Source organism: Dermacentor silvarum, chromosome 2 (genome assembly GCF_013339745.2).
Source record: "Dermacentor silvarum isolate Dsil-2018 chromosome 2, BIME_Dsil_1.4, whole genome shotgun sequence".
Taxonomy (NCBI): domain Eukaryota; kingdom Metazoa; phylum Arthropoda; class Arachnida; order Ixodida; family Ixodidae; genus Dermacentor; species Dermacentor silvarum.
In genome coordinates, this window is record NC_051155.1 from 474,718 (window position 1) to 546,806 (window position 72,089).

Consider the following 72,089-nt stretch of genomic DNA (forward strand, 5'->3'; position numbering starts at 1 on the left):
CATCTTATGCCTTATTTCTCAGGAATATTTCATTTGCAAGTTGGCAAGGTCGCAGTGCGTCGCATCGCGGAAGACTTGCGAAATTATGAGAACAAAATGTGTAGAATGTCTGCGTATGCTTTCTTCTGTTTTTCTTGTATTCTCATCAGATTTTCTTTAAGCAGCCAACTTGATTTCTCACTCGCGCGTCTCTTACGCAGGCGTGCCTCAGAATGAGACTGCCCGAACCCGGCTCAAAGGTAAAGGCCCGAGCCACCTGCAGGACCACGCGCACTCTCCTCGCCGTAGGTTTCGCCTTCTTTCTGCTCGCTCTGATCCCAGCGTGCCACGGCGCGAGCGCATCGACGTCAGAAGACGGAGAGGCTCGATCTCTCCTCTCGTTCTCGCCGTCGGCGTTGAAGAAGCGCCTAGGCGCTGGACTTCGCACCACGGGCCGGTCGTACTTCGACGCCGAGGACATCCTGCTGTTCATGCTGGGCCTCGGACTGGCCTCCATGCTGGGCCTGGCGACCTTCATGGCCCCCTTCACGTCCATCCTGGCCACGGGGCTCACGCCGGTCACGGTGCAGGGCAATGTGCCAGCGGCGTCGGCTGCCGTCACGCACGGCCGCCGCCGACGCAGCTCTTCCTGGACCGACAGCACGCACGCCGCCGAGCTGCTGCACGCGATGGAGGAAGCGCACGGGCGATACAAGAAGCCGCTATAAAAGGGCCTGGACACGTTTGTCGCGTGCGCGTGATCGTTTATGCGTGATGAAATACGTACGAGAATGCAATGTGGCTCACGATGTAAAGCTTCTGTGCTGGTTCATATGAGGCATGCGTCCGTGAGCGAGGATGCTGCCCTCGCTCATGAGCGTCCATATGCGAGGGCAGCACGAGAGAGGGCTTGACATAAAGGTGGTTAAAATCAACTGTGATCCGAAGCGGAGCCAGGGAAATTGCGCATATCTCATGGAACTTCAATGGTAGAACTTCAATAAACCACTAGACAGTTTTCGTGCGTGTATATTTCTGGCAATAACCTATGCTGTGTCGTTCTGTGTGCATAATTAGATTGTTTTGCCTGGTAATGAAAAGCTTACAGTCCACTGCGAGCTTTATAATCCGTTGGCTGCGGTAGAAGATAACTTAGGGGGAAGTAGCGAGGATATAATATCACTAAATTGTACAAAAAAGGGACACATCGTGGTTCTTGAAATACAGACGCGTACCCCTTCACAATCATGCAGCCTTAACTGCGCATGACGAAGCGTTAGCGTCATGTGCGCTCAGGTTGACAGAAGAATAAATTGACAAATTAAATGAAGAAGTACCCACAGTGTGTAATCTCTCAAGCAGTCAATAAGGGAAGAGTTCGTTGTTGAGGCAGTGAGTTCAGAGGCTACCTGAAGCCTGATCTTAATATGTGCTCCTCTGTGCCGACGTAGCATGAAACAAAGCTTTCAAAATTGCACGCTTATTTACAATACAGGGCTGCTGGGATTAGCCATGCGTCTCCTACAGCATGGCCGCCAATTGAAATATGTTCAACATACAGCTTAGTGATCGATGGTTAAAGTTCCACTGTTGCCAAAAAGTAAGCTTTTTTGTCGTCGTGGTAATTCGAAAATTTCGTGATGGTCTCCGCCCCGCTGCTGCGATTGCTCTGACGGAAACCCCTTGGACAAGCTCCCGTAAGCAGGCAGTTCAACGCATTTTAATACGAAAAAGCTGGCTACTTGATTTATAGAACGCCATGTAGCTCTATTGCTATTTGAGCACCCAGACTGCTAGATTATTGGAATTCAACGAACGATGCCTAATAAGGGTAACTTCCCTTAAACTGACATAGAGATCAATGGACCTTCGTTACAATTGCCGAAAGGCGTTTGCTCATTGTCTCACGTCCCATTAATGCCAGTAATTTCGAACGGATGGTGCACGCACTGCCTATCGCGCAAAAAAAGAAAGCCAACCATGCACAAAATGCTAGAAGAATGAGCATGCCAAAATGACAGCGGTGGTTCTAATATAGAGATCCTGTAACCGTTGGATGACCGAAGCTGAAGTGCAATTTCCTTTGCAGAATTGCCGCTCGCGGAGCTTCTACTAGGCACTAGACTTTTCAATGTACAAGTTTTCGGCCAATGGTTCGAACAGCGAGTGCTTGCAGCAAACACCGTAAAACCCCTGTCACTACCCACAATTGTGGCTGGTGAGTTTTGATTAAAAAAGATCATGGGTGGATGATTCATCCGGGTAAGAAAAAAAAAACATTAGGAACATGGATAAGCAAAAGAAACAACTGAAAATCGAGTTATTGGTAGCGTTCTGTAAATTTTAGCTTATCGCTTCCTTCGTTAACGGCATCGCCTCAGTCCTGTTCACGATTTGAATTAAAATAAACCAGAAGTGCCTTCGAAACACTAGTTACTCAATCGCTGCGACTGCTGCGCTTGAGAACAGATCTATCGAGGCATCCCGTTGTTTCCATAGACAACGTGAGCGCTACTGCGAGGAGCCCAGACAAGTAACGAGGTTCAAGATTCTGCGCACAGCTTTCAGACTTCAGGGTGCAGGTTCACTCTATCTTCCTTATACCCAGTGCTCACTCTCGTGGGCATCACCTTTCATCCTTTTGAATATGAAACCAGTAGAGGGTAATATAAAGTATTCCAGTGATCTCCAAGCTAGGTGCCGGCGGCAGTATATTATCGAACGTGTTGTCACCGCTTTTCAGGAAAATTTAAACTTCGTTAGATGAACCGCTGCATCGTCAAAGACGAAGAAAAAATTAATGTGTACCGCATTTGAAATAACATGAGATGACGAGGCAATCAGCGATGCAAAATTAAATCGAGGAACCGGCAGATGATGCTAAATTTGTACTTTGTATCTAAAACAGTGTAGTCGGTCACTGAATGCGGGATTTTTAACATTTTCCGCCATTCTTACATGAAGAAAAAGCGTCCATTCCTTCCTGTCCCCCTCCTACTCTCGCCTCTTAAAAGGGGCACTAAGGATAAGCAGGAAGTTGGTTTAGACTAACACAGCATTATTTCAGAACTGCCTTCATTTTTGTAGCACAAGTAAGCTTATTACTAGTGGAGAAACTAGACGACAGCCTATTTTTCTATTTACATCCCAATGCCGGTCTCTCCCCTAAACCCTTTCCTATAGCGTAGGGTAGCAGGCCGAGAGCGTGACATTGAGACCAACATCTCTTTCCCATAAAGTTCCTCTCTCCCTCCAATGCCGGTAAGGTTGATATGGCGCCAGGAATTTCACGGTGCGTTCGTATTATACCCAGGACCCTTTTGTGCAACCGAAAGCGGTAGAAGTTAGACTTTGCCTACTTTAGGGTGCAGTGCAGACATTATTTAATGATAAACACGTAACCTTACCCAACTTCACGCTGTGACGTGGACCTGTTGCGAGAATTTTGAAGTTGCCACCACCTACCTTTTTATTCACGTGTTCTTTGGCTTATCGTGCCAGGGTAGCAGCGACTTAGTATCCTATAAACGCAATAGACTAGTCAAACGTAACTTACTGTTTTTCTATAGCATACCGCTAATAAAATAAGTGTGTTGTAATTAGGATGCTGCAATTAGACTAGCCGAACTGCACGTATCCGTATAGGACATGGTCTCTATCTCTACCGATATCAACGTTAAGTAGTGAAATTCACAGTTCGTGGAAACTGTTCGTGGAAACCTATCTTTCCTCCTCTTCTCCACTTCGCATTCACGTGCACTAGGTCCATAACACAGCGAATACTGGGTACGAACAGACAGCCACTAAACTTACCGCTCCAAGTGCAAAGTTGTTCGTTTGGTTTATATATACTGGGTGTCCGAGCTATCACGCAGCACGATTTAAAAAAGATGACCGGCGTTGCGCGAAGCCAACCTAGTGCGTATTGTTTCCAGTACAGTGGAGTAGCCGCCAGTATTTTTTTCGTTACTGAGATTTAATTAATTAATTGTAATTAATTATGTAACTCGAGAAGTACTGTCCTAATTATCAAAGTGTCAATGAGAAAGTTGCAGAGCACCATGTAAAACTCCCGATACAGCTTTCCGTTGCTCAATACGTGCTACATAAAAGTCTTTTTCCGAGCATGAAAGAAGCCCGGGAATACACGCAAAGTGCCTCGAGCATATATATATATATATATATATATATATATATAATATATATATATATATATATATATATATATATATATATAGATTGTTGCACGTGCAGTACCTATGTTTTCGATAGCAAGGAAGAATATGTGTGAACTCCCGAGACTCCTCGTACGAATCGAATGCTTTTGTTTGGAAATAAAGTGTTTAGCCGGATATTTTGGTATTCTACGCTTTCTGACATTCTACTATAGGGGAATATACGTGACTACAACGAATATTTGGGTCGGCTTTCGAAGGCTATGCATATGGTCCACCAGCTCCTTGAAGTGCCCGTTATAAGCCAACCCAGATAAAATGTGACCTTTTTAGTTTTTGCTGATTCACAAGATGCCCGGATGAAAGGACTTTCAAGTACCATTGCATGCGTGCTCAAAAAGAAATAAATCCGATTTTTTGTCACTCTATACCTCGTTGTTTGCAATCTTCACATTTAGCAGCAGAAATGTATCAGATGTTCGATTACTAAATATCCAATGCCCACAGCTTTTATAACATTCGTATTCGAATTGATTCCATAATGCTGTATCCGAACCCTCCTTAAAGCCAGTGGATTTGTCGTTAATCGCGCATCAGTCAGACAAGCCATACGGCTTTGAATTCTACTTGAATATATAGTTTACAACTTTCTGGGTGAATAATTTTTAATGTACGGAATCAAAATCCACGCCGAGAAAACCCGATTGTGACTTGTTTGGCGGTGTTGTAGGCGTATGTTACGAAAGGTAGAAGAAAGTCGCAGTGGAAATGATCCGAGGCGACATACATGGATATCATGGTGCGGTTAGTAGGATTGAACCGTTCCTTCAGACCATTGGTCCGGGGATGATAGGCTGGTGGCGCTGTGATGTATAGTGCTGCATGTATGAAAGAGAGACTTCACTACTTCAGAAAGAAAGAAAGAAACACGCACCCTCGGTCACTTAGAGTTCACGAGGAGTGCCGTGGCGCCAAACGAGCATGAAAGAAGCGACATCGAGCGCTGTCGCCGCTGGGAGGGCAGCGGTTTCCGCATGTCGCGTCAGGTGATCAACCGTGACTATGACCCAACGGTTTCCAGCAGACATACATACATGGGAGAGGAACATGTAAGTAAATCCCGACACGGTCAAAGGGCCGGACTGGGCATGGAAGTGGCTGCAACGGAGCGGCTGGATGAGGAGCCAATTCGCGACGTTCGCAATCGGGGCACGAGAGGACGTATTTGCTGACTGTATTGTATTACATTCCCGATGTATTCACGATGTCTTCGCCAAAGCCAGGTTTTCGTTGCGCTAGCACTGCACCCAGACCGGCGCCGATGGCGTCAGTGTTAATTTGCGTAGGAGCATTGGGATCGAAGTGACCTAAAATTGGTGGCGAGGTTAAGTAGACGATGTAAGGCGGTGAATGCAGCGGCACATTCTTCTGACCTGGTAGAAATGTCAATGGTGCCGGCAAGAAACTGTGTATCAGGGGTGCAATGATGGTAGCGAAATTTACCACAACAAAGCGAAAATAAGGGAACAGGCCCATGAAGCTAGTAGTGCCTTAAGTGTCGTTGGCTTAGCTGATATAACGGAAATAAGTTTATCTTCATCTTGCCTGTCTCTTTCTATAGAGCGCCTTTCCTGCCAGGCTCTTCTGTGGGAGAACGCCCCGTTCGTAAAAATAAAGAAATAACGAATATTGACCACGAAAAGGGGCAGCGCAGAAAAAAAAATGACTTGTTGCGTTTGCGACCGGGCGATATGCATCTGTGCTCATCACTCGACAAAAAGCAGCCGCTGCGGCGCGCGCCAGCTCACGCTTCACATTGTTTTGCCCGTCGAAGCCGCCACAGTTCCAATCGCCAGAGGGGAACCTCGTGGCTACACTCCGATATCGCTGGCGCGCAGGGAGGAAGCGCGGAAACATGCACGCTTGCAGTCGCGGAGGGACGCGCATGTGCGCAACCGTCGGTCTCGACACCAGGGTTGAGCGGCCAGAAGGAGAGGAGGGCCGTTTCGCCACGCGCTGGCGTACCCCGCAATATTTCGTGGCTGAGTGTACAGGGCCTAGGTCGAGGCAGGCCGGTGGACAACGCGCGTCATCTGTCCTATTTACTTCATAACTTCAAACTATATGACGCTGGGTGCTTGAGAATTGGTAAACGTTTGCTGCAACTTGGAAGCGAGGAAGATCCGCAACGAGGACAAGATAGATTTGGCCTGAGTGAGGATTTAATACATGCTATAGCAGCGGCCACAGTTGGTTCCTTTCCCGCAGATGTGGGTCAGATTTCGGATCATTACCCTATAATGCTTTCTATGAGCCTGCCAGACCCCCTTTTTGAAGTCGAGCGTCACTGGAGGTTAGATCGGGCAGTACTGATGGACCTAGAAGCCAAGGTCATCCTTCGAGCAAAGATTTCTAGTACACTGCCAAACAGTATAATGACCCCGCTCGGGAGTGGGACGACCTAAAATCAGTGTGGCAACATTGAGCTAGAGAAGCAGGCCGGAATATCAAAGTAAGTCTTGCATGCGAGCTAAATGAACGCTTAGAAGAATCAGGATAGTAAACGCTGGTGTCCCCTTGAGCCCAACCACAAGAAATTTCGCGAAACACTGTGGGCTAGGTGTGATCGTCTGTGGCTGAGATCAACTCAGAAAGGTAATTCGTACGAGCAGAACAACATACATCGAGACGGACCAGAATTGACACGGTTGTTGAGATCGCGGCACGCACAGGACGAAACAGGTGGATTCGTGACATCCGTGTTCCTACCGGATGGCTCCGTCTCTGAAAACGCTTGACATCGAGAGAGTATTCTTCGATTACTTCTCAAACCTCTTTTCAGAAAGCCACACCTGACCCAGGCTTATTAGGAAAAATGTTAGAGACTTTCTGTCCGAAGGTTCCGCAGTTATCAATTTCTGTTAGCGAAGACCTCCTAATGCCCACTTGCAGAAGTGTGCTAGGAGCGATGAAAGTAGGGTCGGCTCCGGTCCCGATGGTCTACCAACCGAATTCTACAAAGAATTTTGGCGCGAGTTAGGCCCAGGCTTGGTAGCAACACTCAATAAAATTTTGAATAGCTAAAGTGATCCCGAAGTCCTTTGCACAGGGTAGGCTCATTCTACTCCCCAAAGACGGCAAAGATCGCTGCCACCCTGCCTCTTGGCGTCGATCACGGTGTTGAACTCGGATTACAAGATATTCGCCACAGTATTAGTGAAGAGACTGAAGCAATACTGGCCCGATGTAATTTGCTGTGAGCAAACTGGTTCGGTTGTCGGCAGGAACGTCTTCGGGGCGTTGTCGCTAACCCGCGATCTTTTAGCTTACACTGAACATACGAAGGCGCCAGGTTTGTGCGTGTCATTGGACCAAGAGCACGCCTTTGACAGAGTCAGGCACGAGTACCTTTTTGGGGTACTGCATATGTATGGCTTTGAACCAGAAGTTATCGATTTGTTCCGGGAAATATACCGGGACATAGTCGAGCACCTTGGTCTTAAACGGAGTGGCAAAGGGAACGACAAGACTAAGTAGGGACGTCCGACAGGGATGCGCATTAAGCCCGATGCTTTTCGTCTTCTGCATAGACCCCTTTATTCGATCGATATGCGCTGACCCGTAAGTGCGCGACCTTCCGCTCCAGGGCAAATCGGTGATAACGGTTTTAGCGTATGCCAATGACGTGACCCTGTTTATCAGAGACTCAGACAGTTTGCTTCAAGTGCTGAGGCGCTTCGACGAGTATGGAAGCATATCGGGGGCGAAACTGAACATGGCCAAAAGCTGTGCTTTACCTCTTGGCGACCAGCTTAGACCGGGAATGCCACACAACCTTAAAATAGCAGGAAAGATTAAGCTTCTGGCAGTAGAGTTCGATCGATCTGGCGTCGCACCGGATGTATGGGAACCGCTCGTCCAAGAGGTTAAGAATGCTACTCAGATGGCAAGACTCTGCAATTTCTCTTTTGCACAGAAAGTCTATCTCGTTAAGTGCATTCTTCTGGCGCATTTCTTTTATGTTGCTCGTGTCGCACTTCCTCCGAGACCAGTGCTGCAAGCCCTCAGCTACGCCGTTTTCTCTTTCTCCTGAAATGGCAGCACAGAGTGTCTACAGAGGAACGCCTTACGATTACCAAGGCGCCTCGGGGGCTTCAGCCTGATCTGTATTGAAACGATGGCACTACTTCTTGGCCTTAAGACACTAGATGACGTAGGAGCAGCCTCAAGGCCGCTCGCCATTTCCTAGGTCCAATTCGGAGGGTACTAGTCCGTGGAGCGTTAGGGAATCTGTACCCGAGTGCTGAAGACACGCCACAATATTACAGGGCAGTCATCTCGCTCTTCCGGGAACTCAGCGCCATCGATCCCGAGGTAGAGCCTAGAGATATAGCGCCGGCGCGGCTCTGCGAAATGCTCGTCGTATCCGCCCGGTCCACCTTGAATAGCCCGCTACGGCGCCGCCGATGTTTCCATGGTTGAAGTTAACGTCAACTAGGCTCCCCAAGAAAGTAGCGGACAACGAGTGGGAAAAGGCACGGATAATCCTGCCTACACTAGAACGCCTACAGCGCTGGGGGACGGTCCAGCACGCGAGGTGCCCCAACTGCGGAAACACAGAGACAGAGGCACGCTGTCGCAAGTTGTGTGGTATAGCCACGACCTTCTGGCGTCTCGTGCATCGATGCATGCCTAGTATAGGCGTGGCCCAGAATTACACTAGGGGCCATTGTCCCCGAGACGCCTACGGAAGGCTCGTCCTCGCCGCCGGGGAATATGTCCTTTGGCGAAACCATTGCGGGGCGGTTGGCGGTCGCCGACGCCTGCGGCTGCAATGGCCTTTGCTGGCTCGCCTTAGGAGGATTCTACTAAGCTTCCTAGAGACCCAATTGGTTACACACGGCGAAGTTGAGTTCCTGCGGCACTGGTCCTGCCCATTTGTATCTGTGGTGGATGGCAAGGTTATACTTTCTGCGGCCTTTCGTGATGTGGAAGTGTACTAATTTGTTTATGCTAAGGGCCCGAACAGCGGCCACCTTTTATTGTCGGTGTTAGCAACACCGGTGTCTCTTTCTGAACTGTTTGTGTACAGCTAGTCTGGCTGTATAAGTGTGTAATGGTTTTTATTGTAGGAGCGCTGAGTAGTCCTCCCAGTGTACTACCACCAGCGTTACTCTCAGCAATGTATGAGTCCCCTGTGTTTGCTTTGGTTTTTTGAAAATAAAGTTTTCTTTTCATCTGTCCTTGATGAGTGGGCGCTCTGTTTGTAGTATCGGTCGCGCAGAGTGTGCAGCGACCGTGATCGACACCAGGGAAAGTCTGTTAAAAATTACAGTGCTGAATTACATTGATCTTGACGGTGCGACGCTTGTACAACGTCGGCAACAGCTTCGATGTACTATCGACCAAAAACGTTTACGGACCACGGGATCTGAGAAAATGCTAAATATCCGAGCAGCCTTTAAAAGTAGTCAGTGAAACCGTACATTACAATGTTGTATATACCAGTAAAGACAGGAAATGGGAATACCAGGCTGCGTTTTGAGGCTGCGGAGATATTCAGCTTTTTGTCAGATCTCTTGGTCCGTAAACATTTTTGGTCGATAGTACATTCACTTTCACAGGCTGGAATGAAGGCAGAATTTTAAATGCGAAGCATTTCTTGCAGGCGGCTCTGTCTGTTGTCCCGCGTCCCACACCCCCACAGCGCATGCGCGTCCCCTCCCCCTCTCTCTCCTCTCCTACGCTACCCCCTTTCTCTCCTCTAGAAATACTCTACGGAGCGGCGCCCGTGTGCCACACCCCCACAGCGCATGCGCGTCCCCTCCCCCTCTCAACTTTCTCCCCATCTAGAAATTACCTTACGGAGCGGCGCCCATGTGCCACACCCCCACAGCGCATCCCCTCCCCCTCTCTCTCCTCTAGGAATCCGGAGCGGCACGCTCAACAGGTGGTGTGACAGCTGCATACTCCGCTGGGGGCGCCACGGTAGTTCCGCGGTATGAAAATGACGGAGCGCGCGCGCCTCATTCTCTCTCCTGTGCAGCGCCACGATGAGCGCTCGGCCGCGAAACCATCTCCCGCTCAAGCTAACCATCTCCCCGCTGCTTCGCATCCACACATGGATCCATTTAGCGGGAGATGGAGTACTTTTTTTGCCTAGCATATGATCACCATTACTAACTGACATTTGGGATTGGGTCAACTGACATTTGGGGGTTGGTCAACGTGAAATTTGGGGGTGGGCAAACTTAAAATTGGGGTGAGTCAACTTATAATTTGGGGTGGGCCAAATTGAAATTTGGAAGTGGGCAAACTTGAAATTTGGGGTGGGCCAACTCATTATTGGGGGTGGTCAACTGAAATTTGGGGATGGGTCAACTTGAATTAGGTTGTCGGCCAACTTGAAATTTGTGGGCAGGTGAACTTGAAATTGGAGGTGGGCCAACTTGAAATTTTGGGTGGGCCAACTGAAATTTGTGGATGGGCCTACTGCAATTTGGCGATGGGCCAAATTGATATTTGGGGCGGGTCAACATAAATTTGGGGGTGGCGAGCATGGTGCAATCCAACACGCAAGATTGAACCATGCTCGCTGCTATCGGGCTGACGCATACGAAAGTGTTGCAGAGTCACCTTTGTTCAGGAAAGATCACCGCGCTGCACACAATCCGGCGGCCGCCGAACTTTCTGCCCACCACAATATGGTGGCGCTGGCTTCACATGAAGAGTGCCCCCTAAGAACTTAATGAAAGTTTTCAAAGAGCTAAAATAATTGCTTTAATTCAGCCTCAAATACGGGTGCAAAATCTGGAAGTCGTATAAGACTAGGGTAAAAAATGCCAACTACAGCTTTCTGTTCACACAATGATGTATCAGTCGCTTTTACATTATTCATTTTCATTTAATATAAATAATATTGTAACAGGTCGCTTTCTTATCTACTAGGCAGGAGTTCTAGCACTGGAAGGAATTATATTATCAAAGTGAAGCTCCATAGTACTAACAGGATTGCTTTCGGAAGCGATATCACGTAACTGAACTTTTAATGGCTCTAGTTGTACTTGCACAAAAAGAACCTATGGATTATATAGACTTGACCGTGACCATTTGTTGATGAGCCATGCTTGGTCAAGGAATTCCGAAATTTCGTTAATAAATAGAAACTGTGATGATCTCATCTGTATCATCGTCTGTATAAGCGTCTGAAATTGCATCTTATTTACCGCAGGCCTCACGGAATACGTGAACATATTGGGGGAAGGCAACTGGCCAATAAACCTACACATGCTACCTGAAGGCATCAAACTGCGCTGCGGCAGCTCAATTCGTAAGAGCATCACACGCGTAATGCGAAAACGTGGGCTCGTATCCTACATGCGACCAGTCATTCTTTCATCCACTTTCATTTCCATTTATTTATACATATTTTTTAAATTCAATTACCAACTACAAATAATTGCTCTTACTCAGTCTTTCAGGTTATGTTTTCTTGGCTTCTTATGGTTTCACTAATCAAAATATTTATTGGCTATGTTCTTCTTCTTTCTGTGGTTTTACATGCCAAAAACCAGTTCTGATTATGAGGCTGTGGTATTGGCTACGTCCCAAAAGAACTCTACTTCACACCGAGTTCTTGCTCTCGAATGCTGTTTTACAGACTTTTTCACAACCTTATAAAACTTCTGCATAAATACGGTACTTTTTATGAGCCAAAATCAAACGTTACACGTGAAGATGTCATCATCATCACCGGCAACTTCTCCGGTCTGTGAAGCAAGAAGAAGGCAAGGAAGAAGCTACTGCGTTATGGCGGCATCATCGGCCTCGAGGTGAGCGATGCTTTTGAACGATTTACTGCGCATTCGAGACCTCTAAAGGCTCTAGACAGCAAGACTGACTCTCTATCAGCCCCTGTTGTAGGAAGTGCCGCAGTTATAACATAGCTTCTTTTAAAATGCAGGGCATCCGCTGAGACCTGATTCCACTAGAAGGTTCTTAGTAAAGAAAAAGACAGGGGCACGCCTATTGCCACTGCCCAACTATTCATTCAGTCGCCATCGTGTGCGCTTCAAAAATTCCATCGTAACTCATAGAAAGGCATGCAAGTATATATAGGAAACTATAGTCGGAAACGCATGCCGTGGTGTCGGGGAATAGCGAGAGAAGCAGCCGGAAGGGACCAGTTTGGACAAAGGAATACCGAGGGCTCTCGTGCACCGAGGAAATGTGCTTTACAGACGTTATAGCGCCAGGTTTCAGTGGCGACGATTCGTATGCCATGACTGCGGTGGTCACAAAACCGACCCCGAAGCCTAAAGTGGAGACTCGGCCCGATATCCTTGTGGTATACAACTACAATAATGTACAGGACCGTGAACAAACGGTGCATAGTGCGCTTGAAAAGCAGTTGTCACGAGAATGCCTGACAAACAATGTGAAACAACAGCGCATGTGTGCCTTAATTGAGCTCCTTAAGCTACTAGAATACCGAGTGTTTGAACCAGCAACACAAGGTGATTCAGATGGCGCGATGATGCACGTATACAATGTCCACATAGACAATATAGAATGACTCGTTGTGCGCTAGAAACGCTGCATTATGGGGTGTGATCACATTTCACTTTTACGGAATTCCAAAAAAATCACCTGTGGCAGATAGCGTAATTGGTATCCTTGAGTTGGATTATTCGAATGCGCGGATATTACTTTCATGAGAAATAGAAACGCATATTAAGCTAATTAACGAAAATTCCCTAATTAACTTCTGAATTATGGAAATTAATTCAAATTGGATACGCCTTGCAAACTCACCGGCTACAATTCGTAAATTGCAATATAGGCCGTAAGGTAAATAATTAAGATGCTAATGAATGAGTTCTTGTTAATTAGCTGAATATGTATTTGGATTTCTTGTGCAATTAACGTCCACCTCTGAATAATCCAGCTCAAGGGCTAGAGTTATGGTATCTACAACAGGCTATATTTAAGAACTTTGTAAAACTAAAAGGTTTGACCCCGTATAGTAGTTATAAGAAAATGACGCTTCAAAGAAGCCATTTAACACAAATATATATACACATATACATACGGCAACACACATGAGGTAGTCGAACAATTTTGATGTGGATTTATTTGCTGAAAAATTTCGGTATATAGCATAGGTCACGTCCGCGGTTAAAAAATAGTTTTTCAAACCAATAGTAGATTGGTAAAAAACTGGAACTGTTGATTATTAACGCTCCCTTTTGAGAAGTTCACGTTAAGCACATGACAAGTTTTCGAGTTCCCAATGCCCCTCTCCCTTCTTTTCTTTCTTTTAAAATGACAAAAAGTAGTGCATTTTCTGGGCAGAGGCGGGAGAATACATTTTCATGCAGGGTGGAATGTCACAGAAGTGCCGTAGTCTTGGCATGGTATTAGGCCGACAAAGACGATAGCTTGCCGTTTTATGTAAGCCAGATTCAAGACCCCGGTTAGGCGGTCTATAATTCAGTACCGCGCCGGTCTTTTGTCTCTTCTTCACCGATGTCGCTACAGCTTTCCTAGAAGAGATTCAGGAGCGACAGCAGTTTCTATACATCCCGTCTTCTATGACATCGCTGGCTTCCCAGGCACAGCAAACCACCCATATTTTACTGGTATCCGCGATCAGACGTACGAGCAGTGTGGCGAGTCAAGCATGGGCCAGTCATATGGGCCTCCAAGATGTCCGCAGGATCTCATCCAGCCCAGATAAATTAGTGCCTCGACACGTCTGCGTCCTGAATACCTAGCAAGCATCATGCAGAGTATTATCAGTCCAAATTCCTTTGTTACGCAGTCGCGAGTGTCCTGCCTGCATACTGTGCACGGAGACATCCCTTTTTCATTTGTATATTTGCTACCTTATTTTTTCAATCGAATATTAGTTGAGAAGAAGTAGAAAAAAAGTTGCAGTGGCTTAGCTCGGCTATGCCAGGATATACGTAGCGTTAGCAAAGGTTCAGCTGATTATTCTTAGCTTTCCTGGTTGTCTCCTACGCTCAACCGCTAATTGCCAGGCAACTACTTCGGGATCCGATGAGTCAAGCTTCTCCGTTCTTCTGCGCTGTTGAGCAGCATTTGCGCTCTCCTTCTCCATGGCTATACCACACTGGCAAACGCCAGTCAGAAGCGCAGCGGCTCCAGCGCAGTGTCAGACGGCGACTGCACAGCGAGCGCGCGCCGGCGCCAGTGCGTCTACCACGGCTACGACGTCACTCCTCTGGAATGCGCAGACCGGCGGCGGTGAGTCGCGCGCGGCGGCGGCGGAGTGCGCGAGAGGTGCCGGCTCCGGTGGCTCCGGTGCGCAAGCCGTGTGACATCATTGATCCTTGCGCATGCGCAGCACGGCTCTTGATGTGCCGCGCGAAACGGGCTTGGCTAGGCCAGTGTAGCTAACGCTACAAAAACATCTGTTTGCGGCGATTCTTCGTCTGCATTACAATTCTATCTACAACCGATGATTATGAAGCTGCCGGGGGGGGGGGGGGGGGATGCGTAGCGTGACCCCTTGAATGTGGAGGACGCGAGAAACTATAGGCGAGACCAGAGCGTTGGCTGAGTGTCCCGTGAAGTCTTCGTCCAACTTTACCAAGTAGGATGCGGTGTGGGAGGTGTGGTATAATGGTGATGAACGTGCTCGGATACCGGGTCCAGTATGTGTGGAGAGCCTCGGGGTATAAACACCTCACATCGGGCAGGATGGGCTGGCCGCAGCTTTGATGATTGCTGTACTGGATGGCATAGAAACAGGATACGCGCTGAACTCTCAAGTACATCAAATCAAGTACAAACGGGAAAAATCGGAGAACGTTAGTTTAGGTTTGTGCATGTCCTGTTTCTATGCTTTCTTTGTCTTCGTCTCAGTGGCGCCCGTACAATGAACGTTCACCAACTCGTCCAACTTCCTATTCTGACGCACGCAGAGATCTGCACCAGGCGCGTTTTCATGCAGGCGCATCTCTAAGGAAACACAGCATTCGCGGTTGTATTGTCCTGGGATACAGAGGCACCTCACTGCATGCGGAGAGCGTGCGATTAGGTCATATCCTTATAACGAAGCAATAAAGGCAGAACGCAACCGCATTGTTAACGGTCTTGAATACATGAAACTCTTCTTGCCGACAACCGCATCCTTTGCACTGTACAATAGCTCCGCGATAAGTTTCACGTCGTTCAGGTCTGTAGTACCGTTGCTGCTGTGGTAGAGTGTCCGTTCACTGTTGTTGATCAGCGCGTCCAGTTTTACAGTTGAGGTATATTGGCCTTAGTGATAACTGAATTATAACGAGAACTGGCCGATGACAGAACAACGTAGCAGGGGTGGGGGTGTCGCGCCCCCAGGCCCCCTCCACCCCTCCGCCCCACTAGGGTCGCCAGTAGCTAAGTCTTTCACAGACCTCCGCTATCAGAATGGAACGGAAACTACGTAACCCGACATCGGCGCCAAGACTGAGCGCTTCCGGCTTGACGGGCAGCTATTTCTGTCTTATTGGCCCCTTTCAAAGGAAATGAATAGTTTTCTAGACTTAGACTCGCCTTCATCTCACCGCGGCAGCAAAGCTCGAGTGTTTATTTCGGCGGTATACGTACTCTTGAGAACGTGGCATGAATGGTTAGCTTATAATAAAACACAGGTGGCTCGCCTTGTCACGGGATTGGAGTGGCATGACTTCAGGCAGCATATGCTGTTCTTCATTCCTGGAAACTCTTGTCTTGAAGCGATTGAAACGCATATTGACGGTACACAAATGCACCATAATGCCTAAATTAATTTACTATAATGATGTAAAGCAATCAACGGCATAATGATGCACGCGCCGTGTTGTACACGTGTATAGTAATATTACCAAACACTTAAAGACGCAAAAACATCGAACACACGAACAAGTTTGGCTCCTTTGGTTCTCCTTCGTTGACGGGCGCTCGCGTCTTGAGATTTTCACAGACATGTGAAATTGCCATAAGGCTTCTATGATTGGTGGCGGGCTACCGGGTGCATGGAGGAGACAAGGAGATTTTTTTTAACAGTATAGTGTCCTTGTACAGTAATTCTATTCAAAGTAACAGCACAGCAGGCCCTCATAGAGTTTCGCCTAACTGTGTTAAAGCTCTCCGTTGACGGCGAAATATTCGCTAAAGACTTCGCCCCTGCAAAGCCAGCCCGTGAGATCCAGCAAACTGCAGTTTACTGAAGCGGCAAATTATGCTAATACGTAAATGTCATTTTCTGCTGTTTTTTTTTTTCAGACTTGGTGGTTAATTAGAAAAAGGGTTTATTGCCCTTGAGAACGCGTGTTGCATGACAGCGCCACCTTAAAGACTTCGGAATAATTATAAAAAAGTATTGTTCAACCTTTGTAGCACTTGAGCTACTAAGGTGGTTCTGCAGGACAGCAAAGCCTTAGTAATTTAGGCATTGCGTGCTGCTATTTAAAAACTTCTAGGTCTGACGAAAGACGTGCTGGTCTGACAGTGCATGTTACGAACCGTCTTGTGGGACCCTGGAGGAAGGTGAAAACGAAATGGCACTGAACTACGACGCAGGTCAGCCGTAATATTAAAGACGATAGTCTTTCTTGGGGAACTTAAACGCTGAAAATTTGGTCTGTCTGTCTGTCTGTTTGTCTGTCTGTCACCCGATTCAGCCACCCGGCCAAAGTTAGACCACTTGCTTACCGCCCACACTACTTACTTAAACTAGTACGGCTGTTCATACTTGTGAACGTTATCGATCACAAAGTAAATATTACGTATATCTGAGGCGCAACATCACTAGGTAAGTATTAGGAGGTGTGCTCCTTTAATAGAAAATACATAGATACGTAACTCTAAAGACCCTAGTTTCTTAAGCTGCGCTGAAAATGCCATGCTATGCGCACCGACGAACGACGTTCCCCGACTGCGCGCCGACGAGCGCCCTCTGCCATGGAGCAAGGAAACCCTCTGCACAAGCTCATGTTTCCCGATGTATTGCCAGATGGCGTCCATGTCTCACGCAGCGCCTCCTCAATTTTATCAATGCCAGCCAGATGCGGCCGATTCAACATAAAGGAAGCGCTGTCTGAGGCAGGTCAAAACATAAATGGCCGCTTGATGAAATAATGCGGTAAAATGAAATCTGTTCAAACAAACCTTCATTCCAGGACGGAAATGGTACGAGAACAGCATCACGGGTGGCCGCGGATCAGACCAGCACTCATGTAGTACGGCCGGCAGAAGACTATCGTCTTTCGACGACATTTGCAGCGAAGCGCGCAGATACGCGGCATATTTTTTTATTGTAACACGTAACTTGCGCTCCGTCGATGCTTTGATAGTTCCTTGTAATTGTACTTAACTTGCATCGAATAATACATTTTCGAAACAAAATTAGACACCGATATTTTATAACAATTGTGCAGCAACCGTCGACAATTGTTATCAACGTAAGAGAAAGATTGGCGCAGTTTCACCCGAAAGACGAAGCATCAATTGCGATAGCAAATTAGTAGAGATCTACACGGAGTAAGGATAATAGTTTTATCAGCTGTATAAACTTGGGCATGCAGCAGCACCAGCAACGCGCAGAACTGTTGTCGACGGCGTCGGCGTTTTGCCCACGTTCGCACCGAACGCGCGCGGCGTTTTTATATAAATACGCAAATTGGTGCCGCAGCTAAACGTCGCCTCCCCTCCCTCCTTCCCGTCCCCCCACAGCCTTTTGCCATATTTTTCATCGGCGCTGAGCCGTGCTCCCTCAAGGGCTGCAGAAGATAGCGCCAACCTTTCCCTTTCCCTCAAGAACCACTTATCATCATATTTTTCTAGAGGGTGTTGCTTTTGCCCGACGGAAAAAGTTGCGTTGGCTCTTTATATGTGGAAAGGAGGAAAGAGACGCTTAATTCTGCAGCCCTTCAGGGAGCACGGCGCATAACGCGCGTTTGCTCTCCGACGTGCGTTCGCTCCTCGTGAAAGCGCGCGTTTCATCGCCGTTGACGTCATACGGAACCTCACGGCGACGACGACGGCGACGGCAGAAATCCGCTTGGGGATGTCCATATAATTGCTATCGCAATAATAGAAGAACGCTTCTAGAAAGCTATTCGCTTTATAAAAGGAATGATGCGCTTGACGGCGTATATCTGTTGCAGTGGGGATATATTTAGGTAGCGTTCGCTCTATCGCTACGCAATCTCGCAGGGAACAGAGCCATTAAGCCAAACATCTGCATTGGTAGAAGAGACAGTACGCCGATTCATCATGTGTTGTCTTCAGCGGAGCCAGCAGGGACGTTCAAAGCGACTGCTATACAGTCTAGGTGGCGTTGATACTACTTCCTCCGGTGCCCTCTACCGCGTATCACTGGCGGTGCGTCTCGATGAACCGTGCTTCCTAAATGGTTGCAGAAAATAGCGTCTTTTCCTTCTACACAATCACACTCTCTCTCCCGCGCCTCAGCCCCGCCAGCCACTCTCAGTTGATGCGTGGGAATAACGCCGCCGCCCGAGCCGAGCTGCGTCCCTGGGACCCGTTGCGCTCCCTCGCAGAGGAAGCCTTCCTTCCTCTCACTCCTGCCGCTCCCCAACGGGTTCGCGCTCTCCCTTGCAAGACCCAGCTGGCAAGAGCACTGAGACAGCAGCAGCAGCAACAACAGCAGGCACGCAGTAGGCGAAACTGAACCACCTATTTCGACCACCTGGAGCTCTTTAACGTGCCCGTAAATCACTTCGTTGAGGGGCGCACGCGGCGGCAAGTGTTACTGCTAATGGCGCTCGTGAACTTCGCAGCTATAGGTGACGCTGAAACTGCTGAACGGAGCCCTTTTCAAAATCTTTAGAAGACACGCAAACCTTCTAAAAGTAATACTACCTTGCTTTTCATTGCTATACATTGCTCTCCCGGCAAGCAGTTAGTCACCTTACCGTGTATCTAGTGAACATTATCGATTTCCTATACCGAGTGCTGCCTTTCTCTCTACGCAGTAATGACGCTACCACGTCGAACGACCAGTCGAGCAACGAACGGGGTGCACACCATGGCTCGCTTCTCGATTCGCCCGGCCAGGTGTTGGTGCAAAGGTGCGCTGTGCTTCTGAGTGTCCTCTCTACTCCTCGCCGCCGAGTATTTATAGACTGACATATAAAAAAAATTAGAGCCGTGGAATTGATAGGGATAGCAAGGTTTAATTGCACACGAACTCCTCGGACTATGTTCTGTAATTATACGCGGTTGTGTCATGGTATGGCAAAGCGCGCAACACAAACTGCAGCTGGCCAGGGGCTTTAGCTGGCCAGAAGGAGCAGCGTCCTGTCAACTAGCGGGAATCTCTTAACTCTGGCGCGATGACGAGCACCGCCATGATGGCGTTCCAGGCGTCGAACCTCGATGCTGCACGAGATGAGGCAGGCGGGAAACCGTCCGCGTCACCAAGTGAAAAAAGCCGGCAGATCCCACGCCCTGTGGGAATTGACGTTATGCGAAGCAGAGTTCGGGGACCCGGCCAAGTTAACCACCTTCAGAGCACCAAGACGTAGGCGGCTGTTTCACGACCTACATGACACGCATATCATGACATTCATGTCATGTCATTGAACCCATTGGAACCCATTTATGTCCGAACCCATTTTGGTGGCTTTTGGGTGTTAATCTCTTTTCGCTGAGTCATTGCCATTTTTGCTGAGTATGCTCATGACTAACCCGCCGTGGTTGCTCAGTGGCTATGGTGTTGGGCTGCTGAGCACGAGGTCGCGGGATCGAATCCCGACCATGGCGGCCACATTTCGATGGGCGCGAAATGCGAAAACACCCGTGTACTTAGATTTAGGTGCACGTTAAAGAACCCCAGGTGGTCCAAATTTCCGGAGTCCCCCACTACGGCGTGCCTCATAATCAGATCGTGATTTTGGCACGTAAAACCCCATAATTATTTATGCTCATGACTATGACTTCTACCATCATCTTTTAGTGATTCCTTCACTTAATGCCCACGTCCGAACCCATTCCAGTTACATAACCAAGTTAACGAAACGACCATGAGAGCACCAAGACGAAGGCGGCTGTTTCATGACCTACATGACACACATATCATGATATTCATGTCACGACCTATAATTTATGTTCGTCGTACACTCTTGGCATACTATTCACTTTTGGTACACACCAAGTTAACGAAACGACCATGAGAGCCCCAAGACGAAGGCGGCTGTTTCATGACCTACATGACACACATATCATGATATTCATGTTATGACCTATCATTTATGTTCATCATACACTCTTTTTGTACTGTGACAATTTTGGTACCTACCAAGTTAAAGAAACGACCATGCGAGCACCAAGACGTAGGCGGCTAGATAGATAGATAGATAGATAGATAGATAGATAGATAGATAGATAGATAGATAGATAGATAGATAGATAGATAGATAGATAGATAGATAGATAGATAGATAGATAGATACTGTCAATGTGGCAAATGTTCGCGAAGAAATGCTTCACATCTAATATTAGATGACGTTAGCTGGACGTGTGCTACCCTTACCTTTCAGACGAGTACATACACAAAGCAGCTCAGCAGAAACGCCAGTGTGTCTATAGTAGGCATGCGCGAAGCACTCGTACCAGCAGCTGAAGGCAGAACGCTGTTGCGGCTCCGCCCGCCACCAAGCCGAGCAGGCGGAGCGTTGATGTTGCGCCCATTCCGCTTCGACGTTTTTGCAGCCAAACGCACTGCTACGTGTCCCTGGGGCCTAACCGACCGCGCGTGGACCGCGCATGCCATGTCCATACCGTGACGGCACGGCGGCAGCGGCAGTGATGTGTACGCGACTCGAGTGTCTGCATAACTGCTATCGCTATAGATATAGAAACTTCCAACTGCGAGTAATGAAGTTGTCGTTGAATTTCCGCGCTGTCACGTGTAAAAGAAGAAGAAATCAAGCAGTGGCGTAAACATGCACTCTAGAGGGATTTTGAGTAGGAATATTAGGTTGTATGTCTAACACAGGTTAAACGTTACTAACTTCATAAAACAACTGAAATTCAGTTGCGATGATAATACAATTAAGTTATTCAGCGTCAAAACAGTACGCCAGTAAAACTGCGATAACGAAACAAGCTGAGGAATGAGCGTCGTCTCACGAGGCGAGGTGTTATAGCGTAGAAATAGGGGGCACGAGGACGAAATCGAATACCAACTGGCCGAAGCCTTACGACGTCTCACGTTCGCTCACAGCTCTCCATAACATTACTGCACTTTCAAACCGTTTCCTCAAGTCTACATAGTGCATCGTTCATTGGTGAAGAAGCTCTAAAATGCATACGAAAGAAATCGGGATTACATCATAGCAAATTCTAATAATTATTTTTGCTCTCATAATTGAGGGAATGGAAAAATAGCCGTGGCACTGGAATATCCGCGTTGAAGTTTCAGCGCGATATTCAAAAAAGGGAAGTTCGACCTTCATTTTCTCCAGTTTTATTGCCATAGCGATATTCCGGTATTGCGATAGTATTTAATGTTCTATTCGAAATTATAATGCCGGAAGGATTGAGGAAGCAGTGAAAAATGGGTGGAGCATGAACTGAGGGCGAAGAAAACTTTGGATAGCACAGGGCAAGATGCATGCAGGGAAGGATAAGCAAAGTAATTGTCACCAGTAATTTCAATTATATAGTAAACGCAGCTGAGGACTTCCATACCGACTTTTACAGTACCCGGTGCAGCCACGCTGCCACCATTCGAGAGTAGTGATGAACAGGATACAGAGGCTCCTTCTATAACAAGCGATGAAGTAAGAAGGGCCTTGCAAGAAACGTTCTGAGCAAAAGCGGCAGGAGAAGATGAAATAACAGTCGATTCAATCAATGATGGGTTTAATCATTTTTTTTTGGGGGGGGGGGGGGCGAGCAGGTCATCGTAATGGCAGGTTGCGGTACCGTACATATTGCGCGGTAAATGATAATAAATGATAATGTGATGGCTACCGTACATATTTCGCGGTAAATGATAATGTGATGGCTTCGATTTATATTAAACCATAACTATGTGCGTCGTGTTTAGCGAGTACCATGGTGGTGTGGCAGACAGATATGAGCAGTGCGAAAAATACTGACACCAGGCACGCACCCTTACATTTTTCATAAGTAACATGGGGTATTAAGTGCAGTGTGATACAGACGCCAGAATATGCGAACGATTTGTCTTCTCCCTAATCGCGTCAAGTGTGGCGGTTGCTGTACATTTCGTGTGCAGGGCCTACCGAGCGCAGATATTGCTTAGACCCGTCGCGTTCGCTGCTGCCACCGTGGTTCTCCTCGTTCTCTTCAGCGCAGCCGTCTTCTTCGTTCTCGACGCGCACGGTAAGCGCAAAACCGGGCTGCATCTGCGCGCGCGATTCACGACGCGCAATGTTCGATTATCTTCACCATAACAGCTGCAGGATGTGGCAGGATTATGTCCTTGACTTTGTAGCACAGACATTGGGCACTGTGCACAAAAGTGTGGACTTATGTGTTGTTTCTTACTGTCGCTGTACTTCGAAATTAAACACGGCCGGGACCACCCGGTATAAGAGAGAGCCTGCGCCTTTCGAGACAAGCCGTCACAGGAAAAGGCAGACAGCCGTTGTAGTTCGATGGAGGACGCGGAATATGTCTTTCGCGTTCACCTTACACTGTACCAGCAAGTAATCTCTTGAGAAATCGAGCTTCATCATCCGTAACCTCACGTTCTACAGTGTGTGAGATTTAGGGCACGCCCTAAATCTTTCAGATCGATCGGCTATGGGAGACACGATGACAGAAATTCGGCATACAAAATGTCGAATAGCTGCAATATGCAAATGCTTTAGTAATGCGAAGTAACCACCCAAGTTACGACTAACTGCCGGATACGGTCTATAGCTGAAGGCCAAAAATACCAACCAAATAGGCCGCGAGTCATCATTCGAATATATTAGTCTGAATTAATCTGAAACATAGTCAGTGTTTAGCAGCAGTTAATATCTGTGCTTCTCTCACAGAGACAGCTTAAACATCATTCAACGTATTTATTTTGTCGCGCCGTTGCTATTGTCTTCGTCATTATGCTTTCGTGATTGTCATTGCTATCGTCTCGCCGTCGATTCATGTCGTTGGATACATTGCACAGTAAATGACTTAATATAGTTAGCACCAAGGGTGTCAAAGAGCAGTGTGGGAGCGCACGGACATTTCGATTGACTTCGAAGCGGTAGTCTGTCAACTCAAGGTGATTAGGGCATTGATACAAGGTCAACATTCATGGCCATCAAATTGCTAGTCCATTGAGTTGACGCAGTTTCGCGGAACTTTACTGAATTCGCGAATACAATCGAACTAAGGTTGCACTCACTGTTGTGAAGAGCCTGTTTGCACTCACTGTGCCAGAAACAACGATTAAAGAAAAGTAATGGCATGAAACTATTCGCCTTCCAAACAGAAAGTATTCTTTTGTATCCACAACTAGCATCGGTCCACACGCCATAAAAAATACTGCAGCCAGCTGTCCTAGCGACGCGAGAGCGCTCACGCGAAATTGATAATGATCCATGAAAATATCTGAACGTTACGATAACATAACTAAAGGTACACCGTTGTTTTAATGAGACATTTAGCAAGCCTAAAGCAATGGAAATGCTTATTTAGATATTAAGATTTAGTTTCAGAGCTGGTCACTTTCGGGCATGCATCGCTTGTGACGGTGGCGCCATATCCCCTTCTTATCAGATTATTTAAACTTCTCAACGGCCATCGGGATTGCCCGTGTGGTATCGACACAACTTCAAGTTCCGTAATGTTTTATGATGTGAAAGGCAACTGACAAAATAGCCGTTGAAAAGCCCTTGCGTGAATCAGGTCAATTTTTTTTTTCATTTTCACAGAATGGTTTTCAATGGCCTCTCGTACTTCCCCCGTGACGTCAGGGTTCGGAACGCTCAGATCTCTCATTATCCAGGAATTGTTGGAAAGAAGCGCTCGAGGTAACACAATCTTCGCGCTTCTTGTTGCTTGCGCTTCCAAAATGAAGGTCTTCGTACCTTATCGTATCCTGGCCGCAGTGGTCGTGGTAGCTAGCTTCTGGAATCAAAGCGTTCGACGGCTGCATTTTTTTGTAATCGAAACACACAATTTAACCAATATCTGGGGTTTTATGTCCCCAAACGGTAGTCTGATTATAAAGCCCGCCGTAGTAGAGGACGCTGGATCAATTCTGGCCACTTGGGGTTCTTTAACGTGTGCTCAACGTACGGTACACGAGCGTGTTAACGCAATAGCGTGAAGGGCCTCGTGTCGCAGAAAATCCGGTGTCGGCGTCGTAGGCGTCCGTTGAGAGAAAACTTCCGCACATATTCTATACGGCCAATGATACGGCAGTGAAATTCTTCCTCTATCACTGAAGTTCCTCATACCTTGTCTTACATTCTTTACAAAGGTATTGCTCGGAATTTTGAGAATGACAGCCCGCAAACAAACGTCATGAAACAAAACTCTGACCGCGCATGCCTTTTAGGTTAAAGCTTCTCAAGCTGAAATAACAGAAGATCGGCCTACGCGAGAGACCACGTTTCCACCAAAAATCTCGCCTTCGTGCATAGCGTTCGCCGCCAGCGTGTAGCGGCTACATAAAGCTGCAGTTGCCGGGAAGCGTGAGAACCACTCCTCGCCTAAGCGTCCTCCAATTTTTAAAGCAAAGCTTATAATGCCTCACAAGTGTCGGCGGTGGTGTCACGCTAAAAATCGATCGGAAACCTGTCGAAAACTCGCGTCTTGGTCACTTGGTATATACCAAAATTGGCATGCAAGGGTAAAATGTATGACTAACTTGAATGATAGGTCATGACATCAATAACATCACATGCTCGTCAGTTACGTCACAATTAACTGTAATAGAAACACGTGTGGCGCATACCAGCATTGGATATGCGGGTATGAGCCAGGGACAAGAACGACAGAAAACCCGGCTGCTCACAGAGTGCAGGGGCACTATAACGTAAAATGATTCCCCCGAACTGTTTTATCCTGACGTCAAATTTACGTAACCACCGACGCAAGCATTGGGCGGTGACCCGCAGCGTTGTCTGCGCAGCCTAATCAAACACTCTCCTCGTTTATAGGAGGCCACCTTTGTTCGCTTTCAAAACCAATAACATTGTCTACACTCAGCATTTTTTCTTATCTAATTGGCTGACAAGAGGCGAGGACACGCTCTAGTGGAGAGGGTTTCGATGGGGCCGAGCCCGCGCAGTGAAAATAGATAACCGCATGAAGAGGGTGGTGCCGGCTTCTCTGATTGGTCCACTTCGCCTTAATTAGCTTGCGGTGGCTGGTCGAAAATCGCGGCGGCGTGCAACGGAAGGATAAGAATGCCGCTACAAAGGAGCCTCAGCAAGGAACAGTCGGCAGAGCGATGTCGTAGGCATGCCGAAAAGGCTCGATAACGTTTTACTACCACGGATAAAGATTTACCATGCGCAAATAAATACATGCTCATCGGCAGGTGCGAGTAGCGAGGGCATGAGCGATTGGCGTGCAGCCATCTTCAATTCCTTTCGGAACGGGGCAGTCTGTGGCTATTCAGCAAAACTTCAAGTTTTGTTCGGTATACTAATGCATTTTTTCGCGTACACGTCACTTTGACGTGGTGAGTTTTCGCGGTCTTGTGAGGTCGCGTGGCAGACAGGCGAAGTGGGCGTAGCCAGAAAACATTGGACCAATAGCAGAGGGCTAATGGTGAGAAGGCGTTGAATCAAGAATGATTATTTTTTCTTTTTTGCGGTTTAATCATGCATAATCAGTGTGTACACGTTATATTGTCACGACGGCGAAAGCTGGAGGGACAAACGAACCGCACTTGTCGGCAGAGGCAGTAACAAGAATGGACGGTTTTAAAATACCGCGCGCTAGTCACTGCTTTTTCTTCTTCTTGCTATGTTTTTCATAAGTGCCGATGTGTCTTATGTCGTCGTCATCGCCGCGCTAGATACGTGGCATTTGCCTCCCTCCCAAGGGAAGCATCGTCCCGATGCGCAACTTGACTGTATGCATGTACGAGACACTAAAACGCGAGTCACTTCGAAAAGTACGGCTTCATGCGCACCACATGCACCACTTCGGGGGGTTGCTGGCGGCGCCGCGAACAAGCTACACCATCGGGCATGACCTCGTAGTTCACGTCGTTCAGTCGTCGGATAACTATGTATGGGCCAAAATATCGCCTTAGTAGTTTTTCAGAAAGTCCCCTACGCCGAATGGGTATCCAAACCCACACTCCCTCGCCGGGTGTGTAGGCGCCAAATTTGTGCTGACGATTGTACCGCATTGCGTCCTGGTCTTGCTGGTGGTGGATGCGTACACGTGCAAGCTGTCTGGCTTCTTCGGCACGTTGACCAGATTCTTCAGCATCTGCATGGATATCGTCGCATTGCATCCAAAGGTGTCGTGGCTTCGCGACCGTGTACCAAGCTGAACGGTGTCATGCGTGTTGTTTCCTATTGAGCGGTGTTATATGCAAAGGTTACATAAGGCAAAATCTCGTCCCAGTTCTTATGGTCCACGTCGACATACATGCAAAGCATGTCAGCGAGTGTCTTGTTCAAACGCTCCGTTAGTCCATTCGTCTGGGGATGATAGGCTGTCGTTTTCCGGTGGGCTGTGCCGCTGAGTTTGAGAACTGCTTCTAAAAGTTCGGCCGTGAACGCGGGCCCTCTGTCAGTAATTACAACCGCAGGGGCACCATGCCTAAGCACGACGTTTTCGACGAAAAATCGAGCTGCTTCAGCTGCTGTTCCGCGCTGGGTAGCTTTTGTCTCCGCATAACGGGTGAGGTAGTCAGTGGCGACAATAATCCACCTGTTCCCTGTAGTTGAAGTTGGAAATGGTCCAAGAAAATCCATGCCAATTTTGGCAAAGGGCGTTCCCGGTACCTCTACAGGATGTAGGAGACCAGCTGGCTTGTCGGGTGGTGCTTTGCGTCTTTGGCAGTCAGGACAAGTGCGCACATGATGTTTAACATCGGCTGGGAGCTGCGGCCAATAATACTTCCGCCGCAGTCGGGACAATGTTCGTGGGGAGCCCAGATGACCTGAGGTGGCCTCATCATGACACGCTGTGAGAACTTCATTGCGAAGCGAAGCAGGCACGACCAGTAAGTAGGTGCTGCCCGTCGGAGAAAAGTTCTTATAGAGAACATTGTCCTTCAAACAAAATGACGCCAGACTGCGTCCAAACAGGCGAGGCACGTCTTTGCCCCGGCCTTCCAAGAAATCAATAAGCGGAAGCAGTTCTGGGTCGTCGCGCTGCTGCTGGGAAATGGTAAGTGTATCGACGACTCCCAAGAATGCACCGTCTGTGTCTAGATCCTCGGTGACAGAAGGCAGTATAGGTGACCGAGAGAGGCAGTCGGCGTCGGTATGCCTTTTCCCTGACCTGTATACGACGGACATGTTGAACTCCTGAAGCCTGAGGCTCCAGCGCGCCAGTCGACCACATGGGTCTTTTAAGTTAGTCAGCCAACACGGAGAATGGTGGTCACTGACGACGGTGAATAAGCGACCGTATAAATAAGGGCGAAATTTAATAACAGCCCACACAACCGCGAGGCATTCTTTCTCCGTAGTTGAATAGTTTTCTTCTGAGCTCGAAAGAGTTCTGCTGGCGTAGGCGATCACTTTCTCAGAGCCGTCTTGCCATTGCACCAGCACGGCACCCAGACCTACATTGCTCGCGTCAGTATGAAGTGCTGTCGGGGCGTCCTGGTCAAAGTGTGTCAGAACTGGGGGAATTTGCAGATGCTGACGTAATTCGTTAAATGCCATTTGCTCGCGTTCGCCCCAAACAAAGGGAACATCTTCTCGTGTTAGTCGCGTCAACGGGGAGGCAATACGTGAAAAGTCCGCAATAAACCGGCGATAATAAGCGCACAGGCCCAAGAAGCGTCTCACTGCCTTCCTGTTAGATGGTGTGGGGAATTTTGTAACCGCGTCTATTTTGTCTGGGTCAGGCCGGACACCTTCGCTACTGACGACGTGGCCCAGAAATTGGAGTTCGTTAAAGCAAAATGACATTTTTCAGGCTTTAACGTGAGGCATGCAGAGCGTACGGCTTCAAGAACAGCCTGTAGCCGGGTTAGATGCTCCTCAAATGTAGCCGAAAAAACGATTACATCGTCGAGGTATACCCAGCACCTCCACCAGTGTCACGACGGCGAAAGCTCGAGGGACAAACGAACCGCACTTGTCGGCAGAGGCAGTAACAAGAACGGACGGTTTTAAAATACCGCGCGCTAGTCACTGCTTCTTCTTCTTGCTGTTTTTTATAAGTGCCGATGTGTCTTATGTCATCGTCATCGCCGGGCTAGACACGTGGCAATATCAGATGGGGAGCTATCGCGGTTTTCGTGACGTTGCGTGACAGACAGGCGAAGTTGGGAGTGGCCCGAAATTGTTTCGACCAATTGTGGAGGCTGATTGCTGAAATTAGAATCAAAACAGTTTGGAATCATTTTGCGATATAGCACCCCAGGTGCGGGGAAGCTGAGCCGGCGCCGTATCACGTGACGCGTGTGACAAATCAAGGTCGTTTGGTGTGTCGCGGGGAGGGAAAGGGAAGGAAAGGGGGTTGGCGCACGCTCCGCCGGGCATCCCTCCCTTCAGATCAGTTTCGACGACCTGATGGGCAGGCCACGCGTGGTGCGTTCCGCCGAGGAGCAGGCGGCGTTTGAGCAACGGCGCCGCGAACTCGCTCGGGAAAGGGCTCTTCGTCGACGTGCCGATTGTAGCGTGAGGGCTTCCGAAGACCAGGCGTAACGTCAGCGAAGAGCCGCGGACCACGAGTTGCAGGAGTGCGATGTTGAGGCCAAGCGTAGGCGAAGAGCCGCCGACCCTAAGTTTAGGGCAAATGAAGCGGAACGCCTGCGACAGTGTCGTGTTGCCTCAAGATTCTATTACCCCCATTTTCCCGACAAGGGAAAGGCTGTGAATTTTCTTTTATTGCGATAGAAATTATATGGACACTCCAAAGCGGATTTCTGCCGTCGGCGTCGCCGTCACCGTGAGGTTCCGTATGACGTCAACGGCGATGAAATCATTGCCCCGCTCCGGACGCTGTATGTGCGAGTGAAAGGGCGCGAGGGACGCGCGCTTTCACGGGGAGCGAACGCACGTCGGAAAGCCAACGCGCGTTCGGCGCCGTGTTCCCTGAAGGGCTGCAGAATTAAGCGTCTCTTTGCTCCTTTACAATCACCATATATAGAGAGCAAACGCGCCTTCTTCTATCGAGCGAAAGGCCGGGGGTGGGGGGCGGGAGGGAGGGAGGGGAGGCGACGTTTAGCTGCGGCACCAAATGCGTATTTATATAAACATGTTGCGAGGTGAAAAGGTGGGTAAGATTTCCGACGCTGCTCGATGAGCGTCCCATTCTGATCTCGTCGAAAACCTCCGAGCCGCCCCCAGAGGCACCGGCAACAGTCGCCAACGCCGCGCGCGTTCGGTGCGAACGCGGGCAAAACACCGACAGCGTCGACAACAGTTCTGTGCGTTGCTGCTGCATGTCCAAGTTTATACAGCTGATAAAACCACTATTCTTACTCCGTATAGCTTTCTACTAATTTGCTATCGCAATTGATGCTTCGCCTTTCGGGCGAAACTGCGATATTTTTTCAGGCGACAGCCTTAGATGTTTACGTTGGGGATGCCCTTGGCGTGCCCTTGGCTTGCCATTGGGGTTGACCTTGGCGAAACTGCGCCGGGACGAAAAGTTCGCAAACCAAAATGCTCGGATTGACGTCACATTTCTCAGGGAGGTTCCTGTAAACAAAGTAAATTAGTGGCTTTGAAAGAAGATTTGGTACATTTCGGTCTGGCTGGTAATCGAACGTGGGTTTTAGGGGTGCGAGACAGCACTCTTCCCTGAAGCCACTTCGGCTCCACGGTTCTAGGTTACTAAAAGAGTGCCTAGTGCGTGCATCTCGCCGACTAAAGGTGTGGCCTAGTGCGCGCACTAACATGCTGCACTTTAGGTGCTACATTACGTGTTCTTATGTAACGTTAAGGAGGTCGCCTTAGTGTCACACGTATACATCCCGTTGCGGCTCGTTAGGTCTTGCAAGAAGTCTAGCCCCGATTGTATAACTTAATGCATTATCAATATGTCTTACAAAGAAGTCTAACCCCGATTGTGTAACTTCATGCATTACCAAATTTGCAGCAGGCCTTCGCCTTCTTCTGTTACAAAAATGTAACCCCTGCCGAACTTTTTTTGATTCCATTCAATGCCGCCGCGGCAGCCGGAAGCGAACCCGGGACCTCGAGCCCAGAAGCGCAACGCCATCTAGCCACTGTGCTATCGCGGCGGGTAGCAACACGATGAGAAGCTGTATAAGAAAGAGTCCGGTGTATATATAGGCAGCGTCATTCAAATCGACGACCGCTGATCATGCTCACCAGCAACGTTACTGCCAAGCTGTGCCTTTCGTTTACTGGATCAGGTCCACCTAAATAGGCAGTTTCGTAGAAGTATCGGTGAACTCTAACGAACTTATCTCGTCTGACAGCCGTTATGCAGACCTCTACGCTTGAACTGCGTTTGTTGGCTGCTCCGCCAATATACTTCTCCCCAAAGATATGCAACACGACAACTGTGATTCATTGCTGTTATTGTTTGAACTATAGTACTTGCCGTTTAATCAAAGCTAAAAACGTCGTTATTTGTGAAGCAGGGCAGAGTTGTGTTAAACACAAACGAAAAGCAATAGTTTAACTTGTGGACAGGAATTATTTAATGTCTCTAAAATAGTAAAGAAAGCTTGCTTATAGTACTAAAATATCTTTTTACCTTTAGTACTAAACGAACCAAGAATGCTTACGCGCGCATCAATCCTTTATATCGGGCTGAATAACAAATAAAAGTGTTGTGAAATACTGCATAAGTCATTACACTGACTACTAGGAAAGAAACCAAAATAGACTTATAGGAGCCTTTTCTCGGCATTCAGTAAGGATACACAAATTGCGAACATCAAAGCCCATTTCCGGCTCGAGGCCTGTTCGCGTCAGTTCCCAAAATTTGTTGTCTTGAGAACTTCATCTTGCTGGTATACCGTTGCGGATGCCAGCTCACATGTACCTGACGTCTTGACGTCAGGGACGTCGCATTCAACGTAGATCGTGTTTACAAGCACTGCATCTATATGCCGTAAGATCTGTGGCCGTATGAGGTCGCTTATGGGTATTGGGAAGATACTTCTGGTTGCCTCTTGCGTCCGGTAGAGGTCGACGTTTTCGCTGTGCGCGATCTTGTTTTCTCCACTAAAACAGCATAAAATTGCCTTTTCTCTTTTTGCAGATGTCATACAGGCGCGTAAGTACGCGTTTTCGCCCCTAATTGATAATTAGTTAGAAAAGCAGCATCGTCGCAGCTTTCTAGTCTTAAGATCACTTGCGCCAGCTCACTTCTGTCACAAACTTCTCTACGAACCCTTCACGAAAGCCTGTTCACTGCTTAGAACGTCTGCCAGACAGCTGTTTCCTAGCTGCGTTTGCAGGCCTGCATATTGCCGGCATAGCGGCGGTGCGTTTTCTCGTAGAAAAATTAAACGGAAATTCGGACTGGTTTAGTGTTACGCAAATATAGGCAAATCATATCGCATTGTAGACACGGTACGACCGCCGAAACGAGACACACTGGACGCTGACTTCAAACTAAGTTATTGGCTTAGCACACGTGCTCTCTTCCGAACTATTCATAGGTCTATCTATCTCGTAACGAGGCGCCATGAATATTTTCATACCCCCTAGAGAGACGACATGCACATCTGTTTTTGCGGCTTTGGGCTCTATAACGCAAAATAATTTCATTCTGAGTTTATCGCAATCTCCTGAGGTCAAACTTACACAAACACTGACGCAAGGATCAGGCAGTGACCCGCAGCGTTATTTGAACAGCCCAATCAAACGCTCTCCTCGTTTAAGGAGGTCGCCTCCCTTTGCTTTCATAGCGAATAACATTCCCTACCTTGGCAAGTTATTATCTGAGTAGCTGACAAGAGGCGAGGAGCACGCAGAAGTGGAGAAAGTGTCGGTGGGGTCGAGCAAGCGCAGTGAAAGTAGATAACCGGTGAGGAGAGTAGTTCCGGTATCTCCGATTGGTTCGTTTTCGATCCCTTGCTTAGCTAGCGATGGCTCCCCGAGTATCACGGCAGCGTTCAACAGGTAGTTAAAAGCGCTGCTAAAACGGATCCTCAGTGAAGAAGGGTTGCCAGAGTGATGCCGAGAGGGATCGACAACGTCATACTGCCAAGCAAAATGTTTTGTTATATACCGTATATACGCAAAGAAATTCATTCTCGCCGGCAGCTACGAGTAGCCAGTGCCAGAGCTATCGACGGCCAGCCACTTTCTATTCCTTTCGGAAGAAGGCAATCTCCGGATATTTCAAAAATATTTATTTTATTCGGCATATTAATGCATAATTAGTGCGTACACGTCACTCCGACAGCTGAGTTTTCGCGGTTTTGTGTCGTCGCGCGAGACAGACATGCGAATTCGGCGCAGCCACAAAGAAGTCGCAGTTTCCCGAACGGCCAAGCATCGATTGCGTTAGCAAATTAGTAGACATCTAGCTATATGAAGTAAGGATAGTAGTTTTATCGGCCGTGTAAACTTGTAAACATTCGCATAATAACTAAATTAACAAGCATGGTGTCAGGTTTGCATAACCAAACATGAACACACCCCACTCGATGACCGTGGAATCTCACTGTCAAAACGCTGGAGTGAGGAAGCGTGGCTGCAGCAGCGAGTGAATTGACCGTCGTGCTGCTCTCGAACGGGCTCTCAGCTCATATAGACTCTGTACTAATCGCAGATCACTTTCAAGATAGAGTCCGCGCTACCGCGCGCGGCCGTGCCATACGCGGTAGCCGCCAGAGGTAACGCCTCCCTCCCCCTCCTCCGGGTGCCTTTCCCGCTTTCTTCCCTTGCGCGCGCGAGATTCAGCCGCCACCATCGGCTGACCCTCGCACATACAGTATAAAGCGCGCTGCGACGATGTTTTGCCCTTGGACTTTATACGAAGCATCACGGCGACGCCAACGGTGACGAAGCCGGCAGAAATGCACCTGGCGTGTCCATATAATTGCTGTCGCAATAAAATTTTGACAAAATAGCGGAGGGCTGAGGGCGAAGAAAACGTATAGAATCGGAAATTATTATTTTTTTCTCCTGTTCGGCCTAATTATGCGTATCAGTGTGCACGGGTACGTCATATCAGATGAGGAGTTTTCGCAGTTGTGACGTCGCGGGACCGACAGGTGAAATTTTTGACCATTTGTTCAGCGCTAATGGCAGAAAAGGCGTGGAAACGGATTGGGATAGCTTTACATTATAGCGCGCCGGTTTTTGCTACTTCCAATGGCTGCAAGGGCAAATAGCGTACACTGAATTTCTGGTGAAAGCAATATTCTGCTTGCCATTTACTTTATTTGGCTCCATTTTACTTCAGAGGGCAGTGTATCGCTACACACAATCACTTCGAAGGCACTGCCATGTTTGATGGAACGTTGGACATGGCTCATTGCGTCCGAATTTTTGAAAGAGTAATTTTTCCTGTCTCGCAATTTCCGCAGTGAATAATTACCTTGTGCATGCGCATGGACCCGGAAATTCAAGGCTGTATTAAGATACGCAGCGTGAGTGAGTGCACAATAAATGTGCATGTAATTACTCTATAATTATGATGACTTACTAAAAAAGCGCAAAGCTTCTAGCCTTCTTCCTGCAGTGAAATTTGAAATTATACACATCATTCGGCAATCTTAACTCATGACTCAAAGTGCTACGTGTTCAAGGTTACCTGTCAGCCCAACCCTTCTTTTCTTTCATCAGGTTACGACTCAATGTCTGCAGCTCAAGGTAAGCGCACATTTCTTATTACGTTCTGTATAACTACCGGAAAACCGAAGAGTAGGCGCTTTGTATCAACTATTGTAGCTGTTCAAAGTAGCTTTCATAAAGACGGAAATATTACCCTTGTAAATTTTGTTTTGCTCTTTAAAAGCCAACGGCAACGAAGTGTTGTACAGCGTAAAAAAAAAAAACTAGTTTTAAATACTGTTTATATTGAGCAGTCGCCGTGGAAAATTCCGCGTTTGATATACGAGTGGATGCGTCTGAAAAACCTCGCAAAAATAAAGATATTACGAAAAAAAGAAAAGTGCTCGGTAAAGAACCCCAGGTAGTGAAAATTATTTCGTAGTCCCTCACTACGGCGTGCCTCATATGCAGATCGTGGTTTTAGCACGTAAAACCAATGATTCCTGTCGAAATTGCTTCAAGCTGTTGCCTTGCACCCGATGGCTGTTACAAAACTTTCCTGCTAGACTTGCGACGGGGGGCCGTACGTCATTGTCGTATATATCGACAATGACGGCATGCGAAGGAAAATAAGTGGCTTAAGGAAATAGGGGTGTACCCAAGCCAGTATCGACTGATCGATATGGTTCAAAGCCCCGAAGCAATACAGGGTCTGTGGGATACACCAACGCGGAAGGCTCCGGATACATTCTGACTCTTTTATGTTTCTTTAGTGCGCATGCCTTGCATTCTGTTCTAGTCGCAAGACATGCGCCACGATTGTGAATCAAATCCGCGTGGCAGCGATTATAGCAGTCAAGGGTGTTTACCAAAGAAAATTCGCGCTCCAAGCAGCCGCGTAAACAGCACTGCGACGGAGGGCTAGAGCTAGCATCGACGTTGTCATACGAGGTAGTGGGAGTGATATTTTATAAGGCGAACTAGACAATAATAAACCAGTTCCGAAACTAAAGAAGTTCAGTGACTCCTGTAACGTGAAACAAAAGGCATTCCAAGGCAAGCGGTAGAAGAAAAACTAGTGCTCCTCCAAAAGCAGATTGACCGTACTTCAATTGGAATGCTTTCACCAAATGACATTGCACGAAACTGAACCTCATACTGCTGCTAACACGCAGTCGGGTGTCCTATTTAGCTATCGATAATTTGGCTTCACACTAGAGGCTCTCTCTATTACTTCATTTTTTAGGCAGAGAGGCGTAATTTTACTAGCTCGCATATGCTACGTGAATACTGTTTGCACGGTAACTTTACAGCAAGACGCGATAGAATCGGTAAGCGCAGCGGGATTGGTTGCGCCCAGACTTAGTGAGCGCGATGCGCACAGAGCTGCCAACTCCACTGCTCTTTTTCCTGCCCCTCTCTTCACGGCCTCTGAGATCCATCAGTGCATGCTGTCTCCGTCCTCTTCTTTCTTCCCTTCTCTTTACTGTCTATGCTTCCGTGACCTCCGAGATTCGGTGACGTACTGCTTTACCTGCCCTCTTTTCTCCTCTTCTCCGTACTTTCCCTCTTTGTGGCGTCAGATATGGGTGGCGCAGGTCTCCGTCGTCTTACCTCCCCATCCTCCTCTTTTTTTCAATATTATTTACTGATGTTCAGCCGTTGGCTGCACGCCGGGCAGTTACTGTAGTCTCAGAATGCATTGCACATCAACTACTTTCTCTCTTGGTACATTCATTCCCTTCGTACACGAAGCATCCGGCGCAGAAGTCCGCGCCGGCGCCCAAGGACCGCTCGCTCCCGCACCGCCTCCAGTGCTGTGCTGTTACTACGATCCCACGTGGGCCAACGAGACGCAGCGCGGCGACTGGGCCTACGACCTGCGGGAGCACTTCCGCGACGAGCACTGCAGCCACGCCGTCTTCGTCGGCGCCCAGTACAGGGAACGCGCAATCGAGCTGCCAGACTATGCGGCAGGTACATACGCTCGTGAAGCGATGGTAGCGAGCTAGCGTTGCTATTTGGATATGTTTCGTTGTGGTCCTTTTCTTTTGATCCACCAGCATTATCTATACACCAGAAATTTCACTACGAGGAACCAAGTTGCTGACCGCGGGGCTGAAACAGTATGGACACATAAGAGGAGTTGTAGAAACGTAGCTAAATTAAGTCAAGCGCATCTTTTGCAGATGTGCCGTATTGCTCAGAAACCGCCGAGAAATGTTACTAAACAGCAGTGGCTTCTTAATGGGACTGACAAGCAATCTTTATGGTACCATTTTTTATTGCGATAGCAATTATGTAGACGCACCATTTCTGCCACCGGCGTCGCCGTCGCCGTGAGGTTCCTTATAAAGTCCAAGGGCGATAAAATCGTCGCCGCGCGCCGTATGCTGTATGTGCGAGTGAAAGCATGCGAGGGTGAGCCGGCGATCGCGGCTCAGTCTCGCCCGCGCGAGAGAGAGGATATGGTAAAAAACTTTAATTCGTCAACAGAAAAATTTTTATGCGATTACATGTGGGAAGTCTTGATGGCTTCGTGAGGTGGCCGTCAGACCGTGTCTTACGGCGACTTCTAAAGCCCAGGTCACGGCCTGCAGTTGAACCGCAGGTTCCGAGCTGGTCACCGCAGCCTCCCACTGCTCTCGGTTGGATAGCTGCCATTCGGCTCTAGGTTTGAGCTCAGGGCATTCATGCAGGATGTGTGCTAAATCGGCTTTGTCGGCCTCGCATAGCGTACATTCGGGGGAGTGTATCCCTGGGTAGACTATGGATAGTTTGTACGGGTTTGGGAAGGTGTGTGTTTGGAGTTGCCTCCACGTTGCCTGCTGGTTTTTGGTTAAGGATTTGTCAGGGGGTGGGTATTCGAGTCTTCCGTTTTTATAGTATTGCGTAATTTCGTGGTAGGTTATCATGCGCTCTTTTGCTCCTCGCAGGATCGGTTGGCTCACTGCCCGGTTGACGAGTCCTCGGGCGAAATTGTGAGCCGCTTCGTTCCCAGGATGGGACGAGTGCGCAGGGATCCAGATGATTTTGATCTGGCGGGGCGTGAAATGTGTTTTCTTCAGGATTTGTAGCGCCGGTTCGTGGATTCTGCCTTTGGCAAAATTACGCACTGCCGTCTTGGAGTCACAGAAAATTATTTTGGCTGCGGTATTTGTGATAGCTATTGCTATCGCGGCTTCTTCCGCTTCTTCCGCGTGCCTTCCGAAAATGGTGAGCGCTGGTGATTGCTTTGAGGTCGTTTCCTACCACCCCTGCGGAGAAAGCGTCGCGTTCTCCGAGTTCGGCTACGTCTACGTAGACCACCTCCTCGTGGTTTGCGTAGTGTTTCTGGAGTGCTTTGGCCCGGGCCTGTCTCCGTTTGCTGTGATACTCCGGGTGCATGTTCTTTGGGATTGGGTCGACCCTGAGGCGACTGAAGATGTCTCTAGGTATGTGCTCGACGTTTGTTTGAGTGCTCTCGTACGGGATGTTTAGTTTCCTTAGGATGTGTCTTCCCGCAGGTGTCTTGGTTAATCTTTCGTATTGGGCTGTTCTGTGTGCTTCAACTAGTTCGTCGAACGTGTTGTGGATGCCCATTTTCAGGAGTCTCTCGGTGGATGTGTATCTCGGCAGGTGGAGCGCCGCCTTGTAGGTTTGTCTTATGAGGCAGTTTACCTTTTCCTTCTCCGCTTTATACAGGTTGAGATATGGGAGGGAGTACACGAAACGGCTGAGCACGAAAGCGTGGATTAGACGCCTAAGATCCGCTTCCTTCATACCACAGTGTTTGTTGGCGATGCGTCGGATCAAACGGTTGGTTTGGTTCACGCATGCCGTAAGTTTGTTGATAGTCACTGTGTTTTTGCCGTTGCTTTGTAGGTGCATACCTAGTATCCGGATCGTTTGGACCTCTGGAACTAGGGTGCCGTCCACGTATATTTCTATCGGGACTGAGGTCTTTGTGTGGCCTCGTGGATTGTATCTCATGACGAGAAGTTCCGATTTTTGCGGGGAGCACGATAATCCTATCTTTCTGGCGTGTTCTGAGACTATGTCTGCTCCAGTTTGCAGTAGGTGTTCGATCTCTCCGTCGTTTCCCTTGGTTACCCAGAGTGTAATGTCGTCTGCGTATAGGGAGTACGATAGGTTTGGTATTCCTTCGAGCTGCTGTGCCATGGGTATGAGCGTGGCATTGAAAAGGAAGGGTGAGAGTACTGATCCTTGCGGCGTTCCCCTGCTTCCCAGTGTGAAGGGATCAGATGTGAGTGACCCGAAACGTATCTCCGCCGTCCTAGCGGATAGGAAGGCTTCGACGTAGGTGTGGGTTCGCTCGCCTACTCCTAGATTTGAAAGGGCTTCCGTGATAGCCTCGTGCTTGACTTTGTCGAATGCTTTGGTTAAATCCAGAGCTCGGATTGCTTTGGTTCGTTTGCTGTGAATAGGGTTGATGACCTCCTCCGATAGTCTGAGCATGAGGTCTTGTGTGGACAGGTGTTGTCTAAAGCCCAACATTGTGCTGGGGAAGAGTTCGTGCTTGTCCATGTGTTCTTGCAGGCGATCTAAAATCACGTGTTCTAGCAATTTGCCCAGGCATGACGTGAGGGAGATAGGTCTCAAATTTTGTATTTGTAGACTCTTCCCTGGTTTCGGTATGAAGGTTATCTTTGCGTGTTTCCACGCTGCCGGCAGAGAGGAAAGCAGACCGGAAACACGCCGTCTTCCGCCACGCGTGAGGCACCCAACGTTGCGAGGCTTTGGGCCGGGGAGGGGAGGGAGGGGGCGGTGGCATTTTATTCCGGCTGCAACTTCATGTGCGGGGCTTGCACGCGGTCGCGCGGCCGTTTCTTGAGAGCGATCTCCGTTTGGGGCGAAGTCTAGGTGCGTCGGCGACTCGTAGCTTTGTGCGCGCTGTGTGTTCTCGGCGCTCAGTTCGCGTTGAAGCGATATAAAACATGAAGGTCACTTCGCTCGCTGCTGCTGTCCCATTTCCTCGCGCCAGCATTTTAACAGCGAGTGTCCGCGGTCATCGAGTGTGACGTGTTCATGTATTCTGTGCGCGCTGACACGATGTTACTTAATTTACTTAGCAAGTGAATGTCTACAAGTTGATACGCCCTATAAGAGTAGTATATTTACTTCGTATGGCTCTCTACTAATTTGCTGTCGCAATCGATGCTTCGCCTTTTGGGCGAAACTGCGTCTTTCTTTAGTGCAACGGAAAGCTTACTGGTCATAGTGTCCAATCATACAGTGCTAACGCAGAAAACGCCGGGGACCATTTTTATCAGAATTTTCCGTTCTGCATTGAGGATGTAGTAGTGCTCAAGAAACATGCTGGCAACAGTGTTAGGTGAGCGCGATAACGATTGTACGCCGGCGTCGGTGGGAAGCAGACAAGCGCGGCTTTAGCTTTAAGAAAGCAATATTTTGCTTAGCAAGCCGATGTTCCTGCGATTCATGTTTCATGAAGAGTCTAATTATTTTTACAATAATAGGTGGTGTCCGAATCTGCACCCCAGCGACAGCTAGTTCCAAGTATTACACGCTGATCTCGAAGGCCATGCTTTTGCTGGCTGCATGCGCCAGGCTTTTTTTTTTTCCAACCCAAGCGAAGTGGTAGGATATTCCAGTAGAGCTATTATTGCAGTGCTGGAGCCCATTCACGGCACAATCCGTCGATATCATTTTATATCTCACAGAGACTACAGAACTCGCGGTACTCTCGCGTGCTTATATAAACAGCCCTAGTAATCGCCGCGATGCATTGAACAGCTCTGCCCGCTCCACCGCTCCACCGCTCCACTCATTACCACGGAGACAGCATTGCTCGTCGGCGTGGCCCTTGTTTACTTCGTTATACATATAGAATATAGCACAAAAGCGTAATAATATACGAAGTGCACTTTCAAGCAATAAGTATGTTCTACTTAATAATAGCCAACGTACGCAAAGTAAGCTCATATGTTACGTCCGAAGTGCCAAGACTTCACCGCTAGGCCTCGCCACTTACAGGTTTTTGAGACATTCTTTGCCAATATAAAATTATAATTCCTACTTAAATGGCAAACAGCGGGCTTGATTGCATCACTATAAATCATGGTCATTTCATTTGCATCAACGTTTAGCAGCACATACTGTTCAGTTGTCAGTCCCTTTAAGTATAAGCCGTACTGTCCTTCACAAATAAAAATTTCGTGTCGTTGCTTTATTTCTGTATTTTTACTATTTTTTATTTAGTACGATTCTGTAATTGCGTCATTAAGGCTCCATTCCTCGAGGTCACATCACTTAAGTAATTGCGTCTCCTTTCAAGACGACCAGCTCGAGACGCGCGTGAAGTGTAACGCGGTGCTGGATTTGAAGGTGGAGACTACGCGTCACCGAAACCGGATATTGTGGCCACGTGGGGTTAAAGGCAACAAGGAACGCACCAGGACTGGCCCACCATAAGTTTAGTTCAGTCAGCAGTGGACGATATAAGATAGGCAAAGGAGGAAGAGTGAGCTCCTGCGTTCCCAAAATAACGACAGCAAAGGACGAGGAAGGGTCGACTTTGGGGAGGCGCGCAGTCAGTTTTCAGCGACATGGTCATAATGTGACCTTCGAACACTGCGCCGGGCCTATATAGAGGCGCGCTTGGGAGTGGTTTGTGGTTCTAAGTGGCCACGACATTCAATTTCGGTAACGCCTACAGTGTCTAGCTTCCCATCCGAAGCCGCGCGACCGGCCGTTAGCGCGCACAACTTTAGTCTCGGAAACTGTCTGTCTGTCCGTATGTATGTATGTATGTATGTATGTATGTATGTATGTATGTATGTATGTATGTATGTATGTATGTATGTATGTATGTATGTATGTATGTATGTATGTATGTATGTATGTATGTATGTATGTATGTATGTATGTATGTATGTATGTATGTATGTATGTATGTATGTATGTATGTATGTAGTATGTATGTATGTATGTATGTATGTATGTATGTATGTATGTATGTATGTATGTATGTATGTATGTATGTATGTATGTATGTATGTATGTATGTATGTATGTATGTATGTATGTCGGCATTCGTTAACATCGCCACCCTAATTAACGTGTAGAAATTTTTGTTTCCTGTTGATAAAAACGCTGCAGTTTCTTAGATGTTGAGTGATGAAGAGTGCTTATGCTCAGTCAAATATAAGCTTACACTGCGGGCACTCGGCAGCTGCCCTGGAGCAGTTCCTGTTATTGAGGCGGCGTGGCCTGTCCCTGCTGGCTTCCGTGTTCGTTGTGGACGCAAGCTGGGCGGCGCAAGAGAGCGGCCACTTCGCCTCCACCGCGGCCGCGTGGCTGCGCCGACACGGCTTCCAGGGTCTCGAGCTGGACGTCGGTCGCAACGCTGTGTCCACGGGATACGACGCGCTCGTCATGGTGGGCAACCATCGTTTCATGTCTGCATGTCCGTTGTCCCTCGGCGAGCTTAACCCTTAATCGCAGGAAAACGTTCATATACGCTAGAATCGTTAGTAACAGCACTTGGCAGCCAATCGTGACGTCGAGCGTATTATTAGCAAAGGTGTCCGGCCAATGGCAGCAAGCAAATGTGAAAGAAAATATGCGTGAGTTTTGTCCCTTAAGTACTCCCGCCTTTCACTGTATCAAATTGTTTAAAGTCTCAAAGAAACAGGCTGGCTATGAAAGATGTCGTGATGAGAAAGAGGAGGAAGGGGCGGATAAATTTCAACCGCGTAGAGTTCATAAACACGTATATAAATACACGAACGTCTTTGGATACCGCCCTCATCGAAACGCAGCCACAGTGGACGGCAATCGAACCCACGACGTCGTGCTTGGCAGCAGCACGCCACAGCTATACTGTGGTGGATTTTCCAGTATTCCAATACTTCCATGGTTAGATTAGCAAATCCATAGCAAGCAACAAACGCCTCTAGAAAAGGGTATATGGGGAAACAAATATTTCCGGAGACTGCCTTTGAAAGCGTAGTTGACGTTATTCCGTTCGCGTGCGGTAAGAAATATCTGGGCCAAAATGGGGCGCTGCCTTAATGAAAGGCCTCGCGTGCATTATCATATCTGCATCTGTATAATAATCAAACTACCTGGCGTTCATGCACGTGCATTGCAGCAGTTAAGAAAGGATACGACATGGTTTTGTGCTGGCAGGATGGCGGATGAGGCCACTCGAGAATTATCCAGGCAGTAGAGTAGAGCAGTTGGGTTACTTGTGCGTAAGCATGCTTTCAGCGCAGCTTGTACACAAGCCGGAATTTCATTCAAGACCACTAATGTATATGATAGGATGCTACGTGCCGTATCCCTTCTACACATCTTGGTGCATGTCTTGTTCTTGTGATTTCTTTTGTTGCAATGCGAAGCATTCCTTGCCGTTTGGTAGGTGGATTCCCGCCCTGCCTCATTCAGGGCCCCTTCAATAAAGAACTTACGTGTCTGAGGGTAGTATTGAAACAATCCCCGTTTCCAAAGGCCTCATTCCATTCCGGGCGACACCTCGATAACCATCAGTCCGCAAGTCTAAGTGAGCATGAGGGTAAATATTGGCACAACTCCGTGATTCCTTGATCTACATCGAGCGTATACGTCTGTGATTCCGCGATTCCGCGATCGTGTACGCATGGTGCAGCATGTGTAAAGCACTGAGGCTGAGATAATTGAAGTCATTTTGTCATTTGAGGTTCTTAGTCGCTGTGTGCCAGCCCAATAGCGTGATCGTCTTCTTCGGCTGCAATGAATTATCGGGTAGCAAGATAAGTAGTTGCAAAATACGCCTTCATAGCTCAGCAGCAGCGCTTATACACCTGATATTCAACATCTATGATGCCACGCTTGCATCCTTTCAAAATACAGGTCTGAAAGCCACTACCATGGTAAATCAAATCAGCCTCGAATAGATGCTATATATTCTGCTTCTTATGTTGTACTTTTTGTTTTCAGAGTAGATTATAATTTCCCGTATTTCCTATTTTTGCAGGTTCAAGCATGTTCTTATAAATCTTTACTAAACTATTTTTTATTCTTCAGGCATTATCGAAAGAGCTACGTGCCCACTTACCGCTTCTGATACTCAGCGTAAACGTCTACCCGGAACCGAGCTTCATGAAGCATGTGAACGTAAAGCAGATACACGAGTAAGTACCTCGAAAACTTTCAGTTATGGGAGTGTGTGTCCCGCAAGTTATGCGTTCATTTTGTGAATTAAGGCACTTTATAAGGAACAATGTGGACGAGGATGAAACGGTGCAACTGACAAACATGCAGACAATTTGTCATAGGATATACGTTGTCCGGTACCAGGGCAGAGGGTGTCTACCTAAGCATATATCCCGCGAGACACAAGTAGCCTCACCGATGAGATTCATATACAACGTACACAAGAATGAAAATTTAAAGCAACAGCTAGACTGAAACAATTGCTCTTAACAACGTGCAGAAGAAATTAGTGCGCGAGTTGTGAGGCCGAATTTAATATATCAGTAATGGGTTTCCAATGATAACTGCTGTATTGGCATTGGAGTAATTTTTTGAACTCATTCGTGTGACAATGGTGGAAGGCAACGAAACCAACACATTTCAACAAAGTGTCAAGTTAGAAATGTCAGTAGTTGTCCGGTGCATTATTACGCCTTCGCACTTCAGTTCATCTTCATTTGCTCATTCGCACTGTGAGCCAAAGCATTTAGGCAGGAGATGGTCGCCATGCGATCAGGAACTCTCAGACCCTGAAGCCTTCATTGCTTTTGCAACTCATTCCGAGAAATGAGCGTTCGTGCCCCCCGCTATAGGCTCTGTACTATACTACGCGCATTTCCTTCTTGGCTCTGTTCTTGGAATCGATTGTCACATGGCCTCTCTCAAAGAAGCTTGCTTCTCAGGCTGAGTAGTGCAGCGTGAAACCAACTGAAACTACGTCCTTGTGAGGGTAGTGGTTGGGGCTAGTTTGTATGTTATGATTACCGGGGAGAGCGGTAGCGCGAAGTAAAGTAACAACTGGACTACGAAACAATAGCGATCGTCCTTGTTCGTCTCGCCGTCCAGCTGTTATATTCATTCGCGCTACCGCTCTCTCCAGTACGTCAATGTGCCCTTACATAAAACGGCGAATTTTAAACGGATCAACGCACGAATAAGTTAAGGCTGACCGTAAGCAGCCTCTAGGCAGCAAACTCTCCTGCTGCGTTGCTTCAGCATTTACCCCAATGTTATTCACTACTCATTTCTCAGACAACACACGCTCAAGATACTCAGCCTTCGAGTTGTTCTGATGGTGCGGGAATAGCTGAGCATTGCGTGTCTGCAATAACGAGTACAGAATGTGTTGTTTGTGCTCTCGCAGCGATGCGGACATTCTGGTGCTCAATACGCAAGACCTTGTGAACGACGACCAGGTGACGGCGGCTCACTCAGCACTCTACGGAAAGCACTCGTGGGTGAGACGGGTATCACTTCCAACAAGCAAAGCTATCATTTTATTGCGATAGCAATTATATGGACACTTCAACCGGATTTCTGCCGTCAGCGTCGCCGTCGCCGTAAGGTTCCGTATAGATTCCAAGGGCGATAAAATCGTCGCCGCGCGCCGTATGCGCGAGCGAAAGCGCGCGGGGGACGCGCGCTATCACGGAGGGCGAACGCACGGCGGAAAGCAAACGCGACCGTCCCGCGAAAGGCCGTTGGGGTATGGGAGGGAGGGAGGCGGGGCGGCGCTGTGCTCCGGCGCCAAAGGCGTATCTTACCAGCACGGTCTTAACCAGTAAATCTCCCACGCGAAAGCAAGAAACGGGAAGAGGGAGGGAGGGGGGGGGGGGGCAGCTTCTCCTCTGCCAACAACTTCTCTGCCCGGCGGTCGCCCGCACCGTCTCTTATCTCCACACGGCTCTGACCTTTGTATATGCTGTGCATTTGCCGCTCAGTTTCCGTTGAAGCGATAGACCGCGCGAACTTGCGCTTGCTGCCAGCGTTTTGACAGTCGTTGGCTGCGGTCATTCAGTGTGATCTATTCATGTTTGCTTGTGCGCGCTGACACCACGATTGTTAATTCAGTTAGTAAGCCAATGTGTCCAAGTTTATGCAGCCGATAAAACTACTATCCCTACTCCGAATAGCGCTCTACTAATTTGCTATCGCAATCGATGCTTCGCCTTTCGGGCGAAACTGCGACATTTTTTATTTACTACCTCAAAAGAACAGTACCGGTATCAGACGTATGTCTTTGGTATTGGAGAAGGCCATGAATTTATAGAACTCATGTATACTACAGGCAAACTACAACTCCTTCAGGTTATCATATTTGCCCGGAGGGCACACTCGACGGTATTTGAGTACGTTCATACGTTGAAGCTGAAAAAAAAAAAAAAAAAACGGACGTCACTAAAGGCAGACAACTCTCTGAGCGCCTCACTGTTTGGTTCGCTCAGACATTTCTGTTTTCTTTTTAACTCGCCGTGATGGCGTAGTGGCTTCGACGTTGCATTGCCAAGCCCGAGCACATAGGATCGGATTCCAGCCACGGCGGTGGCATTTCGATGGGTGCGAGAAAACGCCCGTGTGCCGTAGGTTGGGTGCCCGTTAAAAAACTCCAGGTTGAACTATAGGAAAGACAAAGAGCATGGGACTATGGTCCGCAGCGAACGTACAGTCAACCACAAAAGTTTGCGGACCACGCGAGCACGTGCCAGACTGCCTATCCGCGCCACCTAGCGGTACGCGACCTAGCGGCGACAGGGGCGCTCTCCCGGATATGAGCCCTCTTGGTACTCGCCTGCCTGTTAATTTTTTATTCCCGTGCATGACATTGTTAGTTCGTTGTGTTGACGCAGAGCGCTGTCTGCGATAAGACCGCCACATATCTGGCTTGATAGCAGTATCGGAGCAATCACTGCAACCTTTGTCGACTGGTGTGCCAGTGGGTAGATAAATTTCACGAAGCGCTGCGACGATTTTTTTACGCGACGTTTACTGGCGCACTTTGGTTGGCAGCATCTTGGTCCAATGAGTGTTGCTGCTTCTGCGTCTTGAGAGAAAGGGTAGGGAGGTGTTTCACTGTCATCAAAAATAAAGAAAAAGCGGATGCATAGAAAATTTTCTTTCACACATAGGCGCATCTTCGCATCAGTCGCTGAAAACGTAGTAGACTTGCTTCAGGCCACGTGGTGATTGCCTATTTGGAAAGATGCCGCTGCGTGTTCCACTTGACGAAAGAAGGCACATTGTGCGTTTATTTATAGAGGGAATACCTCAGCGCGAAATCTGCCGCCGAACCAACAGGAGCCGGACTGCCGTGAATAGGATTATTCAAGCTTTCCGCGACGATGACAGATTCACAGATATGGAGCGCAGTGGGCGTCCAAGGGCCACGACTGAGGAAGAGGACCGCCTGATTACGGCCGCCATCGTGGCTGATCCTTTTCAAAGTGCAGAGGATATCCGAGAAGCGCTCTCGCTCACGGTATCGTCTGAGACTGTAAGAAGAAGGCTGAGTGAGCTTGGCCTGCAGTCTTTCGTAGCAGCACAGAAGCCCTGCCTCTCAGACAGCCAGCTACAAGAACGACTCATGTTCGCTACAGCAATGAAAGATTGGACAACAGAGAAATGGGGCGATGTCATCTTTAGCGACGAGTCAACTTTTTTCACGCGCTGGGACCAACGGAAGCGGGTTTGGCGTCCACTAAACTGCAGGTGTGTTTACAGTGTATTGGCAGTTAATTCACGAAGCTAATTCTGCATCACAACATGTTTCACGTAAAATGAGCTTTTGGACATTACGAGATTTTTCTGTAGTGGTATTATGTTGAAAACATTAACGATTGTTTCATAGTACTACTTACTCTGAAGCTAATTAAAAGCTGCCAGTGGGTCTTTCAGTACTATCTAATGATGTTTGCACGTTTTCTATTGCAACTCTATAACAGCATTATAAAGTTCATACGCAAGAGGAATCACAACATCTTAAAACGCGCCGCTGGAACCCAATTGTATGCTATTTCTTGCAGATATCTGCCTAATTACACACAGAGTGTTCTATCCAGTGGACGGTGTTCCGTGAGCGTGTGGGGAGCAATCAGCAAAGATGGCCTTGGTCCCCTTGTGCGTCTGGAAGGGCCCTTCACTGCGTCACGGTACTGCGACGTCATCACTAGACACCTCGTTCCGTATGCGCTGGACGGTCCCTTCAGCGACGGCTGCTATTTTTTTCAACACGACCGCAGCCCGATCCATAAAGCACGTATTGTCCAGTCATTGCTAGAAGAACATGCTGTTTGCCAGCTTGAGTGGCCTCCATGTGGCGCCGACTTGAATCCCATAGAAAATGTCTGGGGCATGTTGAAGAAACGGCTGTCCACACGAGCCAACCGCGGCCGCACGGCCGATACGCTGTGGCAAGCGATCGCACAAGAATGGGAAAGCCTGCGCGGTCGACCGGAGATTACTGAATCTTTGTACGAGTCGATGCCCACACGCATCAATAAGGTGCTAGAAAACGGCGGACATTTCACTTCCTACTAGATCATTGAGAGACCTATGTTTCATGACACTTCTGTAAATGTCTTGTGAATAAATTCATCCCCTTCAGACACGAATTATGATGCACTGCCTGCAAATGCGTCAAATGCGCATGGCATCATTTCAAGACGCTCACTATTACATTCCAAGAAAGAAGACGAAGCAATGTGCTGTTTTGTGCGAGTTTCAGTAAAAAAAATAATTAGCGTATAACTCATTATCTAATTATTATGAAATCCGTCAGCTTCAATGCTTGCATAAAAAGAATCAACTATTAGGCCCGAAACGCATGCACACTTGCTTTTTCGGTTGTATTCGTGTCGACCGGAGAAAAAAAATACTCTTGACGTTGGTCTTGGAACGCGGCACGTCGAACGATTGTCTAACATGGTAGTGTCTCCAGCAAAGTGATCATCTGCAGCAATACGCAGGACAATGAAGTTAACTGACCGCTAGTTGTCCCATCAGGAAGCGGACACGAATGTGCACACTGAGTTTTAGGTCATTTGAAGAAACACGTGGCGTGGGACGCGCCTCCGAAGTTCGAGTCCCCAAACGAGGACGCCGTGTCGCAAAGGGTTATAAAAAGAGTCATCGCACCCGATTATTTCTTATTTTTCTAAATGTAACCACTATAGCAGCGCGGTGGTTCGGGCTTTGCGCAGCAAAACCTGGGCGCAGGCGATCAAATCCCGGCCGCTACTGTCACTTAGCGATGGGGGAGGAACGGAAAAATTCTGCCTACTGACTAAGCATCTGTGTCCCATGGCTGCCTCACCGCTCACTCACGCACTCACGAAAAAAAAAAGAAACAGCGTGGCTACGCGAAAATAGAACTGATAACAGCCGAAGAATACGCTGTCTGATTACTTGTACTGATATTCTGCTCTCAAAATTTAAGCAAGTAGCCCTGGCTAACAAAGAGCGCGTCACGTTGAAAGAGATAGGTAGAAAATATTTGCGCACAGTGCGAAAATAGACAGGCCATAGATTTAAGGAGGGATGCGTCTTCAACGTAGCGCTGCTGTCGATCGCTGGTGACGTAGCGGAAGTGTCGCGAAGAGGCTCTTGGCCACGCGCTCGCGTGGTCCGCAAACTTTTGTGGTTGACTGTACATCTCTTGCAAAATTGTGACGTGGTCCAAGTTAACGGCAGTGTAACACGAGGTATTAGACAATTGTAGTGTCGCTGCTACTACATACACAGTGCGCGTATTTCAATTTGCACTCATGTGCGAGCGCGTGTTTGCAGCAAGGCGCATTTAAAAAAAATTACGCCGGTCGGCCTGAGCCAGGTAACAGCAACACAACGCTCCTTGGTGCTTGGAGCATGGCCTTAATCATATGTCCTAATTAGGCAATTTGTATTTTCGCTAGGGTTTCCATAACAGCCGAGAATGTAAGTGCAAGATTACGCTGTTCTCTACGTGCTGTAGAATTTGACAGGTACACAAGTTGGAGGCGTGTTCTTACTGTTAAATGAGAAGCGCAAATCCGCACAAGCTGTTTTATAAGTGAGCTGGTAATTCATACTATGGCGGGATGTGCTAGAGATCAACAACTGCGTAGGGCACACGAAGGCACATACGGGAGGGCTTTAGCAGCTAGAGTTGTGAGCTATCCCTAGAATTGCTAGAACACTCTCGTATGTGTGTTTGTGCGTTATACTTGGTCCTTGATCAACAGTGGTTGAATGAGAAGTGTCACTGTAGCCAACGTTTCGAGATGGGGACTTGTGTTCGTCAGGGGTGCAATTCCTTTCTTCAACATCGTTTATGGACGCCAACCTATCCGCCAACCTCAGTGCGGAAGAAGAAGAATGAGCCGGTGCGTACAGTTCAAGTGTGCTAAAAAGTTACAAAAAAAAGAGAGAGAGAAAGGTGAGGTTTTTGTGTTTCGTTGTGGTAAGGCGTTGTGACAAACCATAGAACATCAAAGGGAATTGGCATTGATGTTGGTTCTTCTGCCTCGACGAGGACTGGTCCCCTTGTCACAACTTTGGCTACAGCAACGTTCCTCGTTCAATCATTGTTGATCACTTCAAGCCTCCGTCTTCCTGGGAACTCCTCTTTTGTTTGGGTTACTCAACGAATTTATTCCAGGGCATCCCGGCACAACATGACGAAGAAAACATTGGAGGGATATTGCAGCTTCTCTCCATTTTATTTCGTCAGTCACTGTGCACTGTCGCGCTTCCCATTACACAGCATGCTACAAGCTGCTGCCTACGTCGAGAAAGGTCTGCACGGCTCGGCGTACAAATCAAAGGCCGCAGAAATGAAGCGCTAGGGGGCGCCTCTTGTGGCTAAGTAGGGCGCCAATCCTATGACTTAGGTTATTGTCAAACTTGCGCACCGGAGTCGTTCTGTCTATGGTGAAACCTCCTTTGCCTGTGCAATATCAAGGAGTCCAAACTCAAACCGCTGTGGAACGCGCGTTCCGCAGAACAGCAGTCTGGCTGCTGTGTACGCCCTCACTGGCTCCCTGTCCCAGTTGGTACCCGTCGTATCGTTCACATCGCGGGAGTTCGAGCTACAGGAGCCGCTGCCGGGGCCGACCAGCGTCTCGGCGGGCCTCGGCTGCCAGGGGCCTGCCGACCTAACGCCGTACCATTTTGCGGCCGGCCACAGGGCTTTCTTCGAGGTGCGTGAGCCCGAGGGTGAGCACCTATATTAGCCTAATCTTGAAGGCCGAAGACTAAGAAGTAAATATTGCTGCCTAATTTAAACTTACTTACAGCCTCTTTTAAACGTGTTCACGTCCCTCCGTGAGAGAAAAGATCAGTCGGCTGATCCAGTCCTGTAGCGCAGCCGGTGCCCACAACCTCAAAAGAGGGTTTTACTTTGCAGCTTTAACCTTCGTGGAGTTTACGTAACGACACTTCTGCAGGAATTTCAGTGCATGCCAGGAGTGGTGACGTTGGAAGTGGCTTTGAAACTTTTGACAACAGTTGTACGCAACTTAGCTGAAGGATCCGACGAAGCCGGGCATGGTTTAGTGTTTGGTTTAGTGTTTTACCCGGCATGGTTCAAGCATCATTAAGTCTCCTTTTTTTTGTAGGCGCGTATTGGCATACCTGCCAACCTGTGAACTTTGACATTCGTAAAGACACTCACAGACATGACAAAAAAAAAAAAGGGGGGGGAGGGTTGAGAAAAGAGTGGGAGCAAGCAGGACCAAGTTTTGCTTGTTGGCCTTCAGCGTGCGCCTTTTGTGGAATATATACACACTATATTTACGTTTAAACGCAGCACATAAGGAGAAGCACGCTATGCACCGCAGAAAATTAGATACAATACAGTATGTTTAGATGGCAGTGACCTTTTCAGCGTCATTAATTTGGCCGATTTAGCCTGCTGCAGAAAGTTCTCTTAATAAACGTGCTCGAAGCAAGTAGCCCTCTGTTTAGCGCATAGCAGATTGCACAGTACTATCAAAATGTCTTAATTGTGTGCATTTTTTTCTTCTAACTTACCCGCCCTAGCCTTCAGAACCTTTAGAACATTATCACGAAGAGAACCTATTTTTTCGTAAAACTTGATGCAATATGCGTAAAATCGTAGCACGAGAACCAAGTCGAAATCTTTACGACTAATGAAGAGCGTAGGCATGTATGCATATTAGTATAACTAATTACGCTGGATGAGTGTTAGGTTGGCTGCTGTTTAACAAACAAACATTTCCGTTAACCTTTACATTTCATTAGGTACGAAAGACTCGCACTGAATCATATCTCCTGTGACAGCATTACGAAAAGGCAGCATTCCAACATTTTTCGGAGGTCTGCTTCTAGCCATGCCAAATGGCGATCAATGTGTCTTGTTTGTAAGTTTCATCTCTCCATAAACTTTTAGCTTTAGGGTATTTGTAGAAGCATTAAACAATAATAAGTCACACGCAGACTCTTGCGGTACTATAGCTTGAGCGAGTTAGACCATACCAAAGTAAACGCAGCGCGACAAAATAAACGAAGATCCTTGAACGAGCATAATACGAGGCCCGCAAACTACTTGGTCAAAAGCTTTCGTTTATCTAGTGTTTCCTTTCCTTTCTGCAATTACTCTTGCTCGAATGTATGCATTCTTTTTGCCTACCTGTCCTAGGTATGCCAAATCATAGACGATCCTTCGTGGTCCAACGTCTGGCAGGCCGACGACTATTGCTACATGCAGGCCAAAGGGAAACGCTTCGTCGTCTTGGAAGAAAGAGAGAGCGTCACTTGCAAAGTGAGTGCGCAGAGGGCGCTGCAAGCGTAGTTGCGCAGCAGGCGCAGTTTCAACAAATCCCAATTATTAATGCGCACCTGGTGAGAATGTCTGAGCTCGCAAAGTACAGACCATTGCACCGACAATATTTCATCGGTCTCTCTTTGACACGTGCCTGCGAAAGGTGAACACAATCCTGATGGGTCCAGAAGGCATCGCGTTAGCTTTATTGATGTGTCTCTTGATTTACTGCAATGAAGATGGTTAACACATGTTACCCTCCTCAGTGCCGCAGTGGCAATGACGTTCTGCTGGAGTTCCCGTAGTCCCAGTAATACTTTGAGATGTTCAAGCAGTCGCTCGATTAACGCTTGCAAGGCTCTGTCGCTGAACCTGACAGTGCTACCTAATACCGTTCCTTAACTATTTCTCTCCAATGCACTAAAACCTACGCACGATCGTCGTCTCTTAGGATGAGCACGTCATTTGAGAGTGCACTACCTTTATTACAACATCTCGTCTGCCACGTAGAAAGGAAGGCTTAACGTAACCTAAAGCACACGTATGGGAAGGGCATTCAGCTGACCGACATTCTAAATTCGTGCTACCGTGAGCGCCTGAACACTAATATTAGAGTTGCGGCGTTGTATTCATTGCGCATGTGCAGGTAAAGTTCGCAGCAGCCCACCGCCTCCTTGGCGTAGCGCTCAAGCGCATGGATGCGGACGCCTTCCGCTCATCGCCCGAGTGTGGACCCGCTCTGCCGCTTCTGAACACGGTGGTCAGGGAGATGCACCGGCTACAGCCCCGCCCTCACGGCGAACTGCACCAATGGACGCACGCCGAGCGGCGACTCACCGTGGTGCGAGCCAACGGAAAGATGGCCTGTCTCAGCCACGCTCACTGACTGCATGGACGGCCGCGAACGTTTTTGTTGAACTGAGTCGCAAGCTCCATGAGGAAAAACGGGGCACGCTACTTGAGGACTTGCCTAGAGGAACATTTATTGTGGGGCGAGATGCGCTGTACAATGTGCGCTCAACAGACTGGCAAGCCCCAGGGTTCGCATTTCTCAAGGACTTTTTTTTTTTTTGTTTGCAGTCGTTGAGCGCAGAATCTGACAGAAAAGCATTGGCGTATATTGGTCGTTCAAGCTTCCAGTGGCCTAACTAGACTGCAAGGGCTCTTCTTATTTAGTGTTTTCTGTGTTATATAGCGGTTGGCTTTTTTATTTGCTTTAGTTCACATAAGCCTTCGCCCTTTTGGTGATATAATCCACAAGTATTAAAATCAAGTTTGTCGTCGTGGTTAGGTTTCCACTGTATTTCAAACCTTTATACACGAGGCAATTAGAGTGATCTGGATTGTTGAGGGAGTCCTGGAAACTCGTCGTTGGTAAATAACCATCTGTAGTAACGAGCGAGCAAATCGACTGGTCAGATAACTTTCAGGGCCAATATGTGGACCATTCCTCAATGAATTTGATTAAGACCAACTGCAAAACAACTTTTTGACGAGAATGTAGCACTTCGGCTTTCTTCAACTGAATTTAATGGCAACAGTCGTTTGTTGCTCACCGCACGCATCACCTTTGTTGTTTTTCTTTGTCTGGCGAGTGACGTGTGCCGGGTGTTTCAGCGAACAATTTCAAAATTTTTGTAAGATTGCCTGTGGCAAATAGCACAATTATAGTTCATGAGCTGGTCTACTCGAAGAAGCGGGCATTACGTGCACCAAAAATTGCGAGCGCATAATCTACTAGTTAACAAAAAATACCTAATTAAGTTTGAACTAATTACCTTATGGCACATATTGCAATTTACAAATTCTAGCCGAGGAGTTTGCAAGGCGGATTCACTTGGAATGAATTCTCAGGATTACACCACTTTCGAGATATTGATTTCCGAACTTTGCGGAGAAATGCATTGGGCGTTCCAGTTACTTTTGTGCATCAATGCATAAAACAACGTTTTGTTAAGAAAGTGAAACAGCCGTGCATTATGACCGCAAGTTTAACGGCGCATATGACGTAAATATGTCACCCGCTAGAATTTGTAACTTGCATTATGTGCCATAAGGTAATCCGCTAAAAAGATAATTAGTGAATTTTCGTTAATTAGTCGATTATGCATTTCAATGTTTTGTGCAGGTAATGTCCGTCTCGTCGAGTAGACAAGCTCGTGGACTAGAATAGTGCTATATGTCACAGGCAATTTAAAAAAAATTGAGGTAGTTCGCCGTAACTCCCTGTATACTCTCTGTTAATTCAGCTAACGAAAACATTTCGTTCTATTTTTTGATGGTGTAGCGTAGCATGTCGCTAACTGTGTCGAATCTTTATCTTTTTTTATATTTTGATTTGTAGACAATCTAGGCGCCTCCGTGTTTATCCAGTTAGTCCTTCTCCGATAGCATTAATCGTACCGAAAAACGCGCAGACATGTAGAAGCCCATCTATGCAACACTGTAGACAACTACATAACAGAAATCCATCCTGTTAGCGATGGCCAAAATTAACAAAGGGTTGCTGACTGCTGATAACCAAAGTTTAATCATTAAATCACCTATTTACTGTAATCAAGGACTAAGAAAGCACATATACCACTTGATCACACAGGTCCGCACAGTTTCGTCAATTTCGCACGCACTCTCTCTTCGCTCATCACTCAGTTGTATCTGTAGCACTTTCGTGAGCCTCTTTGCCACACGCATGCTCACAGTCCTAACCATATACTGAGAATTCGGAGGGCGCGGTCTCGGCCTTCACTGAACACCCATGCACTATCCGTTCAGCTATAAGTTAGGGCGGGGCGACCGTTCTTCCCCAAGACAAAAACACCCTACTCGCGGTAATACGCACGCTCTAAAATATGTCGCACTTTCGCCCAAAAGCTGACGCATCGATTGCGATGTGAAATCGTTAGTCTGAAGTACAAAGCAAGGTTAGTAACTTTATCGGCTGTATAAATTGCACAAGCAATTCACTTACTAAATCAACAAGCATGGTGTCACACGCGCACAGGCGAACATGATTAGATCTCACTCAATGGCCGCAGACACTCGCTTTCTGAACGACGGCGCGATGAAGACCGGCAGCAGCGGTGAGCGAACGCTTTGTGTTTCCTTTAGCTTCAACGTGTCTTCGACACTTGAGATTACGCTACTTGAGGCGCTCGAGCACCAGGGTTGCCAATTCCGCCTATAGTAAGCAGATTTGGGCTGCTTCTTTCACGGAGTCGCTTGGAGATTTTTACAGTCACTTGTCGCGTTTTTTTTCGTTTTTTTTTTGGGGGGGGGGGGGGCTCATTCGAGTTTTCCTGCGTTTTCCTCGAGGCGCGATAGGACCTTATCGCACATGGACACTAATACAGAACATCACGGCGACGGCAGGAATTCGCCTCGAGTGTCCCTAGAGTAAATAAAAAACATTCGGGCAGAACTCGTCTCACGATGAGTGTCGACGGTAATGCGTTCGCATTGAATCAACATAGCGACACAACGTATTGTCATCACCGAAACGAGTTATGAGGCGTGTGCTGCAGCGAGGCTCCTCGTTCGCGCTGCTGCAAGAACATTCAGCGGCATCTAGCTCCGCCGCTGCGAAGCCTGCGCGTGGCCTCCGATAGGCATGGCGCGCCGGTGCGGCCGAACGCCGAGAAACGCGCCATGCGGCAGCCGACTCCTCTTTCATGCTTCGATGATGATGGTGATAATGATGAGGATAATTTATTGGCATCTCCTTTGAAATGTGGTCGTAACAAATAGTCACCTAGCCTGCTTGACGTAATCAGGTATGATATACATGCTTTTCATTCTACCATTTTAACAGCGATGCTTTTTAAGTTAGCGTAATTTGTGGTGCGTACCAAAAAAAAAAACTACCAAGAAAAATTACACCATCTTCCCGAGGAGAACCATGGGCTGATGCGGAGCATCGCGGTCGTTATAACGGCGTTCACGCGATGTGATGGGCGGCGCGCTCGCGGTCGCGTGCAGCATCGGGAGCAGCCTCTCGTTGTTGACGTTTACACGCGGCTTCCCGTTCTCGAACTACGGGTTCCGCCGCTCGCTCGTACGTTTACGTTGAACTTCACGGTCCCGAACATCAGGTTCTGCTGCTCGACGTTCTCGAACCGACGCTGCTTCACGTTGCCGAAGCTCCGGATCCGCTGCTCGACGTTCACGAACCAACGCGGCTTCCCGTTCTCGAAGCTCAGGATCCGCTGCTCGACGTTGACGTTTCGAAGCGGCTTCGCGTTCTCGAAGTGTGGAATCCGCTGCTCGACGCTGACGTTTCGAAGCGGTTTCGCGTTGGCGAACTGAATCTGGATCCGCTGCGCGTTGTTCTGCGTCGCGAGCTCTTCTCTGCGCAGCCTTGTCTTCAGAGGTGCTCGCGGTTCTGTTAATGAACTGGCTGCTGCTGTTTGAAGATGTGCCAGACAGTTCGTTGACAGATTCGTTGGCGTCCATTCAGCGCATCGGACGGCGCAGCGTGACTAAACCGAAGCAGCAACTGAGGCAGCGGCGCATGCACCGGGTTTATATAAGCAGCTGGCGCGGAGAGGAGGAGGAGAGAGAGAGGCGCGCATGCGCGCGCTATCGCACAGGTGGCGAATGAAGACACGGAGGGAGAAGCGCGTTATCGAACAGATGGTGTGGAGAGGGGGAGAGGAGGAGAGAGGCGTTATCGCACAGCTGGCGTGGAGAGAATAGAGAGTTTTAGTTTCTCGTACGTGGATGCTTTGCGTGCGCAAACGTGAGAACTCTGCGTATGTTCCGCAGCACGCGTCCGCTACGTTTATAGTTTCACGTACGCAGAAGCAGCGCCAGAAGTCCCTGCGTGGAGCCCTCGCATACATACGATGGATGCTTCCGCATGCGAAAAATATACTGACCTTTACCGTCTATCTATTTGCGCTACACACAACTGAAGCAGCAAGGTGCAGAGGCTTTTGCTGTCCTTGTCAGCGTACTGCATGAGCAGGAGGTCTGCGCGATCGTGCCCAGTTCGAGCACTGAACACTTTTCCCCTGGCCGCCGACAGCCGCACGGCGATTTCAGTCCATCTCATTGGATGCCGCATCATGTCTTCGAATGGGTTGCACTCTCGAACATCACGAAGTAGATCTAAGTCGTCACTTTTTGAAAATCTTAGGCGCGGAGCACTGCTCGGAGCGTTCGCTTGGTCTGCCGCCATCTTGAAACCTGCTGTCTCTCGATAGTTTCGTAACTCGCGAGAGCGCCCCGTTGGACCGCCACGTACGTAGAGCACGCAACGCAAGCGCGAAGTTTTCACGCGCGTCCACAAGACGCGCGGGCGGCCTCCACGTTCTGCGCATGCGCATTTCAGTCACGTAGGAGCTCCACGTACGCGAACTCTTCCACGTACGTGAAACTAAATCTCTCTAATGAGGAGAGGTGCGGATGGACGCCGACGCCAATGACGCCGCGGGACAGGCCGCTGCTACGCTCCTCCCTTTCTCTCCTCTAGGAATCCTCTACTGAACGGAGCGGCGCCCGCATCCCACACCCCCACAGCGCATGCGCGTCCCCTCCCCCGCTCTCTCCTCTCCTACGCTCCCCCTTTCTCTCCTCGAGGAATCCGGAGCCACGTGCACGACAGGTGGTGCGACAGCTGCATACTCCGCTGAAGGCGCCATGGTAGTTCCGCGGTATGAAAATGACGGAGCCCGCGCGCCTCATTCTCTCTCCTGTGCAGCGCCGCGATGAGCGCTTGGGCCGCTGCCGCAGAACCATCTCCCGCTCAAGCTAACCATCTCCCCGCTGCTTCGCATCCACACATGGTTCCCTTTAGCGGGAGAGGGAGTAATTTTTTTTCTACACGCGGACACGACCCTCGGGAACCTAGCCCTTAACAGCTTCGCTGTAAAATAGCATTCAAAACAAGAACAAACGCACGCGCGGATTTTTTTTTCGTTTCTTTCTTTTAATTTTTTATCATCCGTCATGCCGATTGTCCGAATCTCACTGTATCAGGGGCACGGCTTCGTGTGAGCCAATGACGAAAGGTGAAACAGAATGGAAATTGAAATGGCATCGTTAGAATAGACCCCTTGCAAAAACTCGTCAACGCTGTGCACCGCCGGCAACACTGTGCAGTGCCTCTCATGGTAAAGGAAAAAAAGTACAAAAACGTTCTTCGCCCTGCTCCGCTCCGCGTTTGAAGGAAGGATGGCGGTTGCGTCCCCCGCGATTGTTTTCCCTACCACCGGCTGGGAAAATAATCTTTCTTGCGTACCACCACTAAACGAAGAGAGGCTCGAGTTTTACCGCAGCAGGTCTACTAAAGAGCGCTGCTATGACCGAAGCTATAACTTCACCGTGGAATCGTACGTGATCGCATCGATGGTGAAGACCAACAGCTCCATGCAAAGGTACTGCTTTTTCTTTGTCTTTACGGCTGCTTTTCAGCAAACGCTGTAGCTGCAGTAATGATTACACATACGTAAACTGGCACTAGTTAATTGTTTAACAGCATTACAAGCGACATGCATTGCAGAATGAAACAGAACGACACGCCACTGTGGCTACATTTTAGTTTTCTGTTATTTAATGGGGTGTTGTAAAGTTGCAGTAATCTTTTGCGCGCGTTGGACGAGACCATAGGTCTGAGCAGCAGATAGAAAAAAGCCGCGAACGGTATTTCCTCGCCCCAGCAAGCGCTGCAATTAAATTCCCGGCGTGTTACAGAGGGCAAGACGCTTGTTCAGAACGCGCGAGCCGCGTGCTCCTTACGCAAAACGTGTTCCGAGAGGCTCGGGCGAAATGCGATAACAGTTTGTTCAAAATATGTGTACGTATGCGCGCTTATATTTACGAGATGGCTTTTCCCGTTGTGCGGATCGCCGTGTACTTTAGTAGCTGCTGTCGCCGTAAGGAGCTAGTTCTAGACCAGAAAATTGGCCACGGTACCTACGCGTGGAGCGGCAAACACTAAAGAGGGGCATCTTATGTAGCTGTGGTGGTGGGGGTGGTGGCAGTTACGCAGACTTATGAGAGGTTAGGCACGAGCGCGAATAAGGCAATAGGGTTAAATCGAAAGATGAAACGTTAGAAAAACACCTTCATTTAAAACGTAAGGGAGTGTGCTGGTGCGCATTAGAACATCCCTAGTCTTCGATACATTCAGTGAAAATGCCCACTTGTCTCTCATAGCATTTCTAAGTTGCTAGAAATCTCAAGTCACCGCTAAAGTCATGCTCGTGTGTGCTACCTCTGGTAGAAGATGAGATTGTGATTCGCGTACACCTCTTTTCAGCGATGGGCTTGTCTTCATAAGGGCACAGTGCTACCGCGGCAAAAAGAAGACTACATCGCCTTATACAATCCAGGCAGCTATTGGTCAGCATGGGCAAGTTGTTGGCGGCAACTGCGAATGCCCTGCTGGGCAAGTTGCATGCAACCACTTGATGAGTATGCTCCGCACGGTTGCCCTGTTGCAATCCAAAGGCTTTTCGGAAGCACCTCAGCATATGACGTGCACAGATTTGCCACAGCAATGGAGGGTGCCACGTGGCAATGCCATCAAGGCGAGCTCCATACAAGGAATTGATTGGAGGAGCGTGAGGGAAGGTGGTGTGAGCATCCCAAAGCTTGCAAGGCCAACAGAGCGGCGCCTGAAACCACGCACTGAAGAACAGCAAGCAGCTGCGAAATATAAACTTTGCCGAAGGATGCTTGCAAGAGACGCAAATAACACATTTGCTCGAGGGCTGCGGCTTACACCAGGGCAACCGTCTAAAGAGACAAAATACGGCCTGTCCCCAGCTTCATCGCCGCTTGCATACCAGCAGGCACTGCTGCCTCATATATTTAGTGCCCAGCTGTCTGGCATTACGCCAGTGTCACTTGCCTGTGCCCAGCTGGTGCCGGCTGCAGACCTGTTCAAGAATGCTGAGCCTTGGCTGCCAGTTGCTCACCAAAGCAGCACTGAATTTATTGAGGTATGCCAACATAATCTACCCATTAAGCCATGATGCTTTCACACAGGCGCTTGTGTGCTACGCTGCGTCCGAGGCCATGCATCTCATACACCCAATATTTGACAGCAGTCTTGTAGAAGCCCAGTACGTAAATTCAGTGGTTTATGCCCTGCTTACCACCAGAGAAAATGTGAAAGGACATGCAATCAGGGATGCTACCTTGCACAGAGCGATTGCCCACATTAATTTTCTTACAAGCATGCTTGCAACCACTATTCTGTTTACTCCTTTTTTGCAGAACGTGCGAACAACCCGGCAGTCGTCCTTGGCACTTGAGCGTGAGCACGTCAGCAGTCGCATAGTGCAACATGGCTGAAGGAGCGGGCCCTCAGACTCACAGCTTCCAACTTTGGTGTTGTGCTTGCGAGGCAGCAATGGTCGTCGAAAGGCCTACAAGCAAGGAGAGCTAGCAGAGACCTTTCAAGGGTGGCTCCTATCAGGTGCACAAGCTGCTTGAAATCTTTTGTTTACAAAAAGAACATACTCTGCCGAATTAACCTCCCTCAGGGGTGGCAGTAGGCACAAGCAATACGACTGTTTTGGATTTGCAGCATTAAAATTTTAGAGCATTGCAATTGTATTTTCGAGCTGATTTTGAGGGTCGAACATCTTTGTGCATTGTGATTTTTACTTTAGTTGTGTACGAAAAGCCACTTTGTAAATCTTTTATTTAGTATTCAATACCTTGCATGGCTTAGCGTGACAGCAGCTCAGATGAATAAAAACACATGCTCACGTCATCAAAACACAGCAGCTGAGCTGAGTGTACGACTCGACAAAGGTAGAAGCATGATTTAACCTGCCTAGATACCATAGGCAAGGAAATACATGTTAAACTCTTAAAACATCACAGCTAGGCACATGGATAGCGTATTGGCACAAAGGGTGCCACACTTCCGCTCCTGCTCCCTGCATAACAATTGGGATCGTGTATGGTGCTAGGCTAGTTGCACATGGATATGTATAATTGCACGTGTATATTTGTGGCTGCCGAGGGCATGCCATTTGTTCAAATTAGGCACGGGCACAATTTCCATTTGATGTTACCAATTTGTATGCAGGTACGGTATCTCCAACGAGCCCATGGCTGCAAAGCGCTACGAGGAGGTGCTTCAGACCATGGGTCACGACGCGACTGTTGTACACTGTGGCCTGCTGGTCAACCCCGCCTTCCCTTGGCTCGGAGCATCACGTGACATGCTCGTGTTTGATTCAGCGGAAGCCTCATATGAGGTACTCCAAATTAAGTGCCCGTATAGCCTCCGTGAAAAGAAGGGAGAGGAACTTGCCACTGCCACATTCTGTAGCGAGCTGACCGAGAGTGGCCCAAGGCTGAAAAGGGAGGACTACTATTATGCACAATTAGTAGGCCAAATGGGGGTTTCTGGACTGAGCTGGGGGGACTTCGTTGTGTATGGAAAAGATTTCATTTTAATTGGAACGAATTCGGCTGGACAATGCTGAATGGGATCAAATGAAAGACCAGCTAAACTACTTTTATTTTAATAAACTGCTGCCATTTATGGAAAGTGGCGAGCACGATTCTGCTGCTTAGCACGTATGCGTTGAGTAAGACTGTGACACTTCAATGAGCTGTGTTCATTGGCTTCCTAGTGTTCTTTATTTCAAATGAATAAAATACAGAAAAATACCATTTATGCTAGTGTAGTCCTGTACAAACTACAAACTGTTAGTGGAGGTCGCCGTCGTCCAAGGCACTGAGCAAGTGAAGTTCCCTCCTTGGTAAGCTGGGATCTGGAGGAGTGGACTGGCCATGCTTGGTGTCATTCATGACGTGCAAGTGCACTGTACTTAGCCGGCTTCGGTATCATGAATTATAGGTGACTGGAAGTTGCTCAAGATGGCGCAGATTGTCCACATTTGATTAGCCATTGGTGCCTAGTGAAATTGGAATGGGGGATCAAATAAGTGAAAGCATTTAATTCTTTGTATCCTCCTTTCTACGTGATCCGGAGGGCAGCAATCTCCTGGGTCTCTTGGGTCTGCTCAATTGTGAATTGGTCACGACGGAGGAAGGGTGGAATATTTAGCTCTACACCAATTTCTTCCACAAGGTCGTCAATTCGGAACCCCTTGTCTGCCATGACAGAGTGTCCTATATCAAAATCAAGGTCCAGAAATCCACTTCTTCTGACACATTCTCTGTCTGAGGTACTTCCAGTGAACAACTCGGAGACAAAGGTAATAAGTCTCTCTGGGGACACACCAATCAGTCCTTTAAGCGTGTGTGTAGACTTGTAATGGGAGTAGAGGCCGGACTGTGTCACAAATGACGATGGCACTTCGCACCGTATTTCTGTCGCATCGAGCAACGCACGGGTCGATTGGTACTTCTCCACAAATGCCAGAGGCATTGCTTCATCTATAGCTTGTCGTGATAGCCATATTGTCAGTGCTGTGAGCTGAAGGTACATAAAATCCACCCAAGTGGAAAATATTCTCGATACCGTGCTAGCGGATACCGAAAACAAATGTCCAAGATGCTGGTGGAATATGCCAAGTCGAAGCTTTATGAGGACCATGAAGAGTTGGTTTGGCACACTCACTTTCTGTGGCTGGCCCCTGTAAGCTTCATACCGGTAGCTACTGGTCCTGTGATGTCGTATTATATTGCTTCCGTTTTCACCAGGGTCCAAATACTCCAACAGATCTACAAAGCTGTCGTAGTCTGGCAGTCCTGCATAAAACTGAATGTCTTCATCACATTCTTGGAATATTTCAATACCAAAAGGTGCATACTGAGTTTTGAATTTCTCGACATAGCGCTGGGAAGTAACTAACTCAGTTCGCAGTATATCCAGCTCCTGGCTATGTGCTCTTAGCTTGTTCCTTGCAGTTCCTAGCTCTGCCTGAGACGTAGCGAGTTCAGCACGAGCCTTGCTTAGTTGCACGGCCTGCTCTGCTAGTTCTGCCTGCTGCTTAGACTCTCTGTCTTTAGTTGTGGCAAGCTGGGTCTCCAGCGCAGCAATTAGTTTTTCTGAACTCCTGGCTAGCAGAACCATGCTGCGGAGACACATTATGGTCTGCAACAACCTCCTGTAGTGGGGGTTGGTTCTCGTCAGGAGCGTTTGCCAATTCCACTGAAGACTGACTGTCAGCTGGCAGGTGGAGCTCATTGCATTTCTTCTTGGAAGCAGGAATAGCTGGGAACATTCGCTGGCGAGGCGGTTTTCTTGGGGGCTTGGTCTTCCCGAATGGAAATATGGATGGCACAGCGGACTCCTTGAGTAGGCGATGGCCACTTGCAACCTTTTCCCAGAAGTTGGTCTCTAGGAAATGTAGAGAGCACACTTTGGTAGCCTTGCTTATTCGGAAGAGTGGCCCTTCGTCCCTCTTTATGGCAGCAATCCATTTTTTCTCGAATCCCTCGTCGCTGGGAAACCTGTGGTATGTCACCTGAAAATAAAGAGTTCCTGTTATGGATCTGTCTGTCTCATTTTATGCGCCGCAAAGCACCCGGCCAACAAAACTCTTGGGTAAGAAGACTGACCCACTGCCAGTCCCCGTAATGTCAGCTTAACACAACGCAAGCGGTAATGAATGTTTTAACTCGGGCGAACAAAATACTTGCACAGCGCGCGGCAGCGACTCTCGCAACTCGCACGCGAAGCTTGTCAAAAGCGTTCGCCGCGGATTAACGCGCAAATCTGACACTCGCATGATGAGCAACACTTAAACGTGTAAAAAAAGTGTCAACTCTCGGTGACACAAAATAAACGAGCATAATACATGGGCACTAATAAGCCAAAGCGGCGCGAAGTGCATGCCACTTCACGACATCGTGCGACTGTAGCCGATCGGCCTTGGATGCGTCGCGCGCATACGAAGCTCGTTTAGCCCTGCTGGGAGTGTCAGTCTGACAAGAAACACGAGTAAACGTGCAATTAAAACAACGCAAAACACTACAATGTCCGAGCCAATACATTAAACCCATGCAGAACCGCACGTGAAATCGCGGAAACGGATGGCCCGATGCGTATCTACTGTACGTACCTTTCGTCCGGATTTGTCAACGTATCCGTATTGCTTGCACACGGGGACACAGCAGTGTGTTGGCATCTTCGCTCACGCCTTGAAAGCGCTTAAATTATAAACAATTACCATACAGAACACCTAAAGCTTGAATGGCGCGCAGCCAGAACATAGGTAACGAAGGTCAGAAGCGGCGTGTTTTCCTTTACCATGACGCGCCGCTGCTGACCGCCTCAGTGTTGCCATACAGAGACACACTGTTGCTAAGGCTTTCTGCGAGGGGTCTATACACGGCCTGAAGGACACCTCGGGGAGAAAGGAAAGCGGCCGCCTCCGCCACTGTAAGCGGCTGCGCTATTACTTACAGGACAGCCCACAAAAGCAAGCATCCACACAACTAACCTGTGTGGTTGCTTGCCACGCTTACAGAGACGTAATGCGACCGCCTATAGCGGTCAGTATACTAACCTGTACATTATCTTAGAGTTAAAGCCCGCTGTGTGCACTGGCTTTAGTGCGCATTCTCACCTTGTTTTTCAAAGGAAAGAGGCGACACCTGTGTACAGTGCTCAGTGATAAAAACTGTCAGCTCTTCCACTGGGGTGGAGATGGAAGACCAGTGAAGCTGTACTATGGTCGTAATTATGTATTTCCAATTATGACTATTAAGATGTGATGGTGTAATTATATTTGAACTATTAAATGAGAAATATATATGATCCGGTGGTTTTCATTTATTTGGCGACCACAGGGACCATGGCCTTATGGTCGCTACGGTACATCGCCACAGGGTGTACGGCAAAGGTTGGCACGTTCCTCATAAACACTTCACCAACGCCGCGCGCGTGTTCGGTGCGAACGCGGGCAAAACGCCGCCGCCATTGACACCAGTTTTGCGCATTGTTGTGTGAACGCACACAGCTGCTGTCAACACGCTTGTGTGAGCAAGCGCGCCAGCAGCAGGGGCGAAGGTACATGTGGTCTGTCGCTTCAACGGAAACTCAGCGGCGAAAGCACAGCGCATACAAAGGTAGGAGCCATGTTGCAGATGGCTTTCAAGATACAGTTTTCCTCCCCGCTGTCCTCCTTTCGCGTGGGAGATTGAGTCGCCAGTTCCCCGTCGCTCGTTGCGTTATTCCTCCGAACGAACAGCACGCGGCTGGGCCATGGCAAGTCGTAAGTGCAATTGATAAGAGCGCTAGCGCGATGTCTACGTGACGGAACGGCTAAACGCCGTTGTCGACAGTGATAAGGGAGAGGCGGGCGAGAGCCCAGAGAGTGTCGGCGGCACACGCGGTAGAGGCCGGCAGGGCTACGCGCATGCGTCGCAGTGGGAGAGCGGGCACGCACACGCACAGTCTAGGGTGCCTCGATGCCACCTGAACGTCGCCCCCGAGGACTCCGATGTCGCTGCGCATGCGTGAGCTGAGAGAAGGTGAGAAAGGAGAACAACTCTTTTTTGCCGGATGGACGTCACATTGTTGTTTGTTTTTTGCTTTTTGAAATAGCTACTCTCAAACTCAGACACTATGGCTCGTGCCTCGTTCGTGCGCGCATTGTGAGCATTCAAGTTTAGTTTTCTGCACTTGCTTAGAAGCTGAAATTGTGGACGTTGCGGGGTTGGGCTTGATGACATTTGTTGCTCAGCTGCCGCGACGCATTTGGAGCAAAGGTGAGTGTCATGCGATTGCCCGTTCTCTAGCTGACACTTGTAAAAACCACCGGTTGCGCATTTGAGCTGTGGCCGATGTGATCTCGAAATTCGAAGGAGCACGGAACGGTTGTCGCAGGTCTCGTAGTGATCGCAGGATAATTTATTCGTTCGTGCCTTCAACAAGTGCTATCGCAGTTCCTACGCGTTACCCCGATGTAAAACGAACGGCGGAAGCGTTCACGCGCGAGAAAATGCATGCACTCAACTAGCTCTATCGGTGAATGCCGTCCTTTGGTATATATCTCGTGCGTACGTCTTTGTTTCTCCTTCTCTATGGGATGACTACGCTATGCGCCTCTTATTTACCCATGCAATACACGGCTGCATTCAATTACCTTGATCATTGCTTGCGCTGACCGCGGTAGGTGCTTCAGAGGCTTTCATTTGTTGCAGTGAGATAGCGAAAGCGTATTTCTTTCACTTGCAGCTTCTTAGCAACTCTTTTGCGAGCCGTGAAGTTAAATCGTGCAATGTGTACGTTGTGAGCAAGCCGTTAAACAAACCCGCTTCACTGCTGCTGTCGCTTTTACGGGCACCTTCAAAATTAAACATGAGTGTATGAATTCAGCTCACCTTTCTATACATGTCCGTTGCTTTTGTTGTTCGTAGATCGTGTGCGTACCTTTGCAATCGTAATCGACATTGTAAAAACAGCAGGAAGGCAGATGACACAAATACTGTGTTTGCCTTAATTGTTGTCTGTGCTGTTTTTATAATATCAACCAACTCCACACACGTGCTGTTTGAGCAAAACAATCTTGTTTTTTTTTGTTTTATGTTCTTGTAAAAGGATTTGCTTCTAACTGCGGCAGTGACGTTGTGTATTGTCCTCAGGAACGCTTGCTGTGTGCACATTTGTCTAATTTGTTTCACTGTGCTGCTGCTGTCTATTACAGCTCGATCCTGCTTATTTCTTTTGGCTGCACCTTATGTTGTCTTTGTCAACATCTGACCTGTTTCTGCCTTGTTGAAAGCAAGTGGCCACAAGTACTGCTTAGTTTGCTCAGTCTAAACTTGGTATGTATATCTATTTGCTAAGGGCATGCTTCAGCTCCTTTAAAGGTTGCTTTAACTAATAATGGTTTGAGTCATCATGTATGACACCAGATAATTATTGTTCTAAAAAGGTGGCAAAGCTTGTCCACAGATTTAAAGAATGAAGATGCTAAACATTAAAATGTTCCAAGTTGCTACAAAGTATTACACGCATTTAAATTTGCAGTCGCAAAAGACATACTAAAAGTATAATCCACAAAATTTGCTTCGAGGTGTCTTAAGACAGTAAATTGTAGAGAAAGAATGCTTGTCGTGAAATTGTAGAGAAAGTTGCCAATGCTTGTCGTGAGCTCTAGCCCATTTTTCTAAGCAGCCACTGTTGCTTCGTTGTCTGTTGCCATCAAGTGCTTGTTACTAACAAGAAATTGAGCTCCGTGGTTCCCCTGATTTTTGTCGCTCATAAAATGCAAATGTCACGACATTGGCAGCCTTAGTGCCTCAAGGTAGAACACGAGTGTTCATTGGCCAGTTGCCTGCTTTTAAGATAATGTTGTATTTAATGTCAGGGGTTTAAGGGATACTTCACATCTGCCATCATGGCTGTTAGTTCTGCTGCCTAGCACTTCCAGGACAAAGTTTGGTACACATGTGCAACTATCCAAGAAAATGGACATTCGTACAACTGCTGACGTAGCTCACTTGGTAGAGCATCGCAAGCGCAAAGCAGAAAATTTGGGTTAAGCTCCAACCGGCAGCAAGTTGTATCTTAATGCAAAGCATTATCATGATTTATTTTGAATTTCTTAGTACACCTGCCCAGGTAGCTTCATTAATAATTAGTAATGCTCCTGATGGTGGGTATTGAACGCGAGTCTCTAGTGCAGCAGCCCAATTCTTTGCCCATTAGGCTACAGATGCATGCATAGCTCGCCAGATTAACCGAACTGGTTCTCTCATAGTAGCTAATGCTTTCAGATGTTATGTGACACTCGCAGAGTTTGGGATTCACCCGTTTCAGCTCATATGCAACATATAAAGCAGGTGTTGTGTTTGCTTTGATGACGCGTTGTGCGTGCAATTGTTTTTGGTTTCTCTATGTTGGCGTATTGTGCTTTGTATTCGATATGGTGCTGGGCATTACCTCAATCACAGCTTTGATGCTGTGCCCCCCCAAAAAAGCATTTGTAAGCAGGTGCTCGAGTGACGTGAAGCTCACTCTCCCTCACTCTATCTTGCAGGTAGCGCATCCAGTTTAGTGCTGTGCACATGTGTGGGGCATTTCCTTGTTCTTATTCTGCTGATGTGTCTTGTTATACAGTCTGTTTCACACTTAGGGGAAATCTCGGAGTGCATTGCATCGCGATGCGGCGAGCGCTGGAGTCGGGCGCCGGACGCAGCTCGCAAAGGCGCAGACGCTCAAGGCGCGTTATCTTGAACCGCGTCGACTGCTCGACGCAAGATAACGCGCCTCGAGCGCCTGCGCGAGCTGACTCCAGCGCTCGCCAAATCGCGATGCAATGCACTCAAAGATTTCCCCTAAGTGTGAAACAGACTGTACATAGAAGGAAAGCCGGTCCTCCACAATATGGTTGTCAGTGTTGCTGAATACAACACAGTCTTGCTGCCTTGACACGCCACATCATTTGACATCTTGGGGTGAGGTGGCATCTTGCTGTTCCTTGTGGTCAGGCATAGCCAAGACTGGAGGTAGAGTCCGCACACAAAGTTCGAGGTTGAACAATAGAACCAGTATGCCCAATAAATGTGTGTGCAAATTTAGCTTTAAGTGTGATTTATGTCAGGAATAAAGATTCACAAAAGGGGCTTGGTCCATGGCCAAGCAGAGTGAGCACGAACGACAACAACCGTCTTCTTTCACATCCTTTGTTGGTGCCTGCCTTTGTCGCTACATAGTAATTAATTAGTAATTAGTTTGCTAAGCTATCCATAACTGAGAACTTGATCGAGCATAGAAAAAAACATGACTATAGGCTCCTGTGTTTCTTATGTTTAAATCACAATTTGAAGGTATCAAACACAGCATAGCATAAATGATACATTGGGCACTGCAACCCTGTAATGTGCACATTGAGTGCCTTTTCGCGTCTTCTCCAGAGGGTACTCGAGATTTCTGGTTGGGTTGCCATAGATGTGTTAGCTCAGTGAATCTTCCTTCCAAGGCATTCAGTTTGTTAAAGTTATGCCGCTATAGATGTGTCCTCATTGTTCAGGTTACTTCTGGCAACACCTGAACGTTCTTGTGGCTATGATGTGATGCTTCATGACACACATGGTGCTCAATTCTGAATTATTGTTGGCATGCTTTTTCACAAATAGTTTTAGTAAGATAATTGCACAGGCGACACAAATTGAGCCACAGCATATGCTTCACCTCCAGCATGTTCGTGATCACCGATGACATGTAAAACAGTGATTCAGACCAAGCATCGCAAAGAATGATTGTTGCCTTTCTTTCTTACAGACTGCTATGTTCCAGCTAAATCTGCTTTTCCTATGTCCAGTGGCCTTGTCGCTCAATTAGTGCTTGCCAATTTTCCATTACACTGCAACCCACTAAAAAATATGAAATTTTAGAATATGATGCCTCCCCTCTCTTTCCTTGTACTTCTGGCCTTTCGCTCTGCTGCGAGCTTTTTAGATTTCAATGCTTAAATGATTAATACAAAAAATTGATGCTACCATATTATTTGATGGCTATCATGATGGTAATAATTTAGGTGAACCTGAAACTAAATGAGAAAATAAAATAGGCATGTGTGAGTAGGACTGACTGTTCCTGGTTACTGGCTCTATGCTAAATTTGAGGTTTTTGCCTCAAGGAAATGGGTCTTGGATTCTCAGACCCTTTTTGTGATCTTGTGCCTGTATCAGACCTGATATACAGTCACGGAAGTTTTACAAAAAGGAGCGCCTTTCTTTTGGGGAACTGTTTTTATCACAAGTGTGCTAGATAGCGCCAGTTATGCTATGAGCAGGCACAACTGCAGGTACAAACTATAGCATGTACTTTACTTCAAAATAATTTCACATCTATTTGTGAACTTCCCAGGCCACTTCACAACTGCAAGCTGAATCTGGTGTAGGCAGTGTCAGGGTCAGGGCCTATATTTTGGAGTTCGCAAGGGTGGCTGAACGGGTGTGTTGGTAAAGTTGCATTTTTGGTTACCAGCGCGACGATCTACATGGAAACAGGAGAGAAGGGACAGGAAAGAGCGCTGAGTTACAACAATTTTATTGCGCACATAACCAAGGTTTAAATACCATGCTAAGGCACAATAGAAGGAACAGAATGGTGGCACGTGTTCAGGACTCAGCTTCCAACAAACATTATGCAAATCATGTGGTTAAGTATTGCACTTCTTTATCGCACAGTGACAATGAAGGGGCACTGACACAGCGCTCCCCAGATTTGTGAAATTCAAGCGCTTCAATGATTTCTCTAGTGTGTTTGTTTTTATTGCGACTGATAATTTGTGTGCTATCGAACAACGGATTGCAACCGTGGTCTCTGCAATGAATACCGAGATGACCTGAAACGGAGTTGAAACATGATTATTGTGCTCCTTTAATCGTTCATTGAAACAGCGTCCCGTCTGACCAATGTATTCGCGGCCGCAGGAAAGTGGAATGTTGTAAACAACACCTACAACACACGTGACAAAGCGGTTATGATGATTGGTTCTGCAGCAGTTTTTCTCCTTGGGATAGCAGTTGACCTGCCTGCATAAGCGTGACAGCTTTTGTGGTGCCGAAAACACAACATCGACGCCAGCACGCCAGCCAACTTTTTTGAGATTATGGAACAAGGTGTGAATGTAAGGGATGACGGTGACTCTGTTCCTGGGAGTGGCAGAATCGGGGTGACTAGCTTTTTCTTGCTTTTGCAAGCTTCCGGCTACTGACGTCAACAGACTGCCCGGGTAGCCCGATTGCTCAAGTCTCCGGGCCTGCTTCCCGAAACTGGTTTCCATTAAGTGGTGACATGACTTTGAAAGGGAATTGGTGAAGCATAGGCTAACGATTCCCCGCTTGATGAGCTTGGAATGCGCTGAGCTAAAAGGTAAAAGAGCTTTGCTAGCTCTGGGTTCATAGATCCAGCATAGCTGGTTGTTCCTAAAACTGAGCCGAAGATCTAAAAACCTAATCGAGTCGGCAACAGGCAGTTCATGGGTTAAAACAAATGGGTGAAGACATTCTTCAAACAACGTCGCAAGATTTACAACCACTTTAGTTGATTATAAAAACATTGAAGTGCACGCAAACAGCCTCTACATTGCTTCTGTGAAAAACATTACTCCATCTTGCTGTAGCATTATGCACCTTAGCTCTGTGTGGAACCGGGGTTGTTGCACTGTGCTGCACCGCAATGAACCTTGGTTATGTGAAAAAGCCGCCGTTATTGGAGTGCTCTTTACTGTTATGCACGTCAACCTTGTGGCAAAGCCACCACACTTGCACCGTGCTCCACCGCAAAGCATTTTAGGTATGTGGAAAAGCACTTACTAAATATTGCATGTGCTGGATTTGAGCATTTTTAATGCAAAGAATTCTTTCTTCATACCAAGCACTTTGCAGTAGGCAATTTTATGTCCCGGCTCATGTTGGTCTTTCCGATTGAAAACAAAAATATTTCTGGCAGCGAGTCCAAACCTGTCTCCCAACATAACAACCCAACGCTTTAGCCATTAGGCCGCTGTTGTGCACATACTTTGCGCTCGCCAATGTGTAGCTAGGTATATGAGGTAGTGGCCCATGCATTATGGTGCACGATATGTGTCAGAGCATGTGTGCATGTACAAGTTGCTTGTCAAAGTGAGAGCATGTCAGTTTCTGCCATTCTTCCTTTGTGGCAGCACTTCGCGGTGTTTTGTTAGACTGCTCCAGCTTTGCAATTCACCCACATTTCCCAGTCCCTTCATTGTAGTAGCTTGCACAAATTGGACACTGCGCAACATTGTACTACCTTTGCATTGAGGGTGAAGGTGATATTTGCTCGTTGAGTGAAAAATGTTGACAAGAGGTGTATGCACAGAAAAGTATGACATTTATCTTAATATACATATAATGATTCTATACTCCTTGTGCCACAATGACACATGCCCAAATCAGCAGACGGTCCCAGAATGGGCACATAACCATTTGTGCATACCGCATAAGCCATGCTGTCCACTCGGCAAAACAGTAGCCACCACAGTGTAGGCAGGAAGAGGCAAAGAAACCTTTATATTACTGCCATTGCAAGGAGAGTACGAAGGCGAAGGGCCTTTGTACTCTCCTCGCAATGCTTGTGACACATGCAATCACTCGCCATACACACACACGTTGGTCAATGCTGCAATGCCCGGCAGAACCCTAAACATAAGTCCCCACAGTGTGTGGGATCTACATAATTATTTTTTTCATTTTTTAGCCTTTGGTGGTAGAGGCCAGTGCGTTACACAGAAATCCCACTACACTGCAGCAACGTTCAGAATGTAGTATGAGGTACATTAGTCGGCTACAAGTTAAAAAACAAATTATATTAGTAGTCAAAATATAGTAGCCAGTGTTGAAACTACACATGCATTCAAGGCTGAGCCACAGCATGAGAACACGGATGAGCAGACACACACGGTGGTCACTTGAGTTGGCATTCTGTCTATCTTTACCAACAAGCCCAGC

The 72,089-nt window shown here is 47.9% G+C and overlaps 2 protein-coding genes across 2 annotated transcripts; both read left to right on the forward strand.

The window, feature by feature from the left end:
* Positions 1-34,071: 34,071 nt before the first annotated feature.
* On the forward strand, positions 34,072-52,614 carry LOC125939652 (chitinase-3-like protein 1). The gene is made up of 8 exons (XM_049663155.1): positions 34,072-34,087; positions 35,756-35,965; positions 41,184-41,389; positions 43,019-43,125; positions 44,331-44,424; positions 49,942-50,139; positions 51,600-51,722; positions 52,369-52,614. Exons 1-8 carry the CDS (start codon positions 34,072-34,074, stop codon positions 52,606-52,608), a joined length of 1,194 nt encoding a protein of 397 aa, XP_049519112.1. The 3' UTR covers positions 52,609-52,614.
* Positions 52,615-58,067: 5,453 nt separating this feature from the next.
* On the forward strand, positions 58,068-62,585 carry LOC119443202 (uncharacterized). The gene is made up of 5 exons (XM_049663156.1): positions 58,068-58,096; positions 58,981-59,665; positions 59,712-59,788; positions 60,766-60,937; positions 62,562-62,585. Exons 1-5 carry the CDS (start codon positions 58,068-58,070, stop codon positions 62,583-62,585), a joined length of 987 nt encoding a protein of 328 aa, XP_049519113.1.
* The last annotated feature ends 9,504 nt before the right edge of the window (positions 62,586-72,089 follow it).

Bases quoted from the DNA above. Each gene is read 5' to 3' on its own strand.
- LOC125939652 (XM_049663155.1), top strand. The intron at 41,390-43,018 runs GTGGGCAACCAT...TTTATTCTTCAG, and splicing joins GATACGACGCGCTCGTCATG to GCATTATCGAAAGAGCTACG. The intron at 50,140-51,599 runs GTGCGTGAGCCC...TACCTGTCCTAG, and splicing joins GCCACAGGGCTTTCTTCGAG to GTATGCCAAATCATAGACGA.
- LOC119443202 (XM_049663156.1), top strand. From the start codon at position 58,068: ATGGTGAAGACCAACAGCTCCATGCAAAG. The intron at 58,097-58,980 runs GTACTGCTTTTT...ACCTCTTTTCAG, and splicing joins ACCAACAGCTCCATGCAAAG to CGATGGGCTTGTCTTCATAA. The intron at 59,666-59,711 runs GTATGCCAACAT...GCTTTCACACAG, and splicing joins GCAGCACTGAATTTATTGAG to GCGCTTGTGTGCTACGCTGC.